The sequence below is a fragment of the Protopterus annectens genome, chromosome 12.part0 (genome assembly GCF_019279795.1).
Source record: "Protopterus annectens isolate FY-2018-M chromosome 12.part0, PAN1.0, whole genome shotgun sequence".
Taxonomy (NCBI): domain Eukaryota; kingdom Metazoa; phylum Chordata; order Ceratodontiformes; family Protopteridae; genus Protopterus; species Protopterus annectens.
The window spans coordinates 1144193598-1144265686 of NC_056746.1; the positions used below are offsets into that span (position 1 = coordinate 1144193598).

General features: G+C 37.4%; 1 protein-coding gene across 1 annotated transcript; it reads right to left on the reverse strand.

The window, feature by feature from the left end:
• Window positions 1-3681: 3681 nt before the first annotated feature.
• On the reverse strand, window positions 3682-54129 carry SLA2 (Src like adaptor 2). Its single transcript, XM_044090571.1, has 8 exons — window positions 53971-54129; window positions 33391-33522; window positions 30060-30159; window positions 28420-28506; window positions 21514-21617; window positions 16320-16469; window positions 5495-5627; window positions 3682-4135 (listed from the first exon to the last, which is right to left on the reverse strand). The coding sequence occupies exons 2-8, from the start codon at window positions 33461-33463 to the stop codon at window positions 3985-3987; spliced, it is 798 nt and encodes a 265-aa protein (XP_043946506.1). The 5' UTR covers window positions 33464-33522; window positions 53971-54129; the 3' UTR covers window positions 3682-3984.
• Between the last annotated feature and the right edge of the window lie 17960 nt (window positions 54130-72089).

The following is a 72089-nucleotide window of genomic DNA, read 5'->3' on the forward strand; positions in this document are numbered from 1 at the left end:
ATTGCACAATGAAATGGGCATGCATTTTAGCTGGACAGGAAACATGTTAGCCTCCATTCTTAGATGGCTTTAACATCACATAAATTTGTATGTGACATATGAGCCATGGTTTTAGGAATGTACAGTAGTCCTGCATTACTCCTCCATCCCTCCTCCACATCCTCTCCTCCACTTAAGAGATGTTCTACACTTCAAATCAAGGTGAGATACATTTTTTTAATTTTTTAATGTATTTTTTAATTTTGTTTGGAACAACAATGAATTAATCCATTTCCATACATTTGTATGGGAAATGGCATCTCACAATTTAACCACCATTCTGGAAAAGATTACGGTTGAATTGTGAGGTACCACCTGTATACAGAGTTCTTGGACCTTCTTCTCAAATTAATGGCACATCTTTCCTGGTGAAAAACTGATAGCAATGTGAGATAAACATGTTTTATTTAATATGCTTTTTCTGAGACCATTCAACAACTGACCTTCATATGGATATTTCTTAACACTAAGTTCCAAAATTTCCATATGCTCTCTATGGATCTCGTGTTTCAAACATATTTTTCTTAAAATGAAATTTCACACAGTAACTAAAACTTCTTCTCTGGAGAGAATTATAAAAGAAGACAAAAAGAGAGAGTCACAGTTCTTGCAGGCTGCTCCTAATATGAATTCTCTGAAAATCTGGCCTAAAATTATGATTTGCCAAAGATCTGAATCTCTGTGCACCCTGGAAAGAGTGTGCTCATAACTTCATCAGTTATCAGAATTCTGGAATCAATGTTTCATTGTGCCACCAATGAGACCTTGCCTCTTGAACAATGCACTACTGTTGTTTAGCTTTTTCCAGAATGTCATAATGTATGCAATGATGTGCTAAGAGAAGTTTTCTCAAAGTCTGTTCCAAAATTATTGAAGCAGTCCATTTTTGAGCTGATGCTTAATTTAATGAACCTTTGCTTATAATTTTCAAGATTTACGCTTAGATTTCTAGCTTTTCATCTATGACACCCTAATTTATGAACTATAGCGCTGTTACAATGCAAGTCTATCCAGAAAGGCCATTCCACAGTCTATGAAATTACCTTTCTGACAGAATACACATGGATGGATATTTACTAGATGATATTATTAGACAGATGTATTTTTATATTTATAGCGTTTTAGTTAGATTGTGTTTATGGTTAGCTAGCTATGTGTTTTTATTGATGTTAGTTCTTGTCACAGACCTGATGAAGGCTTTATTGCATTAGGTAGTCGAAAGCGATTTTAGTTAAGTCATATTATGTGTATTTTATGCTTTCCTTAATACCTGATTTTGGAATGTGGGTTGCAATTAGATAGGTCATGTTTTTCTCAACTAGGATTTAGTTTGCTCTAATCAGTAGTAGTGTGTGTGGGTATGTACTTGCTGTTCTTAAATGTACTTTTACGGCCCTGTTTATACTGTTTGCCTTCAATAGGCTGGTTTAAAATTAAACAGTACATACATTTTCCACACCAACTTTTAAGTATATAAAAGCTGACATGTTTAACATTGTTAAAATATTTCTGATTTTTTGTTACTGAGGATCACTTGTCTGTGTTGAATAAAGGCTTGTTGCTTTGGAACACTACCTGGGTTTCATGATTTTTGGAAATTATTATAATTGAGCTCATCAACAAAGTTTTAAGACCAAACGAAACACCACGAAAATCACAGACCTGAAATCCAAAGCGAGGAAACAAAACAAAGTTCGTAGAAAACATTCAATAAGGCTTATAATTTAATTGATGTGTCATTTAAAGATGGGTGTTTTTCTTGGTTTGTATTCTGATGAAGTCTTTTGATGAAAGCGGTAATTAAATTGGTACTACGCTATTTCTCTTGTGGTCAAGCCTTATTGAATGTTTTCTACGAACTTTGTTTTGTTTCCTCGCTTTGGATTTCAGGTCCAAAGTTTTAAGACCACTAGTTTCTTTGTTTTTTTTTGTTTTTTTTTATGTTTTTTCCTCAATGCTCGTGGTGGTGAGTTTGGAACTAGACAGAGTTTGTGCTTGTTGTTTTTTTATTTTTAATATTTGTACTTTCATAGCTTCAGTTCATAAAGCAAAGTCATGAGCAAATTTTACTGAAAATCTGAACAAAAAATACTAAAGAAGAAATTCATAGTTGAAACAGCCTTGTAACTTTGGTATCTTATTTTTTGGTATTACTGTTGATGTGACACCCTGACCCCATGTGCAAAAATGAGAAAAAGGAGTTATGGATGGACGGATGGACTGATGATTTGACAATTAAATTAGTCACCTCATTGCAACATCATAAAACATATATGGTAAAAGGCAATATTTTACAACTTACAAATTACTGTCACTTTCTCAAATGCACATACCTGCACATAGTCTTACAAATGATCAGGAATTTAGTGGAGAATGCTTTCCTTTCCACTTTTTCACTACTTCATAATGTTTTATTTTGATAATCAGACATATTAGACATTTGCCATTGAAGCAATTCACTTTATCAGACACATATCCCAGATCATCCTCTTAAGAAGAGGGACTTGGTAAACAAATAAATAAAAAAGTTTAGATTTCTCATCAGAGAAAGGACTAGTCAGTATATATACATGTCTATATGTACACATACACTGATATTTATTACAAATAAAGCTACCACACTCAAACATACACACACACGCACACATGCACGCGCGTACACACGCTGCACGCATGCACACACACACATCTAAAATAAGAAATGGCCACCACCATGGTGATTCTTACAAATAGATGAAAGCATAAAATAAAAGAGAAGCAATAACTTCCTAGAATGTTTTTATTTTCCAATGGAATCAATGTTTTACCTACATATCAGAATATGCTACCACTGTAGTCATCTTTTCACCTCCCATTCCACTCCCAAACAATAATGGTCATAATGTCTTCATATGGTAGCCAGTAAAAAGTATGGATAAGAAGTGACTGTCAGAGTTCACACTGAGTGACAGATTGTGTACAGGTGAAGTTTTCCTACTGTTCTGTGCCATTCCTGACTTCCAGTGAAATGGGACATACGTGTTAACACATCACATCCATGTGTCAAGTTAGATCAATCCGTAGTACATCACTGAAGCATAACATCAGTATAGGTGGACACGTTCTGGTTAATGTCTATAGCACAGCCTCTTCTACTGTCAGTAATACATGGAGAGTAAATTTAATATGCAAATGACACACCCAAAAAGCATAAGAAAATACAGTGTTTATAAGGTCTGATGTTTCTTCATGCCATAAAGCAGGCCAGAAGCAGAGTGAACAAAGAGCTCTTATATACTGATGTGAAATCATTGCCATTCTGTGGCAAACTGCAATGTTTTGAACTAATGCACTTTGCTTGACCACATGCAGTTTCTTCTGGTTATTTTTGTAATGACATTAGGAAGCTGTATAATAGTAGCCTACTACAATGCGCATGATTAGCTGTCTTCCTCTGTGGACTACTTTTATATAAAGTATAACATCTTATTTAAATGGAATGGTCATCAACGTATTTGTATTGTCTGCAGTAGTATTAGAAATAGATGTCACATTTTGAAATAATTTGTAAACCAACAAAACATGAAAACTTTTGAGACAGTTAATAAGCCATATAGATCTTCAGGAATATGCTTATATATTAACAAGACTGGAGAATATGAATACCATTTTCAGTGTTTATTCAGGAGAAATAATTTACAGAATATGCAGTTATATACAAAATGATGACTCGGATAGACAGTGTTACAGCCCTGCTGTCAATGAGTGAGCCAACAATAAAAAATATATACAGCTATTTATAAACACTCTAAGCAGCACAGCTGCAATAAATAATCCACGAAACTATAATCATGTTTTAATAATTTAAGTAAAATAACAATATAAAGTCTCTGTTTTTTGGTATTCCATAAAAGGTTCATCATCGGTAAAGATTTCATGATCTAGCTTATTTATGGTCAACCCACTTTAAAATGCTTTCCACTTGTTCTTCTTCTCAGAGATCCCTTTCAAGTCAACATCCTCTGTCATATACATATAAGAGTTTATAGCTTCTCGTAAACCTACACTGACTTGAGAATCTTCATTGAGATCACCATCTTCATTTAATAAAATGGAGCTGTCGAGGAAACAAAACACAAGACAACATTTAAGACACATTGCATATGGACGTGAACAAGCCTACATAATATGTCATCAGAAACCTAGCTTGAGAGATAACCCAGGACCAAGTAGTTCTAGAAAATGTGTCTAATCAATTGAAAAGGTGCCCAATCATTTATTCAGCAATAATATGAAAATTATGAAGAATAAAAAACTTACTGATGGTAAAATGTTGACCGCCAAATGCCAACTTCATGGAATAGATGATAAACCCTGACTGTGCCACCAGATTAAATGAGCTCATTTAGGGGCTCAAGCACTGTACAATATCAGCAGAAGATGGATGGGAGTAAAGCAGATGCTTCTAGCAGCCCATCTTTGGGGAGTTGCTATCTGGGTTGACTACAGAGGTATGTTATCTTCTTGCATGGGGACTGAAGCATGCACAAGCAGTCCAAGTGTGTGGCTGAACAGACCTGTGACCAGCTCAGCAAAGCAAGACAATGCACTGTACTGGCTGACCAAAATGGGGATGGTAAAGAGCAGAAACAAAACATCTGAACCCTCTGGCAGGCATCTGGGCCCTGATTCCCCTAACTAGCCTGGCAGCCTGGCAGCTCAAGGTATATTACTGCAAGCCCAAGTTATCCCCCCCAGTTGTGTGAAGTGATATGGAGTACTACAGATAAAAGGGGGGGGGACACCTAGTCCTGGGGGTTGGATTCATAGTTAAGAAGGGAGAGAGCAAATAAAAATTAATGACTGCCACCTCCTTCTATCCACCCTGTGCTTTACTAAATACAAGTGAGAAAATATAAAATAGAGAGCAATAGAAAAGGCATTTATCAACAGCAACAACATCAACAAACAAAAGAAAAGCTGCAGATTAAATTACAAAGCAAAAAATCTTAATGTAATAGTGTAATGTAAATTTAATGGGTCCTAGCAGTTTCTGAAATGTTGACGTATATATTAAAATTTCATCATTGAATCTTAGAATGAAATCAAATATATTAATCTGCCACAGTCTTATAAAAGAAGTGCACGTATCTGCATTGCTTAATTTTCATCTATCACTGCAAAGTATCAAATAAACAAAATCAAGATATTATTGAAAATCAGGTTAGATTTTCACTGCTATTAATTTTATTCATCTACTAGCCAAACACAATCACCAAAATCACTGAACATATTTTACACATGATGCTATAAATAAACACATTTAAAATGATACAACAAAGTATTATAATCAAGTTACAAGTAAAACAAATCTAGACAGAATTAAAACAAGAGATAGGTTTTGAAACAGTGATCATGTTCATCAATATGGGAAAAAAACTAAAATGGGAACACTTATGATCAGAAAGCCTCTTACCTGTCTACCTCATTCCAGTTAAGAGCTGGCTTCTTCACAATAATTGGTTCTGAGTAGTTCTGAATTGGCATAGGGTTCACTCCTTGGATAAAACATGGGTTCTTTAGTGTACAGCATAAGCCTTCTCCAGTTTCTGAAATAAATATGCAGACATCATTCAGTATAATGCAAACCAAAAATCTGTTGCCATACAGAGATGGTTAGCTTAATAACAACACTCTGATTGCTGAATAATATCAGTGGCCATGACAAGCTGTTTTACTGTTCTACCACTGACCTCCACCATTGGAGAATCATTTCCCCAGATGAATGACAGAGGGTGTGAAATGCTGATGTCCATTTCCCTGGAGTATCACCACAGTGGCACAGTGGATAATGTTGTTACCTCACAGCAAGAGGTTCCCCAGTTAAATTCTCATCTGTGGTGCCTTCTGTGCAGAGTCTGTAGGTCCTCCCTGTGTTCGTGCGGGATTCCTCTGGGTGCTCTGGTTTACTCCCATATTCCATAGGTGTGAGTGTGTGCTGTAGAAGAACTACCACAGCAAGGCTAGCCACCTGGCAGTGTAAACCTTGGCTATAAATAATTGTCACTGTTGAAGTGACATCCTGACTCCATGTGAAAAAATGGGAAAAAGGGGTTATGGATGGAATGTACTTTGGCTTTTACATGGAGTGCTTTTAACATTTGTGTTTAAGTTTTGCCTATCAAATAGGCAAGAATACAAAATGACACAATCATAGCTACAGATGACCAGTTAATATTTGATTCTTGTTGTCCTTATAAATGTTTCAAATCTGAACAGTATGGCCCTGGTTATCCTCTGTTCTTTCATACATATGCAAGCTACTCTGTCTTTCTTTTAATTTCCTCCTCCACTCATTACTTTCAGGCCTCCTGACCTTTGTCTATCATACCATTGCAGTAGTTATTCAATAATTCATAATTAAGCAATTTATTAATTCTAATACCTGCTTCATCCTGTTTAAGATCATAGAGAAGCCATAGTCTGTTTCAGCAAGTAATGGGTACAAGACAATAAAACCAGTCCCTGACAGAATGCCAGTCCATCACTTCCACGCACTGGGCCATTTCTGGCATAGTAGGATTATGCCCTGACTATAACTATGCATCCCAAGTGTGACTAGTGTCTCATGTACCTGCTGCATGGGGAAGGAGAGAAATGGGTAACTGTTTGAAATGTTGGGAACCATTTTCAGTCCTGTTAATCCATCCATCCATCCATCCATCCATCCACAATCCCTTTTTCCCATTTTTATACAAGGGGCCAAGGTGTCACTTCAACACTGACAATCATCTAGAGCCAAGGTTCACACCTCTGGGTTGCTAGCCCTGCCTCATTTATTCTTCCATACCACACATGCACACTCGCACATCATAGCACCCAGAGGAAACCTACACAAACATAAGGAGGACACGCAGACTCCACACATTAGGAATCCCCACTGAGAATCAAACTCGGAAACCTCTTGCTGTGAGGCGACAACACTATCCACTGTGCTGCTATGCCACCCTTAATATGGAGTAACTTTTAATATGGAGAATGAATGGCCAAAACAAGACTTACATAGTTGCCATACTCAAATGGGCATTTCTATGAATATTCCCATTTCTCCAAGGTATGGGGATCTCAGAGTTGGTATATATAAATTCTGTGCATGTGTGTGTGTATGTGTGTGTGTGTGTGTGTGTGTGTGTGTGTGTGTGTGTGTGTGTGTGTGTGTGTGTGTGTGTGCATGTGCATGCGTGCGTGTGTGTGTGTGTGTGTGTGTGTGTGTGTGTGTGTGTGTGTGTGTGTGTGTGTGTGTGTGTGTGTGTGTGTGTGTGTGTGTGTGTGTGTGTGTGTGTGTGTGTGTGTGTGTGTGTTTGTGTGTGTGTGTGTGTGTGTGCGTAGGGGCAAATTTAAAGGACAAGAGTGATGTTCGTTATTCACTCTTCTCCTGCACTGTCTTTTTTACTTGGCTTTATGAGTGCCAACATTTCAATAGGGAGAAAGAGAAATGGCAAGGCTTAGCCTGCTCATCTCTTTTCAGGAGAAGAGGTGGAGAGAATGTTTCCATGCACACACTCAACAGAGGAAGTCTAGTGGAGACCAGTGCTCACACAGGGGGAACAGCTTAAAAGAAAGGCAGGGCCAATTGACCTCATTGTACATGGAGGTGTGAATGTACATTGCAAAGGCCTATTGCACACTAAACTGCTGGGTGTGACCAGATGTGCACAGGAAAGGCTGGGAATTTATAAAGAAAATCTCTGGTGTGGCCCAGTGCACAGCTAATGGCTTCTGCTTCTGACTAGCTCAACCTTCCTCCTGGGAAAAAAATGGCTTGTAGGACTGTTGCCAGAAGGAATAATTAAGTTAACAGAATGGCTATGAGGCCAGTGATTCATGGCTAACACATGCAACTCCGAACAAAACTAAAGTATTACACATGTGCATACTCATTAACATAGTACATGCATGCATTCACTCAATTATTTGGACCATTGAGATGTTTATTAGAAACTGAAATATTTGGCAAATGCCTGACAGACACATGGTGGACATGCAGACTCTGCACAGAAGGCATTCCAGCAAGGTTCAAAACCAAAACTAAGGGCTGTGAGGCATAAATGTTAACTCCTGCATCACTATGCTTCTCTAGTCCTTTGTACTCTTGGAGTTGACAGGTAGAAGTGCAGGGACTAAGACAGCCACAACTATAATGGTGGACTAGGGCATTGTTTAAATATGCCTTTTCTGTCCACTGGTGCATACTGTACAGTACATCACAATATGCATTCTATGTCCACTGGTGCATACTGTCCAGTACTGCACAGCATGTCTTCTCTGTCCACAGGTGCATACTGTACAGTACTGCACAATATGCGTTCTCTGTCACTGGTGCATACTGTACATTACTGCACAACATGCGTTCTCTGTCCACTGGTGCATACTGTACAGTACTGCACAATATACTTCCTCTGTCCACTGGTGCACACTACACAGTACTGCACAATATGCCTTCTCTGTCCACTGGTGCATACTGTACAGTATTGCACAATATACCTTCTCTGTCCACCGGTGCATACTGTACAGTACTGCACAATATGCCTTCTCTTTCCACTGGTGCATACTGTGCAATACACCACAATATGCCTTCTCTGTTCACTGGTGCATACTGTACAGTACTGTACAATATGCCTTCACTGTCCACTGGTGCATACTGTACAGTACTGCACAATATGCCTTCTTTGGCCACTGGTGCATACTGTACAGTGCTGTGCAATATGCCTTCTCTGTCCACTGGTGCATACTGTACAGTACTGCACAATATGCCTTCTCTTTCCACTGGTGCATACTGTGCAATACACCACAATATGCCTTCTCTGTTCACTGGTGCATACTGTACAGTACTGTACAATATGCCTTCACTGTCCACTGGTGCATACTGTACAGTACTGCACAATATGCCTTCTTTGGCCACTGGTGCATACTGTACAGTGCTGTGCAATATGCCTTCTCTGTCCACTGGTGCATACTGTACAGTACTGCACAATATACTTCCTCTGTCCACTGGTGCACACTACACAGTACTGCACAATATGCCTTCTCTGTCCACTGGTGCATACTGTACAGTATTGCACAATATACCTTCTCTGTCCACCGGTGCATACTGTACAGTACTGCACAATATGCCTTCTCTTTCCACTGGGGCATACTGTGCAATACACCACAATATGCCTTCTCTGTTCACTGGTGCATACTGTACAGTACTGTACAATATGCCTTCACTGTCCACTGGTGCATACTGTACAGTACTGCACAATATGCTTTCTTTGGCCACTGGTGCATACTGTACAGTGCTGTGCAATATGCCTTCTCTGTCCACTGGTGCATACTGTACAGTACTGCACAATATGCCTTCTCTTTCCACTGGTGCATACTGTGCAATACACCACAATATGCCTTCTCTGTTCACTGGTGCATACTGTACAGTACTGTACAATATGCCTTCACTGTCCACTGGTGCATACTGTACAGTACTGCACAATATGCCTTCTTTGGCCACTGGTGCATACTGTACAGTGCTGTGCAATATGCCTTCTCTGTCCACTGGTGCATACTGTACAGTACTGCATAATATGCCTTCTCTGTCCACTGGTGCATACTGTACAGTACTGCACAATATGCGTTCTCTATCACTGGTGCATACTGTACATTAGTGCACAACATGTGTTCGCTGTCCACTGGTGCATACTGTACAGTACTGCACAATATACTTTTTCTGTCCACTGGTGCATACTGCACAGTACTGCACAATATGCCTTCTCTTTCCACTGGTGCATACTGTGCAATACACCACAATATGCCTTCTCTGTCCACTGGTGCATACTGTACAGTACTGTACAATATGCCTTCACTGTCCACTGGTGCATACTGTACAGTACTGCACAATATGCCTTCTTTGGCCACTGGTGCATACTGTACAGTGCGGTACAATATGCCTTCTCTGTCCACTAGTGCATACTGTACAGTGCTGCACAATATGCCTTCTCTGTCCACTGATACATACTGTGCAGTACTGCATAATATGCCTTCTCTGTCCACTGGTGCATACTGTGCAGTACTGCATAATATGCCTTCTCTGTCCACTGAAACATACTGTGCAGTACTGCATAATATACCTTCTCTGTCCACTGGTGCATACTGTGCAGTACTGCATAATATGCCTTCTCTGTCCACTGGTGCATACTGTACAGTATTGCACAATATGCCTTCTCTGTCCACTGGTGCATACTGTACAGTACTGCACAATATGCCTTCTCTGTCCACTGGTGCATACTGTACAGTACTGCATAATATTTGTTCTCTGCCCACTGGTGCATACTGTACAGCACTGCACAATATGCCTTCTTTGTCCAACGGTGAATACTGTACAGTACTGCACAATATGCCATCTCTGTCCACTGGTGCAAACTGTACAGTACTGCACAATATGCATTCTCTGTCCACGGATGCATACTGTACATTACTGCACAATATGCCTTCTCTGTCCACTGGTGCATACTGTACAGTACTGCACAATACATTTTTTCTGTCCACTGGTGCATACTGTACAGTACTGCACAATATGTCTTCTCTGTCCACTGGTGCATACTGTACAGTGCTGCACAATATGCCTTCTCTGTCCATTGGTGCATACTGTACAGTGCTGCACAATATGCCTTCTCTGTCCACTGGTGCATACTGTACAGTACTGCACAATATGCCTTCTCTGTTCACTGGTGCATACTGTGCAGTACTGCATAATATGCCTTCTCTGTCCACTGGTGCATGGTGCATACTGTACAGTATTGCACAATATGCCTTCTCTGTCCAGTGGTGCATACTGTACAGTACTGCACAATATGCCTTCTCTGACCACCGGTGCATACTGTACAGTACTGCACAATATGCCATTTCTGTCCACTGGTGCAAACTGTACAGTACTGCACAATATGCCTTCTCTGTCCACAGGTACATGCTGTACAGTACTGCATAATATGCCTTCTCTGTCCACTGGTGCATACTGTACAGTACTGCATAATATTTGATCTCTGTCCACTGGTGCATACTGTACAGTATTGCACAATATGCCTTCTCTGTCCACTGGTGCATACTGTACAGTACTGCACAATATGCCTTCTCTATCCACTGATGCATACTGTACAGTACTGCATAATATGCCTTCTCTGTCCACTGGTGCATACTGTACAGTACTGCATAATATTTGTTCTCTGTCCACTGGTGCATACTGTACAGTACTGCACAATATGCCTTCTCTGTCCACCGGTGCATACTGTACAGTACTGCACAATATGCCATCTCTGTCTACTGGTGCAAACTGTACAGTACTGCACAATATGCATTCTATGTCCACGAGTACATACTGTACATTACTGCACAATATGCATTTTCTGTCCACTGGTGCATCCTGTACAGTACTGCACAATATGCATTTTCTGTCAACTGGTGCATACTGTACAGTACTGCACAATATCTGTTCTCTGTCCACTGGTGCATACTGTAGAGTACCTTTAAGGCAGCACCTGTGCACATGATCCCCTCATACATGGATTACTCTAGGCATCAGCTGTATAAAGTATTTGGATGACTCTTTTAGGACCAGTATGTCAAGACTAATTATGTTAAGACTGATACACCAAATGGACGTCCAGTGTAAATGTTTGTAATTTAGTCCATGGTTTGATGACGTCAGAGGTGACTATATTATTCTGAGGGGCGGGGGCTTTGCCTTTGTAAAACTCAGAGGTGAGTATATTATTTTGAGGGGAGGGGGGTTGCCCTATGTAAAAATCCATTTATCAGATGTCTGTTTGCTTTAAGTCTTGATAGAATGAGCTGCATTGAATATGTTATTGGAGAGCCATACTATATCCACCACACACAGGCACACATGCAGAAACACACACACACACACACACTCACACACACACACACACACACACACACACACACACACACACACACACACACACACACACACACACACACACACACACACACACACACTCACTGAACTAAAAATGCCTTTTTATTTTTACTGCTGTACTGATGATTATCTCCATGCAAAACAGTGGACTGGTTCTCTCCACAAAAGGGACAGCTGGCTACTCACTACTCAGTGTCATCTCTTTGTTCATTAGTTTACCTCAGGTCACTGATAGTGCATAGACATGCCAGCCTGAACCAACCAACCAGCTAGTTCTTTATGTCAGAATTATAATGTATTTACACCTGCACAGCCCACACTCTACAGGTAATCTTTTGTGTTTTAAATCTACTCTTTTTATCATAGTTTATACAGTTTGTGGATGTATTTTCTGTTTAAAAACATAATTCCCCACAAACACACACAAACATATACACAAATAATCACCCAAACCCATATGTACACACACACACACACACACAGACACACACACACACACAGACACACACACACATACACACACACACACACACGCACACACTTGCGTGAGCACAGACACTTCTTGATACAGGATATGTTTGAATGTAAATGTCCTTGCATATTATCAAGAAATATATTTCTCTACCTAATTTACATTTAGGTGTGATTTAAGGCCATGAGCTTTCAATCCTAGTTCTGTGAATGGGCAAATAACCTAACTAGACACTAGTTTTAGAAACCAGATAACTATACGAATAAGTATGAGTCTCACATGATATAGAGCAGAGCTGTTGCTGAAAGCCACACTGACAATTAATCAAGGATAGGCATAAATTGTGGCATTCTTTTTTTTTTAAATATACAATGTGTGAGATGTGTACTAAAGCAGCTGAGTTCTGTGTGTTCACACCTTCCCAGCCTTCTTCATATCAAATAGATCAGATTTCAAAACTGGATAACAAAGGAATCCATGGTATAATTAAAATTATCTGGGTATCAAATAATTCCTTTTCTGGCTTATAATCAAAGTGAACATGTGCTTCATGGTCAATGGGAAACAGTAAGGGACTAACCTGGTCACCAGTATAAGTATTCTGATGGTATTTTGCAGTCCCCGTACCTGCATAAGTGTCCTAGATATGCAGATGCAGCATGTTTCCCTTGCAGAAACAGCAAACAAAGGCCTGTGGGCAATTTAAAAGTGCAATAAGTAGGAAATCCACAGCCTAAATGGACAGAAGCACAAGGGAATGTAAAAGGTACTAGTATAACAGACCCCCCCAATACACAATTTTGGTTATATGGAGGCATCAACCACTGGTGAAGTAGTACTACAGCCAACATGGTGATTTTTGAGTTTGATACATCTGAGGGAATTTCACTTTTCTTCATGATATAGCAAACCTAGATATGGTTATTATGTAAGGGAAGCTGCAGACATATACTTCACAAGGGCACTTACCCAGTTAACAAATGTAAAATAAAACAAACACTTTACTGTGGAACTGATGATGGACATAGAAATGTAAATGTCACAAGCAAATATGTTTTTCCCTCTGTGGTACCAGAACAACACTTGGCAGTCCAAGCCACTGACAGCACCCCCCCCCCTTTTGTGAGCATCCTAGGGAGGAATGGCACTCAGCTTAATAACCACCATTAGGAGAGCTATCGGACAGATTAACTGCCACTTATATTATCAGCTTTTGCACTGTGTAGTGTATGTAGCTACATTTAGAGTATTTAGGAGGACTTAGGAAGTTCTTTTTTTCCCAGTTCCACAACCCATCCTCCAATACCCACAACTTACACAGGTATTACTGGGGCCAGTCGTAGATCCTAATGGCATCCTGTGGGCTCTAACATATGTGCCTCCACCCAGGGCAGTTCTTCTTATATGCCCTACTCACTTCCTTTCCCAATCCCTCATGCTTGTCTGCTACATCTGAGAGCAGCTGTCATCTTTGGACCACTCCTCTTCTTAGGGAGCATCATCGAGGAGCACCTTCCCACCCATGATGGGCATGCCTATCCCGCCCTGCTGCTCCATCAGTCACCTGACCACTAATCAAACCTGGTTCACCTGGGCCATAGTCAAGGCTTTATCCCACTGTGCTACCGGAACAGCTGAGAATTTAACAAGTTTGGCATAAAAGATGACAGCTATTATTTTTGGTATGTGAGGTCACAGCTCTGTGACCATTGGTGCTTTTAACAATATGTTACTTTGGCTGATGGTGTTGTTTTATGTCTCTGACATAGGTAATTTTTTTACATAGCAAGTCTCCGGTATTTTCAGTTTCTCCTACCAAGGGATGTACATCATGGTGTATGTGAAATACAAAGTATTTCCAGTTTTTTTTAGATCTCTTTTTTTTCTCCCCTTCTGTCATTCTGACAGCTGTTCCAGTGCCCCACATCCTTCTCTGGGTTTACTGGCACCCCAGTCACACACAACATCCCTAACTACTACTAGGAACCACCTTCTGCCCATCCCTCACTACTACTAGGGATCACCTTCTGCCCATCCCTCGCTACTACTAGGGATCACCTTCTGCTCATCCCTAACTACTACTAGGGACCACCTTCTGCTCATCCCTCGCTACTACTAGGGATCACCTTCTGCCCATCCCTAACTACTACTAGGGACCACCTTCTGCCCATCCCTCACTACTACTAGGGACCACCTTCTGCCCATCCCTCACTACTACTAGGGATCACCTTCTGCTCATCCCTCACTACTACTAGGAACCACTTTCTGCCCATCCCTCACTACTACTAGGGATCACCTTCTGCCCATCCCTCGCTACTACTAGGGACCACCTTCTGCCCATCCCTTAATACTACTAGGGATCACCTTCTGCCCATCCCTTAATACTACTAGGGACCACCTTCTGCCCATCCCTTAATACTACTAGGGGCCACCTTCTGCCCATCCCTTAATACTACTAGGGACCACCTTCTGCCCATCCCTCACTACTACTAGGGACCACCTTCTGCGCATCCCTTAATACTACTAGGGACCACCTTCTGCCCATCCCTCACTACTACTAGGGACCACCTTCTGCCCATCCCTTAATACTACTAGGGATCACCTTCTGCCCATCCCTCACTACTAGGGACCACCTTCTGCCCATCCCTCACTACTAGGGACCACCTTCTGCCCATCCCTAACTACTACTAGGAACCACCTTCTGCCCATCCCTTGCTACTACTAGGGACCACCTTCTGCCCATCCCTCACTACTACTAGGGACCACCTTCTGCCCATCCCTCACTACTACTAGGGACCACCTTCTGCCCATCCCTAACTACTACTAGGGATCACCTTCTGCCCATCCCTCACTACTAGGGACCACCTTCTGCCCATCCCTCACTACTAGGGACCACCTTCTGCCCATCCCTAACTACTACTAGGAACCACCTTCTGCCCATCCCTCGCTACTACTAGGGACCACCTTCTGCCCATCCCTCACTACTACTAGGGACCACCTTCTGCCCATCCCTCACTACTACTAGGGACCACCTTCTGCCCATCCCTCAATACTACTAGGGATCACCTTCTGCCCATCCCTCACTACTAGGGACCACCTTCTGCCCATCCCTCACTAATACTAGGGATCACCTTCTGCCCATCCCTCACTACTACTAGGGACCGCCTTCTGCCCATCCCTCACTACTAGGGACCACCTTCTGCCCATCCCTCACTACTACTAGGGATCACCTTCTGCCCATCCCTCACTACTACTAGGGACCACCTTCTGCCCATCCCTCACTACTACTAGGGACCGCCTTCTGCCCATCCCTCACTACTACGGACCACCTTCTGCCCATCCCTCACTACTACTAGGGATCACCTTCTGCCCATCCCTCACTACTACTAGGGACCACCTTCTGCCCATTCCTCACTACTACTCTCTTAGTCACCCAATGCTGCTAACTGAACCCAGGCTAGCCGTGTCATAGTCTGGGCTTTAGCCCTCTCTGCCACCAGAGTGGCTAAGCATTGCTGATTTAGGAAAATGTTAAGCAGGTTGCTTGGCTCATTGTATAGATACAAAGTACATTTTCATTTTGGTACATCATTTTATTTAATTATTATACATTAGAAATAATAGGCCAGTGCAGGTTCACCAGTTGCATTAAGTTCTATAGGTGGAGAACTAAAGTGTTTTAAGGATGCAAATTTTTTCTGTTACTACCAAAGCTGGGTGAATTAATGCAAACAAGTTGCCAAATTTTAACAGAGCTGGAAAAATACATCTAGTGGATCTGTTGCTGCTTGCAGGTACAGTATTGCATAGTATTACTTAAAGGGAAAATGCTGATTTTAGCTTAGTGATTACACTTACCAGAGTAGTAATCCACCATGTCTTCTAAAGATGCAAAAGTAAGTCGTGGCGAAATGTAAAACCATCCATTTTCTAAGCGATTAATACGATAATGTTTAATACAGTCCCACCCTGAGTTATTGGCTCGTCTGATTGACAGACAGTAGGTTCCTAATAAAGCAAAAAAAATAAATAAAAAATCAAAAGTTTAAGCAGGGTCAGTGGCATTTTGTTTCTCATATTCTTTCTTCACTTAAAAATGCAAAGTTCTGTTAAAGATAGGAAATATAAGCTATATAAAACCTGCTTGCCACAGTGTTTGAAAAATAATAAACTGCTAACCAATAAGTAAGCCTGTTTCGCACTATTTCCTTTATGAATGCTTAGCAGCCAGTGATTTGCTCACTGAAAAATCATGTTTTTAAACTAACAAAGTCAAAACTTTAGTTCATTTTAACTCCTTTTGCATGAGCTGCATGGAAGTACATGGAAGACCTGCTGTATGAGCTGAATCTGAGGAAAGCACTCAACACATGCATAGGCTAAAACTCACAATGAGCACAACTGGTCCTTCCGCATCTGATGAAGTTTGTGATGAACGAAAACGTATTGTATTTGTGAAGCATTAATGTGCTTGTGGAATGTCTGTTTTGGTTGAATAAACACCCTTCACTGTCACTTGGCTGGTGGTTTTCGAATTGCTTGGCAACTTTTGCAGCTTTTTACTATTTCCTTTATACCGATTTTCTTCCCCTGTCTCTTACTCCCACTCATTGTCAAAAAAGCAGCTGTTTGCAATTCAGCAGATTTAAACCTGTTTACCTGTGTGTGTGTGTGTGTGTGTGTGTGTGTGTGTGTGTGTGTGTGTGTGTGTGTGTGTGTGTGTGTGTGTGTGTGTGTGTGTGTGTGTATAGATATATATCTTTACAGAAGTATATTTGCTGGTTGTTTTTAAGATCATTTGTTTGTTATATTTAAGATGTTGTACAGGTACAAAGCCGGTTTTCCACTTTATCATATAATTTATTTTGGCATTATATAATAATCTAGCATTAGATTAATCAGACAGGGTAGATTCAAGTTCTGTAGCTGGAGAAGTGAAGTGTTTCTAGGAGGTAAAATTCATATTGTCACCAGTTTAGGGAGTGCAAAAGCTGACTTTTTATGTAATGCTTCTCAGAATCAATGTATGGTTTGATTTCATCTCACTAATTAGGTGAGTATGCATAAATTTGTGGCATTGACAGCTGAGTTTCCTGTTCTCATTGTTTGTGTACTTTTTTATCACCCTTGTGCTACATTGCTTGTTTACAGGTGTGATGACTTGCATATAATTTCAGATGTAAGATGAAAACATATAGTATCAGAAAACAAGGGCATTAGTGATTTTAAGAAGCCTGGTAACAGGCATCTTGCTAAAAAATGACAGTGAACAGGAAACCATCGATTTAATTTGCCTTTAGTGCTAATAATTTAATAGTGGATTCTGGCATGTTAAGGACTTCCCTAGTTGGACACTGGGTTTAGGAGAATCATGTGCTGACAGACTGGATTTGTAAAAGCTCTTAGATTAGTGCAGCCCAAACCAGATACAATAGCTGCATGCTGTCTGATGCAGCAGATAGGGCTGCTTTTTGGCAGAAAGTGAACTGTTGCAGGAAACGGAAAAATGTGTTCCATTTTTTTGGACTAGCATCAGTTGATAGTACTCTGCTAGCATAGTGTCTGTTGAGGACACACACTGGCATCAGGAGGGATGCTGAGACACAGAAAGGAAGTTAAAAATACCAAAACAAAAAGATTCAAATCACATACACTGTAGATGATGCTGAGCTCATGATACTCTCCATATGACCTATTATTGTAAGTGGGACACAAGGCTGGCAGTAGTAAAGGCAGCCATTTATACATAGCAGTTTATTGAAGAAACTAAGGCCTTGAGTTGTTAATAAGCTTCACATTTTTAAAACCAGGTTTGATTCCACAATTTCCACTGGCAAAGTATGTGACTCTAAACAAGCCACATCCTAACACATCTGAGTCATCTGTGCAAACTGGTGCTTATATATAATGGGCTAACCTGAGTATTCCAGGTCAGTCATTTTAACATATAAATTTAAAGACAGGTTACAAAAAAATCAAAAGAAGTTCACAAAAACATCCCGTGTGTTTATTTAACAAAACATGTACTTGGATATCTGCCTCTGCTTGCATCTAGTACAAAAGTATTACTGACTGATATTTTGAAAAAAGTCTCTCATGTTAGTACCACCCTACATACACAATAAAGACTGATGTTCAGCTGCTGAAAAAAAATGGTCACAAGGTCTGGAGAGGTCCTGCCTAAGGTGATATGACACACAAGTATTATAAGTGAAGGATGCCTGCTGTTTATAGGTGAGCATCAATTACTTCACTGAAAAGTGCTAAGCAATTTATTTTTTTCAAGCAGCCTTTTTGGGAGAAAGAAATTTAGAAAAACAAGTTTACTGATCTTTCTTTTAACTTATACAGTTTTTATACATTTTATATCCATCAGAAAATTTCATCATATATTGGAATACTTTTGTAGTGCTTTTGAATGACTACTCTGTCATGTTTTTCTTATTTAGAGATCAGACTGCAATCTTTGAGACCACTTGATTGCAAAACAAATTTGTCTTCCCCTGTCAAAAAGAATACATTTATAATACACAGTAACACGTTCAGTACATAGAAATAAGTTCAGTAGATTGTAACAAGTTCAGTACATAGTAACACGTTCAGTATGCAACTTATGCTGTGAATTAAAAAATGCAGAGTCCAATGAAATATTATGCAGAAGGAAGTCACACATATATATATATATGCGAGCAGTCAGAGGCACTAAAACACAATGGCATATGCTGCAATTTTTCTACCAACAGGTGAAAACACTCAATAAGCATGTAGTCAGTACTGTGAACAAAAGCTTAAATGATGATAGGCATGTTCTAGGATTCGTTAACAGGAAAAACCATGGCAGGTATGAAGTAAGGTGCCAGGCAGTTAACTAAAGGAAGAAATAAAGCAAAAGAAAGAGACAAGAGGGGTGAATCCAGAACAAGAAAAAAAAACAAAAAAACAACAACAATGATAGTAGAAGAGTGGAAAGAAGATGTGAGTAAATAAACGAGAAGAAGGGGTGTAGACACACAAACACACACATGTAGTGGGAAAAGTAGACACAATGTGGAAAAGTTGGAAAGCAGCTAGATAATGATGCACAAAAACACTATCTACAAATGAGCGTAAGGAGAGAGGTGACAGCAATTTAGCTATCCACAAAAGTTGGGGGGGTTAAGAGGGTGGGAGAAAAAAAAGTAGAACTTAGGTTGAATGATCTCAGGTAGCTTATGGTAACCCAAAAATTATTCTTTGGAGGTATACATATTTAAGAAGGTCATGTAATATTAGAGGGAGAAGAGTTTTACATTTTCCCAAGCAGAATGGGTTCAAAGGAATAAGTGGAAAAATGCTTTGGAAGAGAGAATCCATCCTCTGTTAATTAGTTCCTTGTTCCCTCCCTACCTGGGGCTGTTTTTCACAAAATAAATAAATAAAAGTAATCATTGTCACTCATTGTGTTACTATTACAACTTTTTTCCGGGGGGGACTTCACCTCTCTGTGCCTTTATAACCCTGCTATTCATGTATATTATTAACTCCAAGATCTCTGTACCTTGAGAAAAGGAGAAAAAAATTGAGAAATCACAATTTCAGGCTTAGTATATGACCCCAGTTCATTCAAACAGCCTTGGTATTCTGCGGAACATGTTCTGAGGTCAGAATTTCAGAATGACCCCATACACCAGGACTGATGTTTTTTAATGTTATTAAATCAAATTTTATTAATGACTAGACTTCAGATATTCCTAGCCCAGTCTCTAGATAAAAATGTACATGTGCATCAGAATGAGAAATACAAACATCAAATTTGTCTCCTGCTACTATTGCTATCAGCGTACAAAGTCATTGAAACAAAGTTCAAGAAGGAGACACTAATTATGTACTACTGTTTTAGGTTGCCATTTTAAAGAAGGGCTTGGAAATGACTGACAAAGTAGAAAAAGTATACCAGTAACAATGAGGCCACCACCAGAATTTCATCAGCAAGGACAACTAAGAGAGATTTACTGGCTCACTCATACCAAGCTATATAAAGTATGACTGCCATTTTTTTTGTTTACTCCTCTGAAATTAGGTGGAGGAATGCCCTATGTACTCATATAGAATGAGAAAATCAGGCACTCACTTGCAGCCATACTGCAGAGCAATGTCTTTTTGTGTTACATCAAAAGAATTTCTCAGCATCCAAGGGATCATTAGACAATCACTCTAGTGCTAAGCCAATGTAACTTTCCACACAGCCTCTACTCCTACCTCTGGGACCCTCCTTCCCTCTCCTTTTACTATTGTGTCTCAGTTGCTTCAGCCTAAAGAAGGTCTGCTAGTGCTGCAGGATGGGGAGGATAATCCATCCTCTGTTAATTAGTTCCTTGTCCCCTCCCCACCTGCGGCTGATTTTCACAAAATAAATAGATAAAAGTAAAATAAATAAAACAAGCATTTTTTGCTGGGGGCCCCCCCCTTTTCAATCTTCACACCCCACATCTTTAAACATACTATGAAATCATGCAAGTTGAGGTTAAGGAGAAACTTCCATTTCTCCAAAGTTCCACAGTGTCATTCACACTTTGTACTATTTGAAGGAAATTGAGGTAGAACTACAAATGATCAATGAAACCTGTTCCAATTAAGGTCACATTCCATAATTATATATGTCCCCTTCAAATAAATTCTGAAGTGGTGTAAGCAGTGTTATGCTGTTTAGTGCACTTTAAAATGTAAAGAGCAGTTGCTTGCCGCATGTTCCATCCATAAAACTGACTGGTGTGTCTATTTTGGTGAAGATGTCATTATAGGCTGCATTATGAACAATGAAACATGGTTCACTAATTCATTGCATACAGGTTTGCACTTAAGTTCCTTTGGCAGTAAAGTTTGTCCTTGCATCCTCCTCACATAGGTTTACGTAGCGGCACAGAATTCTGAAAGATGATGTACCAGCAAGACGCTTCTTTCACCTCCAGCAGAATCAGTAGGCATGAATACAATATTTTTGCCAAGACATTTAAAAAATAATTTGGTATCAACCATATACCTTGGAAATCAGCCTTGTCTTTTAATGTCCTACCTTTTTGGGTTTCACTTTCTCGGACAATAAAAGAGCCACCCTGATTGCATGGCAGTAGCAATAACTCTTCAGCCTTCTCTCTGCTGATGCCTTCATACAACCACCTGCGTAAAAATGAAATATAATTAGAGGGAAGAACTCAAGAAGAATTTGCATGCTGAAAATTTACTTTTTATTGTACTCAATACCTAGATAGTCAGGAAGAGATGAGGCAATAAAATCTTAGTATCCTAGGCAGAAACTTATCAAACCGTATTTTTGTGTCCCTGTTGCTCTGCAACAGTTAGATTGTTTACATTAATCTAACCCCAGCTGTGGTGATCATGATAACCACAATATGGGATGTTGGCTTCCATATTTATCTCGTTTTTGGACAGTTAAACATGCCAAATCAGAAATATATTTCATATACCATGGATACTATTGGCCAGTGGTCATTCAATGTCTCTGATGTGTAGAACAGAGAGAACAAAGAACCACTAACTGAAGACTTCTATAAACTACCCTGCTGACTAAAAGCTTGGTCTGGTAATATAGACTGTGTTCCTGGTCATGTGTAGACCATCCTACATATCACTGTGGAGAAAAATTCATATGAAGATGTATAGCTCTTAGCTTTTCATGTGCTTCTCCTAGAAGATAAGAGGCCACAGAGGTAATATTCTTATATTTTACAAGAAATGCATTCATGTTTTACAGTGAGAGAGCTGCCCATAGTTCATTCTCCCAGAGGTGAATTGGCTGAATGCAATAAAGAACATGGAGAGAGTGTTTAGAATTTAAAATTCCCTTGTAATTATGTAACCTATGAGGTCTTTTTACCTTGGAATTGCTATGTAAAGTTGATGGGCATGCAGGGCAGAGCCTTCCACATTGAGGATAGCGGTCAGCATTCTTGTGAGCCAATTTTTTTTCAGTTCATTACCTTTGAACATACTTTTAAAGAAATTACATTATTTGCTGTCTCATGTAGTAATCCAGTATAGACAGCTAGCAATCTAAGCAAATTACTTCTGCATAAACAAAAGTCAGCAGTCAACCATTATAGTACTATGGCTTGTTTTCAATTCACTCATAATTTTAAATTTGGCCTAACATGATGGATTCAGTTTCCAGTCCTGTCTAGCATTATAATAATGTACTGATTATTTTTGTCAACAAAATGGCAGCTCACGCTGATTGGACAACAAAATACTTATACCAAACAAGTATTGCTTCCCTCAAATACCAACACAGGGTTTCACTTATACACCGAGAGGCTCTGTTCCTATTCACACATCATGTGTCACTGAATATATATCCTCATTATAAGGGATACACCATGGCAAAAATGAAAACAAACCCCTCAAAACAGAAACCATGCATCCTTTATAGCCTTAGGTAACCTAACCAGCAGTCCATCTAATGGCACAAAAGCAATATCCAAACACAGAAATAAATCACTCTCTTACATTCCACCAGACTCCTTTGGAAAGATGTTAACTATCTTACAGGAAGAAAGCTTCCACATGACACCATTTCTACAAACACCATTCAGTGTAACACACTAAAACATTCCCCAGAAGATTTCCTTAAACAATTTTGCAATCTCCATTCAATAAACACCACCTCCCCCACACATCATTAATTCCTGACCCCACTACCATTCATCCCCCTCTTTCATTCCAAGCATATGTATCCCAAAGAAGTCTCTACTCTACTAGACAATATTCTCACCATATGTCACAACTATCCAGATTTTTATCACATATTTTTGGTCTGTTTCTCTTAAAATTATGTTTTTCTAGGAAATCACTGGCAAATCACTGAGAACTTGACGTCAGAAAATAATGAAAGACATTTGGGTTTCAGACTTCATAGTCCTCAGAAAATGTATGCTAATGCAAAACTTGTTATTTTGATAACTTTCTAAGTTTGTAAGAACAATATTTGAACATTGTCCCTATTTTTGGGCCATTGTCCCTCATTATTTATGGCTTTGTCCAGATTTCTTGCTCTAAAAGGTTGAGAGGTATAATTGTCACCGACATCCCTCCTGGATCTGACAGCTTAAACCTCTGGTTCATATATCACTGCAGAGATCACCTATGTCTTCCTGTCACCTATATGTATCATCTATATCTCACATAAAACATCATGCCACAGATCCTAAAAGATACTTCTTACTTATTTCCAATATCCACCCTCCCAACTCTGGGCAAACTAATAGAAACATAGTCTATACCCAACTCTCTCACTGCAACCAGTAGCAACACCTGCTCTCCTCCAAACAGCATGGATTCTGGCCTGGACTAAGTATTATGATGGTACTTTGGTCCCTAAACAATAACATTCAGCAAAACACTGATACAGGCTTCTTTATAGGTACCCTATTTATAGGCCTGACAGAGGCATTTGACCTCAATGACCACTATCTTCTCCTAACAAACTAAGTGAAATTGGTATCAGCCCATCCAATAAAAACCTCCTCAATGACAGAAAAGTAGGAGCCTCCCAATCAGAATCTGTACCTGTTATCAAATATGGGTCCTAAGGATCTATTCTTGCCATCCCTATTCTTCTCTATATTCATTAACAAACTTCCTTCTGACCCTCCCCTGTCCCCATCTTTCATACATTGTCTGTGCAGGCAATGTGGTCATTTACTGAGAAAGCACTCTCACACTAAAATTCAATCCCAGATCTAGTCAGACTTACATGAACACAAATGGCTCATAAACCATAACCCACACACAAGACCAAAACTATGTTTTTTGGAACTCCAGAGAAACTTCACCAAGAACTTGAGACTTTAACAATCATTGACTTACACAACCATGAAGAATTTCCACCTTCAAATACCAAGGATTATGGTTTGATCAATTTCTAAAGTTCCATTTCCACAAGGACAGAGTGAGAGCAAACATAATCTCCCTCCTTTTGGGGACTAAAAAGCCTTCCCCTTGTGTACCTCAATCAGCCAGATAGCAATTGGCAAAAGCATTTTCCTCTCTCTGCTAAAATTTGGACTACCCATTTTTGTATCCAACTCCAAGAAAAACATTACCACACTCCAGGCAATCTCCAACAGCATTTGCCAATTCATTACAAATTTATCCCTGCATAAGCATTACTGTATCACCCTAGAAAAAGCCAAATGACTATCCACAGAACAGAGATCTAAACAATTGTTAGGAGACCAACACTATACCAAGCTGCAGACATGTAATCCCTTTGCAGATAAACTTTGTGAAAAGAACCTCCTCATACAACCTGGGACAGTTCTCAAAAGCCACACCAACTCTCATTACCCATAGAGCCAAACTCCATAGCACTGCACATTTATTCTCCTCTCAGGCACCTACTTTTTGGCAAACTCTCCCCATTGACCCAAAGGAAATCAACATTTATTCCAAATTCAGAATACAAGTCAGAAATAACCCCTTCATCCAAGCTAAATGCTACTGCTTCAACACAGGACATATCACCTAACACACCATCCCTAGCTCCCTTCCATTTCTCTTCCCCTCTCACAGCATTACTTAAGGATGACACTCTTTAAAAGGTAATGTAACTATTGTACATTACAGTTCACTTGCATACTGTAATGTACATAGACAGTTTTTCTGTATAACTAATCAGACTTACTTTGTTACTGTTTACACTTCTGGCTCTTTTGTTTGTGAAATATGTTGTATTTCACTCGGTGAGAAACTGCTCATTATTGATTAGTGTGCTATTCCGGTAAAGAAATATAAATAAATAGGTGTGACACATCAAGTTCTCAAAGTGTCTCTTTGTAAATCATCATTGAGACAATGTATGCAGCATACTGTTGTATTATGAACCCTGCTTCTTTATGAAAAACAATATGGGAGCTGTGGATTACAGAAAATGCACAACAAAAACAAAAACATCATGTTATACTGGTTCACAACAAGCTGGATCATCAAAGTAGTTTGTAACGAGAAATATAGAGAATCAGCTGGACCTGCATCTATAACAGTGACATTAGAAGGGAATGCCAAGCAGAAATGCAACAGTAGTGTACAAACGTTACGTTTATAAAAACAGTGATATATAGGCTTTGCTGGATAAGAAAGAAGTATTACATCATGACTGCAATGTACACATGGTTAAGTGATGGTTTCTAACAAGGGAGGGATGGATTACACAATTTAATGGCATTGAGGTGGGTGCAAACAGTATCAAAAACAGCAACCCTCACTTTTTCATAAGGGTCTTAGTTAGAAAAGCATGACATGTGGCAGATTGGGAGCACTGGTGGTCCTCTGGAGCAGCTCTCAGTCTCTGTCTTCATCAGAAATCATTCTGCTTCTTCTGTAATGTAGAACCTTTAACTCGCAGAAAATAAATTCGACCTAAAACAGTGAAAACGGTCAGCTGTTATGGCACTGCACAGAGTGCGTGCACGTATGTGTATGTGTGTGTGTGTGGGGGGGGGGGGTCAGGAAATCAGGCATGGTTTCTGCTTCATATCTCGTATTCTGTACGTACTCAAGAGAGGCCTCTTCTACCATAAAAGTCAATTCAGTAGCAGAGACTTTAGGTGTTTAAAATCTGTATTCTCACCATGTTAAATATATAAAATATGTTTTAGAGTAGGTAGGCAAACCATGCACTGTATATTGTGTAGTGTGGTTCACATTTAACCTTACAAGTGTTTGATTAGGATAAATGATGTGAACTGCTTAATAAAATGTTCAGAAGCACATCAAACATGTTGTTAATGTTACCAGGTTTAGAGTACAGAAAACCAATGAGGAGGAGTTGGTGAAAAACCACTGAGGTGCTGTTCTTAGAATCTGTCCCAAGTACAAAAGACCCCCACACATATGTCCCTACCCACTTATGAAACAGAAAGTTCCTCTCCATAGTCTGAAAACCACAACCTCTGCAAGGAGACAGCTGACAATATAAAACAAGAAAGCAGTTTATCCTTTGGTGTATCATTGTTCAAAAGAAAAAAGATCTTCACTAAAGATGTTTGCTCAGGTTTTGACAGACTTTTTTTTGACAATTTTAAAAGGTTAAGGCAGCTGCTTACAGCTAGAGTGTAGTAAAAGAAATGTCTGATGGCCAGCTCAATGCCAGAAGTTTTGACATGGAGGGGCATTAGACAGAAAGTAAATTATACCCCTTAACACTGCACAGTCCGGTCGGTAATAAAATCGTAGTGACACTCATTCTCCACATATATTTTTGGGCATTAATAACTCCATTATTGGGGCACTAGATGGATAACCAGTAATAATTAAGCAGTAAGGGGGAGCTAAAACAGTTGCACCAAGTATGTTAGCAAAACAAAAATATTCATCACATTGTACTGTATCTGATATGTGATCAATAATAAATTCCATTCTTAGGGTATAAGAACGTGTCTTTAAAATGCTTTATTGTTCTATGCTTCAGTGTCAGCATCTGTTTACTGAGACCATAGCACAGAAGATAAAGACTGCAGGTGTTAACCAGCAATATCTTGGAGATTGGGATTCTGTTTACTTGTATTTTGTACAGCAAGAGAGTCATTAATCAGACTGAGATTCTTGGATTATGCCTGAAAAGAGATCTTTGCCCCTAATCTGTAGTATTATTTAACCTAACTAAACAAATAAAACATAATTCATTCTATGTCAAAGAGCAACGCCATTATAAGAGCTGTGATTTGGAGTTTTAAGTGTTGTACCAGTGTCTGATTAGAAAACATTTTGTAAAGTAGAACCAACTTCTATTGTAAAACTGTGATAAAAATTCTTGGCAGAGTCCAGTACATTAGATAACAAAGGGAAATAAAGCATGTAATAAAGGTAAAAACCCACAAAAAGTAAACTAAACTAATGTCTTTCGGCTTTTCCTGGCTAGGGGTCGCCACAGCGGAACTCCGGTCCGCTAATGATTGGCAGTGGATTTTTATGGTGCTGAGGTGCTAGCCCGACACCCAACCTTCAAAGAAGGCACACTCATTCACGCACGCACCTACCTGCATGTCTTTAAATGTCACTCGACCGCAGGGGGGACATGCAGACTCCACACAGACTGTGCTCCAGCTGAGAATCGAACTGGAGAACCAATTGCTGTGAGGCGACAACACTAACCACTGCACCACCACGAGCCCTATAAACACCTACAAAAAGTGCTCTACAAGAAAAAGAATGATCATGTTGAAATGTGCTCTGTAGCCTAAATAACATTGTCTTGCCCTTTTCATCTCTAAACTCAAGCAATCGGATAGCTTCTTTCATATGTTAAGATATATACAGCCATAGTACTACATGTAGCTATGTTACACACACACACACACACACACACACACACACACACACACACACACACACACACACACACACACACACACACACACACACACCTATATCTATATTATTTGTTTTGAAATAAGTGTTTAATGACATTTTAATTAAATAAATGCAGGGATGTTATCTGTCACCTAACTCCCAGGGTTGCTTATATGCTGATGCAGTCTTAGCAGCTGTTGTGAATTATGAAGGGTTCATAAGTTCATACTAGGCTAACTGCCCATGTTAAGCCTAGTCAATTATCCCTTTTGAGACTCAAACCATGCATCTTCTATCTGGAAGGTAAACACCCTAACTATTATGCCAATATCCAACTACCTAGGGTCCAGGGGTGTGGATCAGTTTAAATACAGCCTGTTTCTGTCTAAGATCTGTTCACTCATCCATACATCTCAGAAATGACTGTGGTACATGGACTAAGGGAAAATGTTTCCTTATTGCTTAATGATCTGAAGGTGATTGTCTCTCTCCATTCTTATAAAGATTCTTGCATTGTAGTTCATCTGATGTTTACTGATAGAAATGACAAGAGCAGAGTGTGGCCAATAAAAATCATAAGCAACATATTAGTCCCAAAAACATCTTTACCTACCGGTGGTACACCTTGGCAGCATAGTTGCTGGGTATGTAGCATTCTTTGCCCGTTGACACAGACACCACTTTCCACCAACCACCATCCCTATAAGGTTAAAACAAAGTATAAACATTTAACTTATTCTAAACATTTTTATGTATAATGACCCCCCCCACCTCACCCATGATATTTCAGCATCAGAACCTTTAATTATCTCAGTTTTGTGCCTCCTTCATTTGCAAAGATTACAGTGCCATTTGAATACGAAAAGAAATGAAAACATTTCTAAAGTAGTTGCTTTACACTACAGCTACAATATTTTGCCAAAGAAAATGAAGCCTGTGTAAATACTTTTACAACCAAAAACAACAAGTAAATAAACAGATTCACCTTGCTACTTCTTTTGGTCAGTTATATCTTGCTGTCATTTAATCACCAAAATCACTTTGTTCACATTACCTTGGAATGTAAGTCTATTATTGAGTAGCAGTGCACATACTAAAAAGGAATATGGTTGCAAAGGCTTCTGCTTATTTTGTGTTAACTAATAATATTGTCTATTTTGGAAGAGATGAACCAAATGATCATTTACGTGTTTAAATATATTTAATTTCACATAAATTAATCAGATTATTGTGTTTATCAATACTGTCTAACAAAATGGAATTCATGTTTTCACAAGCTTGAAGTTTCACTGCTTCTTATCTGAGTTTTAATTTTTAAACTCAGAAAAGATTCCACAGAATGTGGAATCCCCTCATAGATGCTATGTAACTTAAAGTCTACTGTCTGTACATACTCTTAACTATTAAGCTCATAATAATCATGCTAATATTTTCTGATTTGGCGTCTACGTTATTTCCATCCTCATTCTTTTACTGACCAATCCTCAACATTTATCCCAGTCTGATTAGAATTTTACAAGACACATAGTTCAGAAGTTAATACAAATTGATAAAACTTAGATTTAATTTTTACTTACTGCTTCTTACAGGGAATATTTAGGAAACATGAAAATTGTTATTATAGAGCTATACACAATGTCAGATAAGAATTAAAAGTCCAGTGGAGGAAGATGGGAAAAGAGGAGATAAAGAGCTATTAAAAATGAGAAAATGTTCTTGTTTATGTCCAGATGCTTCTTAATAGCTGTCTGTGAGCAAATAAAAGTAGAAGGGTTATGATCTGTGAGATGAATCTGTGTAAACATTTTGTAACTTTTTCCCAGTCCCATTTTTGGAAATGTATTTGTGTGTGTGTGTGTGTGTGTATGTGTGTGTGTGTGTGTGTGTGTGTGTGTGTGTGTGTGTCTTTCGGCATTTCCTGGTTAGGGGTCGCCACAGCGGAACTCCGGTCCGCTAATGATTGGCAGTAGATTTTTACGTACTGGCTTGCCGGGCCTAACGCACAACCTTCAATGAAGGAATGCCCATTCACGCATGTCGCTACACAGAAGACACTCTAACTGAGAATCGAATGGGCAACATCTACCTGTGAGGTGACAATGCTACCGCAGCACCACCGCCGCAGCATTGTATTTAAGCATTCTTTTATAAACACACTTTTTTTCCAGTTATCCCTGTTTCCCCAGAGTTTGCTACACATTTTTATTATGAGTCTGCATGAGTCAAAGCAATGGACTGAACAGGTGTACTTACTCAGAAAGAACACGTAGTCGCTCTCCTATGGTGATAATGGTTTCACTCTGGCCTCCAGACGGAAAGTTATACAGAGCAACCACTACGTTCTTATTATTGTCTACAGATGAAAGAAAATCAATATGTTACAGCAACAAATCTTTGGGTAGCAGAAAAAATAATAAACAGTCACATATTATTCTCTAACTCAAAAAACAAAAAACACTGCTAGGCTCCAAGACTTCAGGTTTCCTCAGCAAAAGTGACATCTTGTACCCTGTACTGTCATCTAGAAAAACTGTATAGACAACCACAGTACAATGTTTAACATAACTGAGATTTTGTTCATTCATATATTTTGTTGGCTAGATGACCCCACAGAGTCTTGGGGCCCTTCTACAAGGGAGAGCTATATGCATACATAGTACAAACAGCAAATTTGATGAATAAAGTATTAACATTTCATTGCACAGACTATCGTTGTTTGCAGAAGTAGCTCATAACAGGGCAAGCCAATTTAAAAATAGTTGTTAAGAGTGAAAGAATTATAACACAGGAGATGGTTAGGTGCAAAGAAGGAATGGTAGTATGTGTGAAATTTGATATACACCAGCCTGCACAAAGGGGAAATTATTGCACATGTAAAACTGTGAGGCCAGCACTCGTATTGATGGCCATAGAGAGGAAGGACAAAAGAAAAACATTCTTAATGGTTTAATAATGAAGCCAAATGTATTAATTCTGTTTTCAGTGATGAACAAAGAACACCACAGAGTTAAAATTACTTGCTGGGATCACACGTTTTATTTTATTTATGCTGGAATTATTCAAAACCAGTTACTGTAATCTCATTTTTGTGTTACCAGTTCATTGACTATAAACATGAAATAATGAAGCAACAAAAAACATGACAAATATCTGATCTAATCAAGTTATTGGAGTATAGATATACTGAACAAAGATCAATTATTTGAAAATCTCTTGAAAGTTGTCTGTTATAAGAAGTTACATCTGACAACATAATATTAAAAACAGAATTAATTCACATTTGGTACAAAAAAGTATCTAGATTTCCAGTGTGTAGTAAAACAATTATGTAGTGGTTGGAGTGCAGTGGTTACACTCTGCTTCCGGAAAAAGACAAAAGACCTGATCTTAACAATTGTTAAGCATGCCCTACTTAACTTGAAAGATTGGGTCTCATGCTTGGCAGATAAATCTGTTTGTACTGACCAGTAAACAACAGCAAAGATTTGTTTCTCCCTGCTGTCTGTGCTTTGCTCTCAAGATGAACTCCTTGGCATCCAAGACTAGAAAACATAATTAAGGGTTATGATGGGAGACCCAGTCATATTTTTTGTAGTGCATGGGGGTTTGGGATAATAGTTAAAGTTTTCACCTCATAAACATAAGGTACATGGTTTAATTCTAACCTCAGGTTACGGGCTAAGGTTAAAATGGCTCTTCAGGGCAGTTTGCCTAGTATTCACCTGTGAATAATAATTTTGAGGAAGAGATTGGAATACTGATTAAGGACTTTACCTCACAGATACAAAATACAGGGTTTTATTCTGACTTCTGGTTATTGGCTGGGCTTATAAAAGTCTGCAGACTGATTGCCTAGTATTTACCTATGAACCTATTCTGCATGAATTGTTCACACAAACTCCATTTATTTCTATGTAGTTTTTCCTACTCTTTTTCTTAAGATCCCACCTCCATCTCTTTTACAACATTAAGTACTTTAATTATACCTGGTTTCAGTTTTGATTTCCATTTTCAAATATTTGTTTATTGGGCAGCCAAGAGCATTGAACTTAAGGCCTTTCCATGTCTGGCCAGTTCAGATGCTATATCCCCGCTCAAAAGAATTGTTTCCTTAATTAAAAACATTAGATCCCCCATCATGTTTGGCCACATAGAAAAATCTATTTATTTCAAATGGGGCCTTAAAATGAGGCAAACTCTATTAGGTACCACTAGAGCAAATATACAGTGCTATGTGGTACAGGTCAGAAGTCAGCCTTACAAATGTGACAACATGACAGGACGTCTGTTTTATCAAAGAAACCATAATGGAATGCAACTGTAAATCAGAAATATAGGTTGTCAGACAGTCCTTTCATGATTGCAACATACTGTGTTCTTTTATTTAGTAATATTTAAAGAGGACAATAATAATAATAACAAAATAATTTATACATTTTAACAGATGATAGCTTAGTTGTTACTAACATGAAAGATAAGTTTGGACTTACTTCACAAATGCATGCTGATCAGCTCTGCTATACGCTTGACTTGAACATGACTTAATCTAATTATATGTGATGGAATGATCATGTATGTCTGGAACTACTGCTATGAATACCATATTGGTGTCTTTTAGCTTAATAACCAGGTTCTGACACAAAAAGACCATATGGGTTGGACAACGAATTTAGCTATGTAGTATATACTGTGGGCAACAAAAACTATATTAAAAATCATAGTAACTCAAGTTTTAAGTTAACAAGATGTGGGATAACAGGAGAAGATGAAGAAAGGGAGTCTTCATTTATGCTTTAGCATGAAAATGACAAAGTACTACTTCTCTGAGAAAGTGGTAGACAAATGGAATAGGCTCCAAGGCTAAGTAGTGCATATGAAAATAATAGAATCTTTAAAAGGGCATGGAATAAATGGAATATCAGGAGTGCTAGAGGGGGGGGTGTCAGTTTCATGGTGGTAACTTTTATGTAGAGTTGGTAGATTATCTTAAATATGCATGTATTTAAGATATAAACAGATTGTAGTAGCAAATAATGTTTGTACACCTTCAAACATAAGTCTATGTTATTTTCAAGACCATTTTTGTTCGGAAGGTAACATGCATCTTTGTCTTGAAGTGTACAATGGAACTGTCTGATTAATAACATAATACAGGATGTTTGACCATCTGACATTTATTATAAAACAGAAAAATTAAAAGTTAAATGAGAACAGCAGTAGCCCTCAATTTTTTTGGGTTTGGAGGTATTTTTGAATGATTAACAATCTTAACCAAAATGTTTAGAGTGAATAGAGGCAATGTGTTTTCATGGGTATGGTAAAAGTGGCCATTGAGCCATAGCATGATAACCAATGTTTAATTCCAAATTCTCTACAGTATATATATATATATATATATATATATATATATATATATATATATATATATATATATATAGACTCACACACACACTATGTGACTGAGAAAATTTAATTTAACAACACCAAAAGGTGCTTACATTAATCCTAGAAAAGAGGCAGACATGCCAACTGGGTCTTATCTAGTTAGAAAGTAAAGGTGATTTAAAATATTAGGTAACTGTACCTGAATGAAGCTGATGATTGGTACCAGATGATGGTAAAGAAGTTCTCCTGCGTTTACTAGGAAGGCTTCCCATGTTGGCTGTCTTTTCAGTATGTTTGTCAGATGATGAACTTAGACATGAACATCAAATGCCTGTGAAGGAACAGAGAAGCCTTTGTCACTTCTAGATAGCTGAGATAATCTACAGATAGCCTAGACAATGTGTTTCTTCTATATCTGGCTGTCATACATACATACTGGACAATCGAGTTGTCAACTAACATTCTCACCTCTTACTCAATATTCTGCATGGGACAAAAATGCCATTTTTAGAAAATGAATCAGGAGATTGTTATACTGTCAGAAAAGTGCAGAAGGACATACAGCTTCTTGTGCAATGCATTGTGGGTAGCATAGGCAAATGGGTAAATTATGGCTGTGTTTAAGACAGCCAAAGGCCATGTAGATAGCTCAGAAAGCATAAAACCAATAAACCACACAGACATAGTTCCTACTGTCTGAAGATAATTGATTTGTCCTCAGTGACACCGTAGCCTACCACAGGATGACAGCAATAAAGTTAGAACATAGTGTAAAACACACACATACTTCCCAAAGACAAGAGTTACACTACAGATCACAAAAGTAAAGATTTCACTGAACAGTATGGCAGGGAAGTTCAAATTAGTTTTAGATCTGCAGTCTGATATTTTGATAAAAAAATAAAGAAGTATGTATACATTTAAATTCTGATTACACAGTTTTTAATTCTTTTGTTTCCATAATATCCATTTTCAACTAAGCACAATTAAATGTTTCTACCATTTTGCCAACTTCAGAACTTCAGAAGATATTCCACCATGACCAGTCTTACACACAGTTTATCTTGATTTAACATGTTATATGTCATATATTGTACAAAGTATTAGCTACTTAAATCACCCCCTGAAAAGGGTAGTACTGCTTCTCTTTGGGATAACTATCTTGACAAGGTTACATTATGTTATGTTAATTTCTCAGTAGTAATATGGCACATAACCTGTACACTTTCATGCCACAGAATGCCTTTAGCTATGTGCACATTTTAGTTATGTTTTAAGTCCTATTTAATTACACTTAGTTTAATACATATATATATGTATATATGTGTGTGTGTGTGTGTGTGTGTGTGTGTGTATATACCAATTTATTCTTGAAAGTGGCTTCGCTTTTATAACTTGCATATATCTATATTTATATCTATATGTGTGAGCATGTGCGCATGTGTGTGTGTGTGTGTGTGTGTGTGTGTGTGTGTGTGTGTGTGTGTGTATATATATATATATATATATATATATATATCAATTTATTCTTGAAAGTGGCTTCACTTTTATAACTTGCATATATCTATATTTATATCTATATCTATGTGTGTGTGTGTGTGTGTGTGTGTGTGTGTATGATATAATAGTTCCTGAGTGATATTTCTAAAATTAAGCCACATTTAAACAGTAATGTTTATGTATGCATATAGATAATTACATGGTAGTGTTTGCATCCAGACTCAGTTACCTGAGTATTTCAATGAGCCATTTTAAGGAAGATGTTATAAATAAAAGTATGTTTTTGAAACACTTCTTTCAGTGAGCTGTTGTTTCTTGGGAAAGATTAATTGTGAAAACAGAGGCACTTGTTCTTTCACAGATTACTTGTAAATAGTGACTGACAGTTGTAATTGACTTGTATATACCTACTTAATGTAACAGACAATTTCTTTTGTAGCAATGATAGGAACTATATATTTGCAAACTTTACTAATTGTTATATAATTTCTTTATCTTCTGGATTGTATTATCAAATGCTTTGTTTTTCATGTACGCCTCATACACTTCTGTTTACTATAATATCCTGTTATTTATTTATTTATTTTTGTATACTTCATGTCTATGGAGCTTTTCTCCACAGGACTCCAGTGAAAATGGGCTCTTTTGGCCCAATGGACCATCCTGGCAAACAAACTGCAAATAAATAAATAAATAATAAAGAAAGAAAGAAAGAAAGAATATTTTCATATAAAAACATGGCATGGATGCTGCTTCTATGCTTGTTAGACACAGAAATCACCTATTTCTGTAAATTGCTAGTATCGCTTCTGAGAAACACATTCCTTGACACTGCAAGCTTTTAATGTGATAATTTACTGAAAAGCAGGTCAATGCCAAAAAAACATGAGATGTGTACCCTTGGAGGCCATGTGTTATCAGTAGCACATAGTCTAAAATAAATAGCAGTCAGCCATTACTGTCTAAGGTCCTACTGCCTGTCCTAAAAATTATTTCACTGTATATAAGGTGGCAATTTTCTGAAAACTTTTTATTAAAGAAATTAGTATATTTCAACATAAGAACCAAGGTGGTGGTGCTGCGGTAGTGCTGTCGCCTCACAGTAAGACGCTGTCTGGTTCGATTTTCAGCTAAAGCGTCTTCTGCGTGGAGACATGCGTGAACGGGCGTACCTTCTTGAAGGTTGTGCATCAGGACTGGTAACTCGGCACGTAAAACTCAACTACCAATCATTAGCGGACCGGAGTTCCGCTGTGGTGACCCTTAACCGGGAAAAGCCAAAAGACACAAACAAAGTATATTTCGACATAAAGAGGCATGCAAAACTGCATGTGTAATTAAAACATACTCATTCAGTTACTCCAGTTGTCCCTAAAGGAAGGCTACAATTGATTTTAGAACTATTAACTTGGTTTCTTTGGAATCAAGGCTGTAAGAATAGGCAATGACCAAGAGTACAGATGATTTAAATGCAGTTTGTTAAAGATAGTGGAAGGCTTTCTATTCCACGCAGCAGGAAGTGAGCTCATTCATTTGTGACTCCACATTTAGGACAGAGGTCCTTACAGAAACCCAGGAATATTGTTTTTACTCAACTGCCCAAACAGGAAGTGTTTTTGCCAGCTGTAGACTTATCTGTGAAACACAGGAGGAGGAATAAATCAGTGGTTCTATAGCTCAGCTAAAGACAGAACTTGTGAAGCTAATCGCACACTATCTGTGCAGAACTCTCACTTTCCTTTCCTCCACATCAGATGGAACTGAAGTTGAAACATTTTGCTGCAATAAAAGCAATATTGAAAATTACAGGCTGCTAGCAGCAATGTAGGAATAGGACACATCTAACCAACAGCGACAATGGAAGCAGAAGATGGCCTGCAGTGAGATGACAGGGATCGTCATTTTGTAGGTCAGACTTGTGCAGGGACCTCTCAATAGCATTCCTCTGAATATTCTGGAAAAAGGGCCAGTTCCGAGATAGAGTAGTCATTCTCAGTTTGTCTCTTTGTCATGAATAGTAGCATAACCATGGAAAACTCATACAGCTTAAATAGGCGATAGAGTACAACTTTTAAATTGTATACATTCATACAGACATGATGCGCTCATATGACATTGAAAGTGAATAACAGTAAAGTGGTTCTGTTTATTTTATTATGCATATGATTCCAAACACTGTAATGAAATATACCAAATATCTGTGCAAGTCCAGAACTGACATCCCACAACTCCCAGACACACATCTAGCTACCTACAAGGTACATGTACACACATATCCCTCTGTAAGTGGGCTCACATCACTCCAAGTTAGAATATGTGGTAATATACTAGTCTGTTGCACTTCCTGCTTTTTATATTAAAATGCTTCTGTTTTTAAGTACTAGTTTGCTTTTCAAATGTGGCCACTTATTTACTGGTCTGCCGTGCAGTGCCAAACGATTTTCACAAGTCTGACTTTACTGCTGAAATGAAATTAGAGCTTCATTTTCAACTTGATTTTAACCCTTTCAGAAATAATTATTCCATAGTCAACTTCTGTTGTAGCACCTTTCTTGTGTCTTATACTGTATTTCAATATGCTAGATCATTTGCTGTGTAGTTATTATTTAACACAATTTCATGGAATGATTTTATTTTGACGCTAACTTCACTTAAGACAAACCATGCTTTGATATAATTAACAGCTGATAAATGTTGTAGACAAGTAGTGAGACACAAATGGAAGTGCTTTTTAGAAATATCACCACACATACCACTCAACTGTCCAGATTTTTGCAGAATGTCCAGATTTTCACCTGAAGTGTTGGGTCTGTTCCTCATAAAATTTGTGATTTTCTGGCAAGTCAGACTGAACTTAAAGACCATACTTTATGGAACAAAAACTACATAAAGAATCGCTGTATTGTACTTCAGAATCTGTTCAAAGACATGATTTGGCCTTATTTTTACTACTATCACCAGTCTAAGACAGCTTTCACCAAGTGGCTAAAATGTCATAGCTGTGGAGGAAATACATGGCAAAAGTGGCTCAACTACTTACAGTCTCACAAGTTGCAAGGCTCTGCAGAAGCAGAACCAGATTACGAGTTGGTATGCAAGTGTTCTGGTTTGGGAAATTCCTACAGCACAGCAGAGCTGATGAGACTGACCTGCTGCATTCTACGGATGAGCCTACAACTGTGCAGCAACACTGACTTTCAGTCTTTTCCTCTGTTAGGACTCAGATATGCAAGCAGTGTGCTGTGGCTGGAATTAGTCCCATATCAGCTGACCCACTGACCATCTGACCCATTCAGTTTGTGTTGCAACAGCTCCTTTTAAAGAGTTAAACAGTGTGGCTACAGTGGCAGGCAGAAAAGTTTTAATTATGTTAGATGTGAAGAGCGATTTCTATGCATAAAAAAAATACTCTCTAAGACCATTTTCTTTTCATGAGGCTGCCATTTTCAAATATTCATAGATTCATAGATATCCCAAGGCCGCTGAGTCTCATAACCATTCTTGCCTTAGAAGACCCTCCCTCACTCTGCACCTCCTTCCTCCATGAGGGACATACCTGTCACTCCCAGAAATAATTAACTAACCCTTAATTAATCCTTTCATTTAATAACTAATTATAACTTGCCTCCCCATCCAGCTTCTGTCCATCTTGCACTAATTGTGAAGTAAGATCTTTTAGGCCCCCTTCTGTATAGAGTTTCTCCAAACCAAGGAAAATATATAATCTCACCTCAGATTTCTTTTGATACAGAAGTCATATAAATAAATACATTATTTTTTAAGCTTTACAAACTGCAAATTTCAGAAAGATATGGATTCTTGATTTTCTGACTGCAGTTTTACACATTCAGGGTATAATGCTGTGTATCCCCACATGCAGGTGTGAATACTAATGTTAAAAAAGTCAGCAGAATATAGTCGAGCAAGTCAAGAAGTTTTCATTTATAGCCATATGAGACCAGTAGGTCTGGCTCGACTCTAAGAGTCAAAATAAAAGTTCATTCCAGGTTACTGCATATTGATACACTATAAAATGACTGTAAATGTCAGGCTTTGGCTGACCAAACTTATTACTATGATTATAACTATCTTGGCTTGGCCATGACACTTAGCTGTATATATAGATTGTGCAAAACTAAATCAGGCCTACAGTTTGAGCTGGATGTGGTTTACCCACTTCTGCATCAGTTTGCTATTATTCAAATAAAATTATGGAAGCAGCAGACCAGCCTGATGTCTAATCCTTTGGTATGGCTGATCAAGACCAAAACAAATATATTCCCGCATTGTCTACCACTGTAGGCAATAAATCCTAGGAACAGGAAGTGTATCTGTATATGCCTATGTATAAAAACAATGAGCAAAACACAGTTAACTACTCTTATTCCATTAGACATAATATCAACGTAGCAAAACAAAAAAATGACCAGATAGAAACACTCACTTTTATTCTAAAACAACATAAAGCTTTTGGGATTACCCTTCTTCAGTATTTCTGAATACTGAAAAAGGGTAATCCCAAAAGCTTTATGTTGTTTTAGAATAAAAGTGAGCATTTCTCTCTGGTCGTTTTTTTGTTTTGTATAAAAACACCCACATAGGTATAAGACTGTGAACTGAAGATCATGATTTAAATCCTGTTAGCCCCAGTGCCAGATATAGAGATAAAACAAAGAAATAGCTTGTCAAAGTTGTGTTCAGCCCTTCAAATTGACAGCAAAAATGCAGTGGATATTTTTGAAGTATTTGTTAACAGGGCAGGTCAACTCAGTTAAGAAACCCGCTTTTCAGTAACAAGGAAGTTAAGTCAAGACAAAGAAGTTAAGTGATTAGCTCAGAGTCCCTATTTATTGAAATAGGGGCTGATAGGCATTAAATCAAAACCTTTAGTTCTACAGTCTGATACCTTAAACTCCTCTAAACACCAATTAGTATTCAGACTGCAAAGAAATTCTTGGAGTATTGTCTGCACATAAAATAATTTGAAAGTACCGCTTTTTACCTCCCTGTGAGTGATGCAGTACATTTTTGGGACCAACATGTATTTAAAATATATCTACTTGAATTTTCAAACAAACACAAGCCTTTAATCATGACTTAAGGGCTCCTTTAATCAGAAATATCAAATATTTGTATTGTAAAACCAATATTTGTCCAACAAAAGGTATCGTATCATTTTTGTGTTCCAGTGTTTTCTGTTACTGGACCAGTACAGCATTTGTACTTTTTAACCTATGAGTGTGAATTATAGTGCAGCTGTATGTGGTTTTTTTTGGGACAGTCCAGTGACTGGGTAATGACTTCATTTTTTGCCGTCATCAATTGTCTTCCCTAGGATCCCTTTTGCCACACCATTACAGTACCATAGCAGTTTCAGCATTGACGGAGCTATTTATTCATAAAAGGAACCAGTAGTAGCATTTTTTAAGATATCACTTGGTACTGTTAAAAAGGTTGATGTGGATTTTAACATCAACCGTTCATTTCTGATTGCCTATTTAAAAACAGTTTCCAGTGAAACTGCTATCAAGTTCTACATATGTTTCAAAGATCATCCCTTCTTAAATACCAGAAAGCATTCCACATAATCTAGCTGTCACTTTACCATGTGCTATTTTCTACATAATTGTGTGATATTGCTGTTCTACATAACTGTGCAATATTACTGTAGCCAATAGAGCCGTAGCTTGCCTTGTGCCTTCCAGGTGTCAGTTAGAATAGCTAAACATCATATTGCATCTGACAAACTGCAAGTCATCTGATTTAGAGAAATGCATTTTTTCTGATTTATATTTTATTATGATAACATCTAAAACACATGATGATGATGATGATGATGCTTTTAAATGCTGCTGCAATGTCAGATGAGATGAGTACTCCAGCCCAGGCCAGTCAGTTGCTACCTGACAAACAGCACGAACTTTTCACCCCCACATGTTGAACACCAATCAAGTGCATGATAAATGTAAGGCTGCCTGTAGGGAGTTTCCTGAAATATAAAAGGCTATGCTTGTGAAACCTGCATAGAAACACCTTAGTGTGACCCTCTGATGTTCTGTTTGATGATCATCACACAGCAAAGAGCAAAGGATTTTCAGTGTACTACGACACAACTGTTCTCAGAAACATAGATCACACATGGGTCCACATGGTGATATTTGCCACTTTTTCTGATGCATTCCATCTCTCATTGTATGTAAAATAGATGAGTACATAGCAATCTCACTCATCACAAGTTACAAGAAACACAGTTTTATGCAGAGTTGTGTGTAAGCATATTTATGCATTATAGAGCAACTTCAGGGAAAATTTGTTTCTGTAGAGACCTTTATGGAAAACTGTCTCCATAGATGCCTGTTCACTTACTAAAGCAAACGAAAGGGAGATTTCACCTGTTAAACATGGTCTCAGAGGTTAACACAGTAGGTAGTAATATCTCTTTTGGCATCTTTTACAAGGTAGCTGCTTCAACTGTGTGCATTGTCTTTCACCTTAAAACAGGCATAACTATGCAGCACAGCAATGAGTGAGGCATGTCATATGTATCCATGTGGTAGTTCACAGAGTGGGCCATGCCCAAAGCATCTCCAAGGGTATAGGCATGTCCTATGCATCAGTGCTACACTGCAAGGAGAGGGGCATATGCATCCATGCAACAGGACAAGAGAAGTATAAGTCATAAGCATCCATGTGTCAGTACAAGTGGAAAGGGCACATTCCATGCATCCATGTATCAATGCAAGTGGAAACGACACATTCCATGCATCCCTGTATCAATGCAAGTGGAAAGGGCACATTTCATGTAACCATGTATCAATGCAAGTGGAAAGGGCTCATTACGTGCATTCATGTATCATTGCATTCATAAACCATTATATAAGAAAAAAGGTGTACCTTATCAATCCATGCAACATTATAAGGAGATCTGCATGCCTCATACATGAATCACACTAAACCTACAGAGAGCTCATGCAAATAACCCAAAATCACTGCAGTGTAATTAGTTATGAAATTCTTTGTTTACTGAAAAGACACGGTCTTTTGCAATAGTAACACTTTAGGTTCCTGCTTTATCCTATACTGAAACCTACCTTTACTGGTACTGATTTCATATTTCTGATTTCGACATAACAATACTCCCCATAAAGGCTTAAAGTTTAAATATGCAGTGACACATCTCTGTAAACTAAGACATACTTAGAAATTTTGTGCATGTATAATGCTGGCATTTTACTGTACAAGCAAAAGCAGGACAACAGTATATATATATATATATATATATATATATATATATATATATATATATATATATGATATTATATTATCTTCTTTCACACTCCTTATGTCACTGAAATAATGGATGTAGTCAGGCTAATACATATGAGGTATTCTTAGCAGTGTGAATTGAGTTTTAAACTCCTTATTGTGATATTTTGGAGAATGAACTGAAATTATCGAAACTTAATAAACTTCTTCTTTATGTGCAGCAGTACATTTGCACCAGCACACAGCAGTGTTTAAGGAGATTGCAATAGAAATGTAGTACTTAGTACTGTGAGCCTATATATCTCAAACAAAATTAAAAATCTGTATTATTCTCTGGATGTTTACAGTATTTCCTTAGCACAGTGAAAAAAATGGATGTTAGCCAACGTAATGCTTTGGAAAAGGGTAATATATCACTAGGATAACAGCACTTAGACACTGGTATGGAGCACATGCTTAGCTATAACCAAGCTTTAACTCATCAGGTTATAAATACTGACTTCATAACTATGAAAATCTAAAGTAAAGGTGTTTCAAAGTGCATAAAAATAGATTGTTATACAATTTGAAATATCACTGCAGAGCTAAAAAAGTTAAGTATTATAATTACTTTGAGATATTTGCATCTGTTTTTGTTCACTCTTCTTACTACCACATCAGAATTTTTTGGCAAACTGATGCAAAAAAAGCAACTTAATATTTGCAGCATATCAACTCTAAAATCATGGCAGCTCCTTCATAAACCAGAAAAGCTGCCTGTACAGAGCAGCTACTATGTTTACTTGAGACCTTGCTTTGAAACTACCAATAAAGCACGTATGTAAGTTTACATAAATAAATACAGATTTTTGTTTGCTCAGAGTACTGTTATATTTCTCTGAATTTACATTTTTATTACAAGAACCTTCAGTAATGATATTATGACCCAGTGCATCCAATTTATTTCTAAGTGTTGTGCAACAAACTTGTTGAAACACCACTTATGTCTGCACAGCCATATGTGCTGTTGCCTCACCAAAAGTTGGTGGACAGGGGTTCTGTTTTTTTTAACTATAGCATCATGTAATACAAATCTAAATTTCTAATAAATATTAAACATTAATGAAAATGTTCCTGAACCATTTTGATACTTAGAATGATACGTTAAAAAGTCGTTATGAAACATGAACTAAAAAAAAAATTGCTTGAATTAAATTTATATCAATTAAATCTTAAATTGTTTGTGTGTGTATATGTGTGTGTGTGTGTGTATATATATATATATGTATATATATATATATATATATATATATATATATATATATTATACACACACACACACACACACACACACACACACACACACACGTATATCATTATATGTTTTCTTTCTTCTGTCACTTTACTGTTCAGAAAGGAATGCAAAAACTAATAGACGTCTTCTCATACAAATGAATGCTTGTACTTTGAATATTAGATATTATTACTTTATGGAATTAGTGTAACCGTATAGGTGCACAATGATAGATTAAGTTTCTGCGGCTCTTATGACATAAAAAATGGGCCTCTATTAACTGGTTTGAGGGTTTCTTTTAATTATTCAACATATAAAACAATGATATATGACAGAATTGAGTACTTCAGTATTAAAATCTTACTGATCCTCTTTACCACTTCGGCATAACATAACATGTAATAACAGGCCTAAAGCAACATTGGCAGTTTGAGAGGGGTCCCTCGAAACTTTAGTGTTTTACAGTCAAGCGCCAAACAATTCAGTGCAGCTATCTCTGGGTGGGCCTAGAAGCTCCCTCTATTTTTCTTAAAAGCCCTCGAGGTGCTACCCCTACAGTCTGACTTTACTTTGTAACTGGAAATATGCCCAGTTCGTCAAGGCATCACCAGCAGTGAAGGAACGTTTTAGTCAGATCAACAGCACAAAATAATCATTCATGCATGTAACTAAAGAGGTAAATTATTTGTTTAGCTTTTAACCATTTCTAGCCTCAGGCATATTGGTGACATAAAATTATTTTTAAGAAAATGAAATGCAAGCACAGGTCTCCTGTACATATGACTAGAACAGACCAGGTTTGTGGCAGTCTAACAGACGATGCTTCAGAGTGTACACTTAAAAGGAAGCTGTACAGCAGACATAAATGGTATCAGCAGATTAACCTCTGTCTATCTATCTGTTTACAAATGTGTGTGTATATATATATATAGTAGATGTTTACTTCACAGAACAGTGGCTCTGTCCTGGGAATTCAAGCTAACAGCCAGCCACAAAGTAATACTGCTAAAAGCACATTGTGCTTTGCTTTGGAATTCATTCTGATAATAACCAACAACATGTTATTATTTCTCATTTATAGCCACACAACTTAACAGAGACATTTCTGTTTTTACAGTATGTTTCGCTAGATTAAGGCAACATTCTCTGGGTGGTATTTAGGTTTTCTCCATTAAAATTGTGTTGCCCCTAAATGGGTTTTTATGACTGCTGGCTTGTGCTTAGACCTTAAAGGTTGTGGTTATATGCATATTGATTATTAGGGACTATACAGACATTTACCATTAATAGCATCCTTGCCAGTTTGGTATGGGATGAGAGGTCCACATCTGAGAAACTATCCATCTCACTGAATGCCAATACAAGTTTGTAGATATTGATCCTTAGAGAAGATTATGGGTGGATTTGTTTTTCTTTGTTTTTCTTGCTCTGTAGAAACATATTAGACACTAACTTCTGTAGCTGTTTTACTTAAACAGTAAACATTTTATTGATATACATTTCTAAGCAATGTTGATCTTTACAGTGTTTTGGTACTGTCATTCTTTTGTTTTCTTTATATTGTAAAGTATCAGCTCAGAATTGTATTCTTGTTCTTGGGTATTTATAGTAACAGCTGCATGACTTTCCAGTTTGCTGCCTTAAAATGTATAAACACTGTTTACGTTGCTCATTTCCTTATCAGAAAAGATTTGCAGCCGTTTGATTTCCATCCTTTCCATCACTTGTACTACACAGTCACTCCATTTTGTATGTGCATTTCTTCAGCAGTCCACTTTTGGTCACCACTGGGTTTTTGGAATGTGGCTCCTTCTATGTATAAGGGGACCTCCATTCCAGCTGCTGTCCTGTAGAGGGTATCTTATACCTCTAACTGTCACCAAGATAGGGGGTGGTATTAACAGGCTAGCTTTCTTGCAGCAGTGCAGAGGATTCCCCTTTTTTGCCGCTGCCCCTGAAAAGCTGCCTGATGTGCAGTGATGTCTTGAGGCTGAGCTAACACAAGATCCCTCAGTTCCACTACCCATTCATATGCCAGCATAGGCCATGCTGTACACACTGTGTATACCTGTGATGTGCCTCCAAGCTGTCACATCTCCCCTGAAATAGCAGTGCTGGTGGTGATACAGTCAATCTATCTCCAACCACTTCTTTGGCTGCTACTAGAGAGGAGACATTATGTTGAACTACCTTTTGGCAACAGAGGAGTTCTCCCATTTTTTCCATGGTTGTGCAACCTTACCCTTAGAGTAGGTATATATAATTTTGGGGGGTGTTTTTGAGAATTACTGAAAGCATATTTCTCAACCACTTAGCACAATAAATCTGTACAAAGCCATAAATAATGGAGGGACAAAGGCCAAGAAAAAGGAGAATTTTTAAATATTACTGTAAACTTAGAAAGTTGATTGAATAACAGGTTTTGCATTGGCATGAATTTTCTGAAAGTTATGTAGTCTGAAATTCAGATGTCTTTCATAATCTTCTAATTTCATTCCTCAACAATTTGCATAAAGCCAAAATATTTATGAGGAGCAGACCAAAAATACAAGACAAAAATCTGGATATTCTGTGAAAGTTCTGACAGTTGAGAAGTACGACTAAAAGGTGTTTAGCATAATTGTTTTGATTATCCGCAGCTGAAGAAACAGTCGACTACAGATCAACGTGAATCCATGCTGGTACATGGCTAGTTAGACCAATTTCTTAAACAGATCCTTTCCATATGCAGCCTACTCTTCAAACCCAGAATGCATGCAGAATAATTGGGGTAAAACATCTGCGGTAGTAGGACTGCCTTCTCCTCAGTGTGTCCTTGTGCATTACATCACAGACTTTTGTTTATGTCATCATTAATGACATGCTGTCATAAACAGAGCTATGATATTAGACACTGGCAAAGAAGCAGTGGTGAAATGTGAAAATACTCTTATCAAGTACCGCTTTAGTAATAAGATAAGATTATACATTGTCATTGATAAAATGTTATTAGATTGTTTATCTAGAAGATCATATTAATGATGCAAAAAAACTGTATGACTGTCCAGTGGTACCTGGGATATATCACTGTCTAATAAGCAGAATAACATATAAAGAATAATCTACTTTTTTATCTGTATATTTTTAAAGCTGTTCTCAGAATACGAAGAATACTCTATACATTTTAACTATGTGAGTTTTTATACATTCATAAGGATTTAACATCGAAAGTTTGAAAAAAAAATGAAATGCTGATGACTTTAGATTATAATCACTTTAGATATCAAATAGTCAATACAACATCAGAGATGTAAAAGATGACTATATGCTGGCTAGGAAAGTGTCACATGCTGAGTTTTTTTTCTGTTAAGCACATAACATTTTCTTTAGCTAAAGAAGTGGTAAGAGCACAGGTATGCATATTACAAAACAAACATATGGAGTACAATACAAATATACAAATGAAAACATAAAACCTGAACCATATAGTCTGAGCCTAGATACCATCCCAGAGACCTCAAAGCTTTCCTTACTGGAAATGCTATTGATAACTTTTCGATAGGAAAATCTGTAGCTTATGTCTTACCTCCGATGGCTTGAATCTCTGTGAGCTTTTGTTGGTGAATAATAAATTCAGAATCTGTACTCTTCTCCACATTTCAGACCCAAGTATAAGTCATTAGGCCTTAAATCTAATTTTTTTATCTACTAAATAAAATTCTTCTATAATGAACCCTTTCAGCCATGAATGCAACTGCAATATTTAGTATTTTATAAACAATCCCAAAACAGGTCTATATTACAACATCGAACTCACAGGAGTCCGAATGTTGTAATATCGAACCCAAATGTTCAAAACACGAAAATAATGAAGACACGGAAGACCGATTTTTTTTCCCAGGAAAAAAAATTGATGGGCCATTTTCATGGATTTGCTATTTCCTCCACTGTGGTGCGATCTCGGAGTTAGTATATTTAAGTAGGGAGTGTATGGGGGGCACAGCCCGCCATATTGGGGGGTGTAGGGGGCAAAGTCCCCCCCACATTTGAGTAAGTTTAAAGTGTACCTGTTTTTTTTTTTTTTTGTACCGGAACAGCAATTTTTTTCCCTGGGAAAAAAATTGCTGTTCTTTGTTTTTGCACATTTTGGGTTTCAAACTTAACAGTTTGATATTACATCGTTCAAACTCCTATGAGTTTGACGATGTGATACAGACCCTCGAAAAACATAGCAGCACATCCGGTGAGGGATTTGAAATGATCTTATGCTATATTACTCCAAGTTTTTGAGTGATTAAAGGAGTACATCCAATCTGATAAAAGCACTGGCAGCCATCGCTGGTCTCCATTACCCAGCTGAGCTCTTGGCTTTCTAGGACAATTTACCAGTAGTTTGAGAACTCATCTAGTACATGGAGAACAGAAACAGTTGCAAATCTCCATATCAAGTCTGGCGTATTTGTTTAATTCCTTCCAAATTTGGATTAGTATATTGTAAAACCTTTAGAAATCTCAACTCCAGAGTTGTATTATACAGCATAAATAGGGAACGTATTTAAATACAAACTGTAATATAATCTGTAAACTCTCACCAGTTCAACTTCAGAATAAAATAAGAAGACTGTAATCATTAGGACCGAATCAGGTCTAGGCTACCATATGGCTGTGTTGATGCTGCTACGTAACTGAGGAAGTGCACCACTGTTATTGTTGAAAATGTTTTCTGTTAGCTATATAGTATGGTATAATATAGTATAGTATAGATACTGCTATCACTGGAACAGGAGAGGACATATCAAAGAGAAAGGCTAGATAGGAAAGATCCTGGGGATCAGTGTACTGTTAAGGCCTTCATAGCAGTCCTGACAAAGTACATGTTCAGAATGGATTATAAGAAGAGCCAGGACATCCACTCCTATGACATATAGCTAAAAAACTATGTAGAAGTAGACATGCACAATATGAGAAACTGTGAATGAACAATGTACAACAAACTGTGTTTCACTATGTATTTCTGTACTAAACTGCAGGGTGGACCATCCAAGTACATATTATAAAATGCAAAACATTTTATATAAAACATTACACTAGTTCACAATATTTTAAATTAGTCTTAGTTTTCCCACTTTTTACATCTGTAGTACCCATTGTTTTCCCACTCTTTTACAACTGTGGTACCCATGGCATATCATAATTTTGGCCATCTCATTTTATAGGAAGATGGTCAATATTTGTAGGCCTCCAAGCTGTTAAATGATTGCTTAAGCATTAAATATATGCAGTAGTAGTGTTTTTTTTCTCAGACAGCATGGTTAAGGAACATTTTTAGACCATGGGATTACAATGATGTATTGTCTCACTGCTCTCTGCTTATACAACCAGACTAATTACTGTATCCTGCATTAACAACTTACTAACTCTAGAACAGCATTTTCTCAATGGTAAGACCACCCTTAATGGGTAGGCCCAGGCCTGTTTCAGTGAAGGCCCAAAGTCTGAAAATACTGTGTACTTAGTAAAGACGCAGTATGTTTTTTATATATGAATGCAGAAAGACAACACTTGGTAAATTTGACTGTAAATTAATATTAAAATAGAAGTATACTAAGCTAAATCTTGCTTATTTCAAGTGTGTGTGTGTGTGTGTGTGTGTGTGTGTGTGTGTGTGTGTGTGTGTGTGTGTGTGTGTGTGCGTGTGTGTGTGTGCGTGTGTGTGTGTGTACGCACATGGATGTGTATGGGGGGGTGGCTTCATCTGCTTCACAAAGTACAATACTTTTTTAAATAAGGAATCCCAAACTGCATTTTTAATGACTATGAGGCTCAAGGAATTTTTGTGCTGTGGTCTCAGGTAGGTCTATTGTGACAAGCTGGGATTCTATGCCTTAGAAGAAGGGAACTGCCAAATGTTTGAGCCTTGTCTGTTGTAATATGTATAACATTTCAGTCCATGAAAAGTTATTATATCACTTCTGCATGTTGCGTGTGTTGATGAAAATAAATGCCTCACTCTTTAAGACTATGAGTTCAAATGGTTCAGCACACATCACCATAGTATGTCTTTGCCCATGATTTCGGGCAGCAGTTATATCTTACTTGTTAAACTGAGTATATGCAGGGCCTCAGTCTTTCAGCTAAATATGCCATCTTTCGAATACTGTTCCTAAGTATCTGGAAGCAGGTATTAATGATAGTATGAAGCATGTACGACCATGCTGAGCAGGCATAGTATATCCGGAGATGAGGTAATTGTTAGCCTGATAAAGTGTTATCATATTGTACAAGTGCATGATTCTATGACCCTCTCAAAAGTTGTTATACCGACTTCTTTTTTGAAAGGATGTAGGTAAACCACTACTAGAATGCAGTAGAAATAAATTTTCCAACCACAGAGATCACGCTGCTTGTGTGAACATTGCATAAATAATTTGAGAAAGGCTAGAGCTAAAAAACAGACAATAAACACTTCAGATATGGTTTTAAAAGAATGTGCACAACTAATTTTAATTTATTTAAAATTATAAGTTAGTAATAGTAAGTTAACATGAGGATGGCATTGTGCAATATGCATTTTCAACTAGTAAATTAAGGTTTTCCCAGTACAATGATAGTGCTGTTAAATTTTAAGGCACTAAAATTGTGCTGCCAAATGCGTTATAATGTATCATATAATGTGATAGCCAAATGACTGTCCCCTACCTAGGCAGTAGCCAAGGTTAAACCATATGTGGGTCAGTGGGATTTTTTTTCCATTGTTAAATTTTTATGTTTGTTTCTATGACAACAAACTGCACTGCAATCAAGGACTATTCATTTCTGAATTTAAAAGTTGGTTCTTTTTTTAGTGAAATAAGTAATAGAAAACGGGACGGTTTGGGAAATACGGACTGCATTTGTACAGGCAATTAAGTATAATCTGCTTTATTACATATCTTAAGGCAAAAACGACCATGATATCATCTCTGATAGTCTAATTTTTCTGTACAAAATGGATGCCCCAAAATAGAACAGACAGAAAGCATTACGACACTTTCACTAAGCAAACTGCTAAATAAAATTAAGTCTGACATTTATGGGATTTTGCAGAAACTAAATAAATGGATGTACTGGGAAATAGTATCTGTTCCCTTTAACAGCTCAGATTTTGTGGTAACAGCATAATGTTTCACATTTGCTAAATAACCTTTGCCATTTTTCTATTTCTTTCTAAATTGAAATGGTAAGACTAGGTTACATTCGAATAAGAAAAACAAGTATCTCAGAAGGTGTAAAGCACAGTGTACTATCTACTCCACAGAAATGTCACACACCAAGTTTGATGCCGAAGTTTAAAAATCATATTTCTCAAAAAATTTAAGTTTTATTTAGAAAGTCATAAAATTTTGCAAGTGTACGTGTGCATGTATGGTCTATGTGTTTATGAATTATTGATATGTCACAATTATGCAATTTCATTTCTTCATTATACTCAGACAACCCTAAGCGAAAAGGACCAATGTAACTGCATCTAGCCTTAAGATTCAGATGAAGATGGCCACAGTCATAACCTGATGAACAGGTGGAAAGCCAATGCTCAGATGATGACCACCTCTTAATACCTCATTTTTACACTAAAGCCACAAATTCTACAGGCATAGCATTACAACGAAAGCCCAGTCTAAACCTAGGACAGAGACAGGATAAATCAGATGGGAAGGGGCATCTGGTTAGGTGTTAGCCAATGCATATTGGGTCATCATATTCATTCTGCAGCAATTCCTTTTATTTATATGCCAACAAAAGCTGAAGAACTCTAGTTCCTAAGGGAGTACCATTTCTCTTCTTCTGGGCCACTCAGCATCAACTATGTATGGCTCTTTAGTAAATAAAATGAACAAAAGAAGATTAAAATATTAATTACAAACAGAGTTTCACAGGTTGGAATATATTTCGAAGTTCATTATGGAAGCATGGTGAAGTCACAGTAAAAATGATGCAAACAGGAGCTGAAAGACATATACGCCTGCTATGCTTGAAGCTCGGCACTCGAAGCCTTGACCAACGTGTTTTCCTTGTTGTTCTTTAGCCCTGAATAGAGGACTTAGTGGAAAGTTGCAAAAGATGGACTCAAGCCTTTGTCACTGATGGACAGATGCAGAAAAATTAAAGGAAAGTGACTTTGAACAGCAATCTACCATATATGATTAGAATGTACAATAACGTAGATACAGCAAGTTCTTCAGCCAATTAAGGAAGCTGCAATAAAAGTAAGGGAGTCTGTTGATGGATGACAGCTAACTGACATGGGTACCAAACAGCAGTGGTCCTTCATTGTGCTAGCCACTGCACCAGTTCCAGGGTTATGTCACAACTTAGAATGCTGCCGTAAACTACAATTCACTTTGTGCTGGTCTATGATTTAATCTTTAGATACACTGTGTGTGTATTTGTTAGTCCATTCTAGTTGCAGTTCTCAACAGATGACAACTATGCACAAATATATCTACATATATATATATATATATATATATATATATATATATATATATATATATATATTTATCTATAAAGTGCACACCCATGCATGTATACATGTGTGCATGCATGCAGTTTAATCCTCTCCAACATATCGTTGTGCTTGCATATGTCAATACGTGTAACTGGCAGTGGATCTTTGCTGTTCTGCTATTTTAATATTACAGCCCTCTAATGCTGGTCTTCTATAAGAAAATGCTGCATAGCCCACTGATACTTTGTATTCCTGGTTTAAATGAAAAGTGGTAAAAAAATGCAACAACAAATTAAAACTCTACATTTGCTCCATCTGAGTCCCCATATGCCATGAGATGCTACAGTTAATGACAAATCAAAGTAACTCCTAATAGGACAACTGTCTTGTGGTATGCATAAGTCAACATCATTCAGTAAATACCCTAGGCAAAGAAACCATCAGGTTCTCTGTGAATCAGTGTATCCATGTTCCTACAGCTTGACTCCCGCCTTCTTTACTTTTTACATGTTGAAAACCTTCTGATTTCAACGCCTTCACAGATGAACCCAGCTTTGAACCATATGCAGTGAAACTCCTGTAAGTTTTTTTTTTCTTTATGAATAATACCCTACTTTGGTTTGAACTTTGGAATTTTCTGTTGAAAGGCTGAGATGGAAAGAATAATTTAATTTTTTTCCACTTAAAAGTAAAAAATCCTCATCACATTATTATTTTTCAAAGCCAAAACAAATTGTATGAAGTCATCTGTATTTCAGGTTACCTTCCCCTAGTTCTAATAATAGTTATGTTGCTGTTCTGTCTAATGTTAAAAAAACAGCCATTATTTTCCATTATACCAAACTCATATTTGTTTTTGCAGCAGAGAATAAAATCATGTTTTGAATGTTGCTCTGGTCTTCCCTATCAGGCTATTGCTTTTATGAATGTTCTTGCATTGAAATACAGAAATGATAAAACAATGTTTGCTGCTAAAACATTTGATAACATTTGATATTATTCACACAGTTTATTAAAGCACCTGAAAGAAAACATGCCAAAGGCACACATGGAGACAGCAGGATACAATACAAAAATGTAGGTTAATATCTTTACCTATTAAATAGTCAGACATGGAGTAATCAGTGTTTTGTTACCTTCCTTCTATAAGATATGTCTTAAAAATCACAGTGTTTAGATATATTTTTATTTTCAGAAGTAACCTATATACCTCTCAAATGTCCCTGATTTTGCTTCATATATAAGCCCTGTCCATTGTAAATGTTTTTGATTTTCTAGTAAATCAGTAGACTTTCATACTTATTGTTCTTAAAAATCGCATTATGTAAAAGTTATTAAGATTTAAGTGAGTTAGAGTAATGTTTAAAAATATCTCTGATTTGAGGCCTTTTGTCCCACATTAATTTTGGCTTTGTCCAGAATTTTTCAGCAAAGAAGGTTGAGGGCAAGGACAACCTATATGATTTACTGTATGCAGCCCACAAAATCATATTAACAGGATAAAAGAAGAAAATAAAAACAAATGTTCCTTCTGGCCTGCAATATGCATTTAGATTAATTATTGTCCCTCCCTGCCATTACGCGAGTAATTTGTAAAATGTCACTTCTAAGAAATGTTAACAATTAAGCACTGGAAAAAAAATCCATTGAAATGAAACAACCCTGTATGTGTGTTTGTATGTCTGTGTTTCTCCATAAATCCTTAAACTTAAACACCAATTTTTTCAGTCAGTAGTGGTGTTTTGAGGAGCTGATTTGCTTGAATATGCACAAAAATGCACATAAAGGGCTGGGAATGAAAGTTCAGGTGCTTGATTTGCAGTAAATTAATTTCAAACGTATTATACCAATCTGTTTTTGTATCACGTTACTTTAGACAAAAAAGCTGTCTAAACTGTACAATAAACACATTGCATCTGAAAATAATATTCCATCCCATGTTCCAAGTATTTATGGTATACACATAGGATCAAAATTCCAACAAATTTACAGTAAACACCCTGGGACAACACTAACAACTGTACATTTCTTCTGAGGTACAGCAAAGTCTGATAGTTACAATGCAAAACCAAGACATTTAGCAGTTCTTTTAATGTTAGTATAGCCTAGAGTAACTTACAAAACCCAAAACTCTCTCTGATTTACTCTACAATACATAAATAAAGACAGGATACCTATACTAAAAATAATACATTTTGGAGAGGATGTTCTTAGTAAAGAGCTGCAGCCAACAAACAAAGTAAGAATAACAAAACACAGTACAGTTTACTTACATTTTTATTCTTCTGAAATGCCTTCTTTTTTCTTTGGTCTACTCAGTGGTATAGGTAACCATAAAAGAAGATTATTTTTTCTGACTTTGTGATACGCTGGGCAGTTTGTTTTAAGTAGACAAGAAGGATGTCCTCACCTGCTACATCCTGTTACCTCAGATGCTGAAATCGAAATTTATGTGGCTGTAAAAGCAAAGGAAGTCAGGTTATAAAGTCAGTAGTTCCACCTCTTCCTCCTGTTAGTTACACTCTGGTTGTATAGAGGGGCTAGTGACGTTTCTTTGCGACTTCCAACAGCAAAATGTACGTGTGTGTGTGTCTGTGTGTGTGGGTCTACATGCACAAGATCAGATTCAGTTCTGCCTTATCTTAATTAGATGACTCTGACATGAGCACTGGATGGGTAATATGTGATGGAGAGTTGCACAGAAAAAGGTGAACGTGAGTCATTAAGACTTTTATTTCTGCCCATGATCATATACCATACCTCTTAACCTCATAATGCAAGAAATCTGGACAAAGCCTAAAAATAACGGGGGAAACAAAAGACCAAAAATAGAGATAATTATTAAATAGAGCTCTTATACACTTAAAATGTTGCTAGAATAAGAGAATTTGTATTAACGTGCATGTTCTAAAGGATATGAAGTCTGAAACTTAAAATGTATGTCATTTTTTAGTGGCTTCAGTCCTTAGTGATTTGCCAGAAAACCACAAATTATTTGAGGAACAAACTAATAATATGAGGAGAAAAATCTGGGCATTCTGTGCAAATCTGGACGGTTGAGAGATGTGTCATATACCCTAACAGCATTTAACACAGACAAAAAGAGCCCAAAGTCATAGCAGCACATTTCTAACAACTTGCACCTTGATGTGGTGGAGATGTCAGTTGTGCAGTGACACTATAATCACTTTGTACATTCTTGATGATCATTTTCTCAGAACACAATGAAGACGGTGTCATGTTTCAAAATATTGAACTAGTTTTCAAACAGGTTTTAATAAAAATCTTATTTAAATAATCAGCACAGCACAGTTTGTCAGCTACAGATGGCATGTTTCTCACATGTTCTAAGTTCCTGTTTATTTAAACAGCAGAGAGGAATGGAACGTGTTTATTGTGAAAACAACAACTGCTTTGACCACTGCCCTAGTAGTCACAGAATAAAAATTCAACAATTCCAAAACAACAGACAGAATGCATATATTCATCTGAAATCTGTAGTGTAAAACAAAAAATGTCTACTGTTAGTATGCATTTGCCAGGTGAATAATCTACAGTTTGTTTTTATTTTCTGCTATTACTGTCCACTGAAACATGAGCAAACAAAAGTTGGTAACGTTGTTTCCTTCTCTCACTTCTCTACAAATGGCATAAATGCTATTTCAGTTCACTGCTTTTCTTTGCAGAAGTGTGATTATTTTTTGACTGGCAACGTTATATAATTAAAATGTTCATGTCTTAGGATAAAACATTTGTCATATGCAGTTAATAGAAAAAAATCTGGTAAATTATGTGGTAAACATGTATTTAGATTTTCTGTATAACTGTTTCCTTGCTTGCTTATTCTGACTGGTTTCTACTGGATTGAATACATAAAATCGATCTGTGCATAACAAACATGAGCCATATTACATACTTTTGTGACTCCTGCTTTCTCTTCTTGTTCTGTTTTATGGATTAGAGTATAACTTGGCCTAAATAATGTTGAAAACTGGCTACCTGACAGAAAGCTATCTTTGGCACGGGGGGGGGGGGGGGGGTTCCTTCTTTTTGGTTCTTCCAGTGCATCTTTTATTTTATCTGTTACCTGGATAAGCCTTTAGGCACAAGTATCTGTTTTTTTTTTCAGAAACAGTCATGGAGTACAGTAATTTGGTTTGCTCAGGTTCAAACCATTTGCAAGTGAGAGAATGAAACCCAGGAATGCATGTCTATTACGTGTCTCAGTCACGAAGGAACTGCTAAACCAGTTAAACCCTACAGTAGGACAGCAGGTAGCTTTGTGCTGAAGCCTGCTTCTACTCAGCAGCTACTTTTTCACTCTTCTTTATCCATGATGTCATTAAATTTGCATGTGATACATTTGAACACGTACTTGATCTGGCTAGTTCCAGCAGTCCAGTCTATTTATTTATTTTGTCTGCCCATTGTCATAATCTGATGATACAATTTTTACCAAATGCTTGACTATCTTGTTTTCAGAGTGCCTCAATTTTACATAGAACTTGTGACCATAAGTTGTATGTACTATCTGTCAAGCTGAGAAAAGTTTTTTTTTCTTCTCACTAACCAGTGCTGAAGAATGTCTGTTTTAATTCAGCTTACAAGTACTGCAGGCCAAGAAGGTGACAGGAATGGTGGATGCTGAAGAAACGACTTGAACATGGAAGGACCTTGAAGAGACCTCAGATTAAGAATGCCGGGTGGGCTCAAACAAGTTTTGGCAAACCATTCAGTGCCTGAGGAAGGAAAGAGGGACAATATTCAGGCTGCACTACGGAACAGTCCGAGAGACTTCTTAACAAAGTGAGCATGCCCATTTAGAAACCAATGCCGCAGGCTGCACTACGGAACAGTCCAAGAGACATCTTAACAAAGTGAGCGTGCCCATTTAGAAACCAATACCGCAGGCTGCACTACGGAACAGTCTGAGAGATGTCTTAACAAAGTGAGCGTGCCCATTTAGAAACCAATACCTGACATTTCTGATGGGCTCTAGTCCATCATTGTAGCAGAGAAGTTACTATAGTGGTCAGAAGGCACTGTAGTGGCAAGTCTGCAGGTGTGGATGAGATCATATCCAGAGGAGCTTAAAGAACTGGACAGTGTTGAGGTAGCATGACTGACAGGTCCCTTTGGTAATGCATAAGGCAACAGGAACATGCTTAGAAGTGGTCCCCATTTACAAAAGACCAAACAGTGTGTTTCAGATACAGCAATATCACATTCCTTAGCTTTGCTAGAAAAGTCTTTGTCACAGTGCTAGACAGGAGACTTCAGGCAATGAAAGCCAGTATACTAATCATGGATTCCACATGGTAGCTTTTCCCCAAACTGTGGAATATTGGTTTTGTGTTCAAGGAAGACATTGTGGGTTCTACTAATCAGGTCTACAGTTGATTTGTGGAGTTAGGGAAAGCTTGCATCACTGTGTTCTGACACATGCCATGGGAAGACCTGAAGGGTACCAGAGTCACCACTGAATGTTTTCTGTTCCCAGTGTGAATGCAGTGATAGTTGTGTCCAGATTCTTCTTTACATTCAGATCAGGGACGTGGCTTTACCACTGGCATATCTTACCACAATTCCTGTTCCATCTATTCACAGAAAAGATATCATGAAATAGCAGTTGGGGGTGTATCCAGTTAGGGAACCTAGAGATGATACTCTGTGCTGGGTACAAAAGATTATGCCCTTTTGGCCTTATTTGAGGAGAACCTCCAGTGTGTACTGTAGAGATCTGCTGCTGAGAGTGAAGCAGAAAGGATGAGAATCAGTACCCCAAAGCTCAGGCCATGTTACTTTCCGGGAAAAGTGTGGATCATCCCCTGCCAGAGGGGGAAGACAACTGTCCTTAGTGCAGATGTTTACCTCTGGGTCTTGTTCTTGAGTAACAACAAGGGAAAACATGACTTTGATAATCAAATTAGGGTTGGGGCTGCAGTACTTTGGGCAACATGTGATGGTTAAGCCAAAAGGAAATGAGTTCTCAGGCAAAGTTCCTGGTTCACCAAGCAGTGTGTGCCCCCTCCTTGTTTATAGTTATGATGTCTGAATAGTGATGAAAAGAGTGAGACCTTACATATAAGCAGCGGAAATGAGACGTCTCTGCAGGATCCCCCCCCCCCATGCAGCGTGAACAGCACAGCAAACAGGGAGATCCTCAGACAAACACTTACTGCTCCCTTCGCATAGGGTGGAGTCAACTGATGCGATTTAGGCATATTACTAAAATGCCCACAGGATGATTCCCTCTGAATGAAGTTTTTCCAGGCAACCCATTGGAAAGATCCTTGGAGTGATTATATGTCTTGGGTTGCCTGGAAATACTTAGGTATTTCCCCGAAGATGTGGAATCTGTGCATGTAGAAAGGGGAAATTTGGTCTGACCTGCTTAGCTTGCTACCTTCATAAGCACCATCAGGAAAAGCAGAAGGAATATGAGGTATAAAGAGAAGCCTTGGCAAAAATACATGAAGTCCAGTTAAAATGCAAATTAGTGAGTTATAAGGGTCAAGAAAGAGCCCAAAGTCTTCAGTCCCTTACAAAATGACATTGCATATTAAAACATATAGACATACAGAATTATTATTCTTCTCTTAAAGTAACTGAAAGCAGGGGGTCTTACTTGTATGTGTGCATAATGTTGGCCGTCCCAGTCACAGCAGTCTAGAAAGCCAGTTCAACAACAATTTGAGGCTACGCCTTACATCGATACACACCCTTATAAAGTCTAGCCACATAGGTCTTGCTGTGGCACTGCTCTAGTGTAGTGCTAGGACTTCACCGAATCCACCTGAACTCAAACAGAGAGTTCCTTACCATCATTATCTCTGATACGTGTCTGCAGTCATCGCTCTTCTCTAGTGCTGTCAGTCAATGGGGTATTGATAGAATTAGTGAACTATTGCATAGCAAGGGGGTTCAGGGTGATAAAATACGTCTGATTTGTAGCCTATTGGACATTATTTTAAGTAACAATGTTTTTATGTTCAGTGATGAATATTACATTCAAAAGGCTGGCGTGGCGATGGGCACAGCCTGTGCCAACAGCTACGCCAACCTTTCATTGTTGCAATGGGAAACAGAGTTTATACTCTCTAATATGACCTATGCCAACTCTGTATTGTGGTATACTAGATTTGTGGATGATATTTTTTTTATTATGGCAAGGAACTGAGACAAGATTAAGAGAGTTTATCCACTATCTCAATATGACCACTGATTTTCTGAGATTCACATACAATTATAGTTTACAACAGGTGGAATTTTTAGATGCGACTGTTAGCAAGCATTCACTCAATATTGTTAAAACTAGTTTATATAGGAAACCAGTTAGAAAGAATAACCTATTGCACAATACAAGTATGCACCCGAACCATTGCAAACGTAATATAATAAAAGGACAGGTGGTCAGGTTGATGAGATTACATAATAATGATGCAGAGTCCCTTAAACTGGATTTTATAGAAAGGGGTTATAAAAGTAAAGATATAGACAGGCACATTAAAGAGGCATGGAAAGATAGATATGGTAAGTGTAAACCATACTTTACCAACAATGCAACAGTGTGTGACCCACATGTAGGTAGTGTTGTTGAGAGTAGTGAGATGCTACGACAGATCACTAATGAGAGTAGTAATGATATGAGAATAACTTTGACATATGCTAGTAATATAAATATGATCTGCGATGTCATCAATAAGAACTGGAATATACTCTCTACTTTGGATGGCTTGAAGGAGGTAGTAGGAGACAAACCTAAGTTTAGCTTTCAAAATAATAAGACCCTAAAGAACCATCTTTGTTATAAATCTAGTTTAAATAGGACTACTCTTAGATCAGATAGAGTAGGTACATATATATGCAGGAGTTGTACTGCCTGTGTATATATACACACAGGTACTAACTTTGTACACCCTAAGCTAGGCTTCAGAAAAGAGCCCTCGCACTATGCTGACTGTAAAACAGTCAATGTAATATATTTGAGTTACTGTGTCAAATGTTTTTCATATTATATTGGCATGACTAATAGACAGTTCAAAGACAGGATACTTGAACATATGAGGGATATAAGAAATAAAAAGGAAGGTAGTGCCTTGGCTATGCACAACAAGAATGAAGGTAGTGAGCATATGTTTAAGTTTCTGGTCTTTGAAATGCTTGCAGTCAGAAAAAGGGGAGGAGATATGAGGAATATTACTGAGGTGGCTGAACAAAAATGGATTATGTTACTGCACGCTGATAAAGCGCTTGGTTTTAATAATATGGTCTCCATTAAATCTTTCCTAAAAGCGAGACAGTTGAGACACTAGTTTTTAGTTTATGTATGCTGTGATGTTTTTAAAAATGTTAAGTATGGCTTTAAATAATTTAATTTTTTTTAATTGAAGTAATTAATGTTAATTGGAATACTATTTAATGTGGTTGTTTTAAGTCCTTTTTATCCAAGTCTGATGAAGAGGCGAACCGTTGAAAGTGCTTACTTACAATAAATTGGATATTCTGCTGTGTTACATCCAGTGCTACCGTGTTTTTTTCTCATTTGCTTCTTTTTGCTCTGGTTGTTTTATTGTCTGAGGCTATATTCTTTTTTAATAAATAAATAGTATCTGAAGGATATGAAATGTGAGACTCTAATGTCTGGCATTAATGACCGGCTGTAATCCTCTGTAATTTACAAGGGCAAGTAAAAAGAAGACATCGGGGACGTTCTGACAACGCAGGGACAGATAAGTGGTATGTGGTGTGCATGTGTGTGTGTGTGTGTGTGTGTGTGTGTGTGTGTGTGTGTGTGTGTGTGTGTGTGTGTGTGTGTGTTTGAATGAATCCATTGGGTATGGGAGAGTGAATGCAGGTGCCTCTCCACCATTGCCGGTGATAACTACTGCAGGAAGTGCTGATCTTTACATGTGGCAGTTAACAGTGTTTCAGAAGCATGCAGATTAGCTGATTATGAAGTCCTTCCACAGTGCACCTATGTGTCTCTGAATGTGCTAGCACCACATTGCAAACACATGACAATTTTAGCTCAGTCCTTAACATGGGTTTTGGGGTTCTTTATCTATATATTTATATCCATCTATATTTATATATATATATATATATATATATATATATATATATATATATATATATATATATATATATATATATATATATATGTGTGTGTGTGTGTGTGTGTGTTTGTGTTGTGTATATATATATATATATATATATATATATATATATATATATATATATATATATATATACATGTTTACAATCACAACTTAGAAACTGCATCGGTCGAATGGCATATGGTTGACTTGCAGTTTCCAAGTGGGCAGATTGTCGAACCCAAATTGATCGACTACACTACAGCAAACAGGTAGAGTCAGTTGAGCATTAGCATTCAACATTCTGCAGGGGGATCGCGGTTCGTGTCTATATTACATAATCGAACTTTTAAAAGTTTGAACGTCAAATGGTCGATACCATATGATCAAACTTTTAAAAGTTCGAAAATGTAATAGAAAAAATGAATCAAAGAAAAATCCTACCTGAACAGTTTAAAGCAGGGGGGCAAGCCCCCCTGCACCCCCACACCCCCCACTCTTTAAATATACCAACTCCGAGATCACTCTACAGTGCAGAAAAGGGAAATCTTCCCATTCCACACTGTACAGATATCTCTGTTGAAACGTTCGAACTTTTAAAAGTTCAATCATATGGTGTCGACCGTATGACGTTCGAACTTTGAAAAGTTCAACAACGTAATATAAACCCCGTGGTTCATTGAGGAACAGGGAATTAGCCCACTTCCTTACTGAAGTGCAATCTCAGAGTTGCTATATTTAATGTGCAGGGGGTGAGGGGGGGTACAGTACAGTCTAACAGTATGTTAATGTGCATAGCAGGAAGTGAGTGACGTCACCTCCTGCTATGTCGAATACATCGAACCTTGGTTGTCGATGTATTCATTTTCGGTTTGGTTTACTTTAAGGCATTTCGAATTCCACATTTAGAGTCGACATTTTAAACAGCCAACTGATGTGGATTCAAAATGTCAATAATAAACTATATATATATATATATATATATATATATATATATATATATATATATATGTGTGTGTGTGTGTGTGTGTGTGTGTGTGTGTGTGTGTGTGTGTGTGTGTGTGTATATAATATATATATATAAAAACTATAAAAACCAACACAGCCACCACAGCCAGGGTAATACCAATAAGTCTGTTATGAAAAAAATCACTTCAGTGAATAAAACATATGTAAAAAAAAAAACTTTAATAGGAGTAAAAAAGGATGAGTGCTTTCGGATCATATAATACTTCATCAGATCCATTCACATCAAACACAGATAAAACCAAATTATATATAAGAAGGCCAGACCAATCAGTGCTCTGTATAGAGCTAACATCCTCCATTGACAGAAAAACATGACTAATTAAAGCCATTTCTTTAGCTTCCTTCCTTTTAAGGCTGGCTCCCATGGAAAGTTAGTGTTAAGTCCCGGAAGTTTATGCGCTTGCAATCTTCTGATCCATGCCATTTCTGCTCTTTTAATAATATTAAATGCCCCCTCCTCCTTTGCCCATCTCCACAATTTGTATAACCATAAAATAAAAACTATGCCCCGTGTTATCGTTAATGTGCCTGTATAGGGGATTCTTCATGTCCCCCAGTCTAATATCAATTACATGCTTAGAGAGTCTTTCCTTTAACTGCCTAGTGGTTTTACCCACATAAAAGGAATTGCAAGAGTCACATGTACCCAGGTAGACAATATATCTAGTAGTACAGTCTGCATAAAAATCAAAGAAGTACTTACTATCCCAACTGGGATGTACAAAAACATTGTCCGTAGATATATATCTACAGTTGGTGCATCTTCGACATGGATAGGTACCCCTCCTATTGGATGTCACGGGTGCATGCTGATCCCCATGTTTACATAAAATCTGTTTCAAATTCTAGTTGTTTCTAAAAACAAAATGATTTACATCACTTATTATTCCTCTAAGTTCTTCATCAGACATAAGTATTTTCCAATTGTTCCTTATCACATCGCAGATATGTTTCGTATCACTAGAATAAGTGAGTATCATCCTTAAATCTCATATTGTCCCTTGATGTTTATGATTATCATTCACGTTCTCTCTAAGTAGATAAGGCTTGCCTTTCTCCTGCCTTTGCCTCATTATCTGTTTCAGCATATAATCTACCTCATGGTGATTGTAACCTCTCTGCATGAAATTATACCCTATAACTTGAGTGGCTCTTTCAAGTCCTGGTCTTTAGTATTGAGTCTAGATGTCATGAGGAATTGCCCTCTAAGAATATTGGTATGTATATACTTGGGGTGCATACTAGATCTTGGGAGGATATTAATCTTCCAGCAATCCTTCCTATATAAACTAGTATGCATCTCACTTTTTAATTTCTCCAAATCTTTTGGGTTTCTAATACCATGATGGGAGTGGACCCCATTCCTAAGTCAAAGTACGATTAAAGTTCATGAAATTAGTATTGTTTCAATCTCTGATGTCAGCCAAAAGTGTTCATCGCAGCACCTGCAATGTGTCCAGTAATGAGTCCTCCTGCAATTCATTTGAGGTTACATGGATTGGTAACATGTCTAAATACAATTGCAGATTCTTTTTTATAAGACCTGTTGCTCCTACTACTATTATAACTGCCTGGGTATCTTTCTTCCACAATGCTCTCTTTCTGCCTGCAGATCCTGATATTTTATGACTTTGTGTATCACTGTATGCAGCACACTGTAGTCACTGGGTGTGGCAATTTCAATGATCAATTCTAATTTTGTCTTCTTTTCATGGACCACTATATCCAGTTTTCTAGCATCTATCTTTGAACTGTTGGTAATGGGTGATCCCATGTGATATAAACTTCATCATTTTCTATGATGCTTTGTGGCTTATGTTTGCAGTGTTTTTCAGCCACTTCAGTACCATAATGGTTGCACAATCCCCAGTGCAACAGTCTTGCCTCATTATTATGCCTTTCAGTGTACAGTCCTTCTGACATTATTATGTCACAACCAGCAATGAGGTGTATGACTGTTTCCAATTCTGTTTTACAAAACCAACATTTGTCTGTTTCTCCCACATGTTCAATGGACTTTGTAAACCAGCATGTAGGTAGCCCACTATCTTGGGCCATCAATATTAACCTTTCAACTCTTGGTTTGAATTTGCCTCTCCTTAACCGTTCCTGCATTCGTTCCTGAACAACATGTTGTTCTTCCAGAAGTTTTCTTTACTTGCTTCTAAATTTATGCATTTTCCACATTTCTTGCCTTCTCATCTGGTCCTTCACCTTATATTCTCTCTTTTGTTTTTTGGCACATTCAGTTACTGCCTGATTTTTTATCTACTTCTGGTCTGATTTTCATTTCTGCTTGACGTAGATATGCTTCTGCTAGATTAAGCAGATCTTCGCCTCATGTTTCAATGCTTTCACTACGTTTGGGTCTTGTGAGGTTAGCAGATATGTGTGGAGTCCCACAATTGCAGATCTATACAAGTAATCAATTTCAAGGAGGCCCATCCCTCCTTCAGAATGGGGAATATTTAATCTTGGTATACACTGATTTTTATAAATCATTTGGTGAGCATGAAGTGCTGTGGTAGCGTTGTCGCCTCACAGTAAGACGCTGTCCGGTTCGACTCTCAGTTAGAGCATCTTCACCATGGAGACATGCGTGAATGAGTGTACCTTCGTTGAAGTCAGGGCTGGCAACTCGGTATGTAAAAATCAGCTGCCAATCATTAGCGGACCGGAGTTCCGCTGTGGCGACCCCTAACCGGGAAAAGCCGAAAGTCACAACACAACATTTGGTGAGCATGAAGCATCCTTCTTGTTTTCCTAATCTAATCTATCCAACACATTTTGTGGCCAGTCAATCACTCTAAAACTGTAAGTTAGGACAGGGAGAGCAAATTGGTTTATGTTCCTAGATGTCAAGATTCTTTTCAGGATTAATTTAAGTCTTCTAAAGTATTCCTTACTAAGTTTTATTCACATTTGTTCATGTTTTATTGTTGGTTGTTTATAAGTTCCCAAATATTTATACACTCCCACTTGCTCCAGTTCTTTTATATCACATTCTTGTCCCAAACTGATGTTTTCCTGGTGCTGAAGTTTTTCTGTTTTAAAGGCTGCTTTTGCATATTTATCAAGACCAAATGACATTCTTATATCATCTGAAAAAGTTTTGACAACCTGCAGTTGCACTTTCCGTTCCTCGTCTGATGAGCTATACAGTTTTAAATCATTGACAAAGAGAAGATGAGAAGTCTTTATACTTTGTTGTTTTCTAGGAGCCAAATTATAGCCATGGCCTAAGCTCTTAAGTAGACAGCTTAATGAGTTAAGGTCAAGGTAGAATATCAATGGTGACAGAGAGTCACCCTGAAATATCCTCCTTTGAATTTTTATGCCTGGAATTTGCCCTTTAACATGGCTTAATTGCAAAGTGGTTTGCCACTGTTTCATGGTCATGGTAATGTAGTGGATCAGTGTAGGGTGTATCTTATACATTTTTAAGCACTCTTTTATCCATGCATGTGTGATACTATCAGATTCTTTTTTGTAGTCAATCCATGCCATACTTAGATTATTCACCTTTTTGCACTATGACTTTATTTAACAACAAATGATCTTTTGTTCCATATTATTTTTTTATTGCCCTTTTGTTCCACTGCCATAACTGGGTTTTCTTCTAAATGACCATAAACTCTGTCAGCATCAATTCCTGTGTATAGTTTATACGTCGTCAGAAGGCAAGTTAATGGTCTATAAGTTTTAGGGTAGCTTGCAGGTTCACTCTTAAGTAGGAGCATTGCTTTTCCTATTGTTAGCCAGGTTGGTGTCTATTCGGGGTGCACACATAAATGGTTCTTACTCATGGCTAAATCTTCATGCAAAGATGTTAATACTTTTAACTAAAAGTTAGGTACTGCATCTGGGCTTGGGCTTTTCCAACCGGATGCTTTTCTTAACTTTGTTTCAATCTCTCTGGCTGTTACTTCATCGCATTTCATATCCTGTACCTTTAAACTTCATATTCTTTCTTTTACTTTTTCTGTCCACTTAGCATCTTTGTTATGTTCCACAGGATCTTCATAGATACTTCTCCAAAATGTATCTATTTCTTTATTTCTGATAGTCTTTCAATTCCTTTTACCTTGTTTCCCAGTTCTCTATAAAACCTTTTTGAGTCATCAATAAATTGCTTATTTTGTACTTTTCCTTTACATTTATCTGTGTATCTTCTAAGTTTTTCTGCCTGTGCTGAAATTTTTAGTTTGTTACTTGCGATAGTACATGATAGATCCTGGTCTGTTCTAATGCGATGCCTTACTTTTATCACATCTATCTTTCTGAGTATTTTTGTTGATCTGTTCCCTCTTCTATACTCTTCTAATAGTGGCACTTCTTGTTTTAGTTGCTTTATAGTTTTCTCTATTCAATACTTCCATGATGGTATTTGATTTCTCCCCTTCCTTTCCCTCACTACCCTGTGTTCTTGTGGTAGAACTTTATCAGCTATTAATTTAGCTGCACAGTAATATATCCTGTTTACTTCTGTTATATTGCATGAATCTCTATGGATAGTCCTAATTACTGTCTTCTTTGGTTTTATCAAACCTCTAACTTTTTGGGCTTTATTGACCTTCTGCAGTCTATTTCTTTCATTGATTTTAATATATCTATCTGTGTCTATTAAATCAAGCAACTCTTCTCTTAATTTATTTTCATCCAAACTGAGGGCACATCCCTTGTTTTCCGTTTCCTGTCAGCATTCTATAGAAAGTTCTATAGCATCTTCCTGTGCCACCTTATGTTCAATTTCATCGTGTGCCATCTGTTGCTCTGTCATATGGGAACTTGCTGGCCTATCACTCCTCAACATTGACTGCAACAGAGTTTCCAGTTTCCTGTTACTTCCTTTGCTGTCTAGCTTCAAGTGTACATTTATACTGGTTTCCTGTGTAAAGCTCCAAAATATCTTCATATGGCACTTGACCAGTTGCTTTCCATTCCACTAGTTTTCCCTTAATTTGGATATCCATTGCTCTATACTGTTGTGGTGCTTTCTGAATTAGATTTTCTAAAATGAATCCTTCACTTTGCATGTACTCCATAACCTCAGTTTCTATTTCTTTAACTTCTCCATTACTAATCTCTTTTTCTGCTTTTTCTCTTTGTCTTCTTTTTTTTTGCATTGTGCAGTTTTCCATGTCTGGATTCCTTTCTTTGCCTGTATTTCCCTTCAAATATCTTTGGTGCTGCTCTTTTTGTATTGGTTAGTTTTGCCTTCTCCTTTGTATAAATATTACACCATATTAAATCTATTTTTCTTTCCCATGTCCATATTTCTTCTTCAGATGTCTGCTGATCTTCCTGCTTCTTACTTTGGGGACTCACTCCATCATGCTGTGATGTAACCTGCGTTAGACCTTATACACCAAATCCATAACTTCAGCTTCTATTTTTTAACTTCTACTTTACTAATCTTCTTATTTTCTACATTCCCTTCTTGTGATATTATTTTTATTGTGAAATTTTCCATATCTGGATGCCTTTGCCTGTATTTCTCTTCAAATATCTTTGGGGCTGCCTTCTTTATATTGATTAATTTGGCTTTCTCCTTTGCATAAATATTGCACCATATCAAATCTTTTTTTCTTTCCCATGACCATATTTCTTTTTTATACTTTTCAAATATCTCTAGGTTTTGTTGTTTATATTTTCACACTTCCTCAGATGCTTCTTTTTCCAAACAGATCAACGTTTCTTGATCTATATACTGTTTTTCACAAATCTGTTATATTAATGAACACAAATTTGCATTTGAAGCTTCTGACAGTTTTTCCTGTGGAAGAAGTTTTCTTTCCTCTAATTTCTCTCTTAATCATTTTGTATATCTTGTGTCTGGAATTTCTGGGCTTTTTGTATAATAGTAACAAAGCATAATTTCTTTCTTATCCTCAATAATCCATTTTATCATCTTTATGGCTCTTCTTTGGCCTATCAGTTTTTGTGATTTTTGTGGACTACTACTTCCTTCTACAATAGGAGGGCTATCCTCCCCTTGGGCCTGGCCTGGCCCCGTTGTAGGAATGTTTCCATATTTTGAGGATTCTACACTGTCATCTTTTCCAGTCCTGGCACCAGTGTGCCTACCTGGATTGGGAACTTTTTCATCTTGGGTCTTGTGCACCCAGCTCTCTTTTTTTAATTTTTAACCTACTTCTGTCTATGATATATGCTGTATAAATACAGTCTATATATCGGTGCTGTCTTGGTGAAATTTTGTGAAAAACAGGATCCACCTTGAGAAGGTGCTCACCAAGACTTGAGGATGAATTCAACTTTCAGCAATAATACTCTCCTTTACTTGCTGACTTATCATCTCTCCACTTAGACCCAACATCTCACCGGTGTATATGTATTGCTGTAGTGTGATGTCAAGAATGTCCATGCTAGACTCATCAAATTTCAATGCAAAATGTAAAAAAATCAGTGGTGTTCTCCAAATATGCGTGAAATGCTTTAATTGCTCAATACTACCTCTCCACAAAATAAAGACATCATCAACAAATCATTTGTAGAGTTTCAGGTGCATACTAAATGGATTGCTGTTCAACACATATAAATCTTCCCAATATGCCAATACCAAATTCGCATAACTATTGGGACATGGTGTTCCCATGGCCACACCACACCGTTGAAAATATAGATGTTTCTCAAACATAAATTCATTGTGTCTCAATACCACCTCCATCAACACACAGATTAAATCAATTTTCTGTGCATAATAGCCACTCACTTTGATTAAAAATTAAGTGCTGACAATCCATATACATTGGGTATCACAGTAAAGAGACTTTTTATGTCCATAGTTACCATGAGGTAATAGTTCCCTTTATTACAATTCCTTAAGAATTGACCCAAAGATTGCAAAAAATGCTGGGAGTCCTTCACAATTGCTGGTACTAACAAAGGAATTTCTTTCAGTGTTCAACAAAGATGGAAGTCACTTCAGGGACCCATTCTGCTCCTGCTACAATGGGACACATGGGTGGGTCCATCTGATCCTTGTGTATTATATGTAAACATTTAAAAATTGGTATCAAAGGATGGGTCACATTTAAATATTCATAGAGTTCTGCAGAAATATGGTTATTCTCTTTCAGCTCACATAGGGTGTGCCTTACTGAGATCTTTATTCTTTTCATTTGTCCTTTCATAATCAGTTCACCACATACTTCATTCCAGCAAGAAAATGAGGGCTAGTGTTCATACAAAAATCTTTTAGGACTCAATATATTCTATTGAAATCGGATTGTAAATTGGTATTTATTTCAAGTTTATTATTTGAAACTAAAATTATTTCATGTAAGTTTCCAATTAGAACCATTTTACATTCTATGACCATATGAAACCAATTTGCATCCAGGGTCTCTTAACAATTTCTTATCTCTATTTTATAAATTAAAGCAACCCAATGTGGAGTTAAAAAGATTCTATGTAAGAACTTCCAGGTAAAAATTCTCCAATACAGTGATGAAGTAGAGTTCCATACAAATTTTAAAGATACCGCTATTTCACTGAATTTATTTGTATAGCAAAGGCTGTATGCAATAAGGAATTGCAAACTGTATATAGGAGAACATCAATATTTATCATGGCAAAACTTAGAAATTAATTGGAAAAGTAATAATGGTTTTGTTTAATATAAATTTTTGTTATGGACCTCCTATATAGTTATTTTTGATTATGTTTTCAAATGTTATATCTTGTTTTCATTTTACTTTAAAATTTTGTAAAAATATTAAAAAAAAGAAAAAGAGCACTAAACACTACCTGACAGATCAAGCAAGGATTACCTTAGTGGCAACTTCCTTCCTTCCTTCTCGATTATATGCTTCTCCTATTCTTACAAATATCAACACTACATACAAAACTAAACTAGCTTCCGGATACTACAAAATTGCTACATTTGCAAGCAACCAATTTTGTAAAACAAACCACCACCTTGCATTAAAACAAACTGGCTTGAGCTCCCAAATCAGTTGATATACTCCCAACTAATGATGGCCCACAGCTTATTGCACTCTCCAGACAAATGCCCAGCATTACAAAATACTCTAATGTACTATTCCTCCACTAGAGACCTTCGCTCTAGCAATAAACTTTTGCTATGTATTAATAAAACATTCAACACTGCTGGAGACACCCTCTACTCTCATTATGTGTCAAAACTTTGGAATGAAAGTCCCACACAGTTAAAACAGATAGAAAACTTAAATGGTTTCGAAATTTTGCTTAAACAGCACCTATGCCAACAATGGCTCTGTTCTTCCCACTCATCTGGCTAGCGTTACTCAGATTACTTTTTTCCAAGACTTTCAGCCACTTTGCTTCCCAGTCTTTTTGTACCTTATTGCTCTTCCTCATCCTCCAGTTATTTCCTAAGCTCTTACTTTTCCTCTTCCTCCCACACTACACCACTAACTACAATTCTTCCTCTGTCCATTTTTCTTCCTGCTCATTTCCCTAACTTCTCATTTTATATATGTCTTATCATTTTTAAGCTATATTCTACATGTCTGTATGTACATTCTTACTAAACTCAAAAACACCCTAGTTTGATCTTTTCCTGTGGCCATCATGTTGTGAATACATTCAGTGTTATTTTAGCTTATTTCTCTATTCAGTAGCCAGTTAATGTTAATTTCTCTCTTTTTTGTGTTAAAATGCTACGTTCATGTAAGAAATATTATAAAACCATGTAAATAAGCTAATATATAGATGTTTTACCATGCAATTATAAATGTACATCATGTGTAACTTACATGTGGCGCTTTTCTCCCCAGGCCTCTACTAAAAATGGATTTTACCCAGTTAGCCTTTTTCCTGGGTCAACAAATAAATAAATAAATAAATAAATAAATAAATAGTGACCTAGTCTGAATTAATAACTGAGTGGAGAATGTGGGGTACTCCTCTTACAAAAAGGAAATTAAGACTTCAGATTCAGAGTTAGTTACCTCTCGGAGCAGTAGAGAGACAGAAAGAATATTAGTACTAGTGAGAGTTACGTTGCCTCGTAGAGCACAGGAAGACAGGACATCATGTCTAGAGAGAGAGAAAGAAAAAAAGAAACAGACCCTCAAGCGTAGAAAGAGCCAGTTGCCTCTCAGTATAGAGAGAGTTTATAATCCCTAGAGGGATAGTTATCGGCCTCTCAGAATAGACAGAGAGACAGGTCACCAGTCCTAGAAAGAGAGGATGTGAGGGGAACCTCACTAGAGAAGTTAATGGGTATGTGCCCTCACTAACAAGACATAAGAGAAATACAGATGCTAGCCTATAAATGACCTTAAGGAGGAGGGAGATATAGATACTGACTGAAAGCTTCAGTTACAAAGAATGGGATGAGAAATGACCAGAAGAAGGCTGTAGCCAAGGTCTGGAAACATGTTTTTTATTTCTACAGTTAAACAGTATGTTTAAGAGTTTATGCCATTAAATGTTTGTCTATAATGTAAGAATTGTAGTTTATGTTCAGTAAAACAATTATTAATTTCATCCTAAAAACTTTTGGAGTTTTCATTCCTAAAGTAATTAAATTAATGTATCAATGATGCAGATGCATGCTGAATGAAATGAAATGTTGCAGTGATTGAAAAGGCTGTTTTAGCTGATTTCCCTGTGAAGTTAAACAAGAAAGAGAGGTTATGCTATTATTTTCAAATTTCAGTCTTATGGTCTCAGTCAAATGGGATTCAGTCAAATGAAGTTTCTATCATCTGATAGGGATCTCTCTCTCTCTCTCTCTCTCTATATATATATATATATATATACACACACACACACACACACACACACACACACACACACACACACACACACACACTCAAACACATGTGTGTCTGTGTGTGTGTTTAGGTAAATGTAATGCAATCTAATACATATAGTTGAAGAAAACCCATTGACCTCAAAGCATAGACAGTCAACTGCCCATGCCCCAGGATGCAATCTTGGAACATGCAAACATACTAGAATTGTTTTTGCAAACCAAGATCAAATGAAAGTTAATAATCACAAATTCTATTTTACATGTATAAATTGCTGTGGATTACTTCAACCTATTGGTCAAGGTTTGTGAATTTTTAAGGTATGAAAAATGTTTTCATTAAAAATACAACTGATTTAAGGCCACACTTTATAGCAAAGTTATTTACTGAGTCATTTATTTGCAACTTTACCTGTAAATCATCAAGGCATATGAACGTATTCACTTAAAAGTTTTTAAATAAAGGATTGAAATATTGCTTTGATGCAAGTCTTTTTCA

Excerpts from the sequence above, each read along its gene's own strand:
- SLA2 (XM_044090571.1), bottom strand. The coding sequence starts at position 33,463 with ATGGGAAGCCTTCCTAGTAAACGCAGGAGAACTTCTTTACCATCATCT. Across the intron at positions 28,507-30,059 it reads CGACTACGTGTTCTTTCTGA|GGATGGTGGTTGGTGGAAAG; the intron begins GTAAGTACACCT and ends TTAACCTTATAG. Across the intron at positions 21,618-28,419 it reads GCTGCCAAGGTGTACCACCG|GTGGTTGTATGAAGGCATCA; the intron begins GTAGGTAAAGAT and ends ATTTTTACGCAG.